Source organism: Lolium perenne, chromosome 1, assembly GCF_019359855.2.
Source record: "Lolium perenne isolate Kyuss_39 chromosome 1, Kyuss_2.0, whole genome shotgun sequence".
Classification (NCBI taxonomy): Eukaryota; Viridiplantae; Streptophyta; class Magnoliopsida; order Poales; family Poaceae; genus Lolium; species Lolium perenne.
Genome location: NC_067244.2, coordinates 231,911,029 through 231,982,492, shown reverse-complemented (window position 1 = coordinate 231,982,492; position 71,464 = coordinate 231,911,029). Strand labels below are relative to the sequence as shown.

At 45.5% G+C, this 71,464-nt stretch overlaps 2 protein-coding genes and 8 non-coding genes across 10 annotated transcripts; all 10 read left to right on the top strand.

The window, feature by feature from the left end:
• Window positions 1–23,812: 23,812 nt before the first annotated feature.
• On the top strand, window positions 23,813–27,599 carry LOC127326299 (protein LIKE COV 1). The gene is made up of 7 exons (XM_051353160.2): window positions 23,813–24,126; window positions 24,830–24,882; window positions 25,663–25,772; window positions 26,100–26,267; window positions 26,340–26,437; window positions 26,937–27,063; window positions 27,151–27,599. The coding sequence occupies exons 1-7, from the start codon at window positions 23,944–23,946 to the stop codon at window positions 27,246–27,248; spliced, it is 837 nt and encodes a 278-aa protein (XP_051209120.1). The 5' UTR covers window positions 23,813–23,943; the 3' UTR covers window positions 27,249–27,599.
• Window positions 27,600–37,696: 10,097 nt separating this feature from the next.
• Window positions 37,697–37,791, top strand: LOC127327976 (small nucleolar RNA Z43). The gene has a single exon (XR_007868892.1). It is a non-coding gene; the product is annotated as a small nucleolar RNA Z43 (small nucleolar RNA).
• A 227-nt stretch (window positions 37,792–38,018) lies between these two features.
• Window positions 38,019–38,096, top strand: LOC127327989 (small nucleolar RNA U83). The gene has a single exon (XR_007868904.1). It is a non-coding gene; the product is annotated as a small nucleolar RNA U83 (small nucleolar RNA).
• A 77-nt stretch (window positions 38,097–38,173) lies between these two features.
• On the top strand, window positions 38,174–38,267 carry LOC127327954 (small nucleolar RNA snR60/Z15/Z230/Z193/J17). The gene has a single exon (XR_007868870.1). It is a non-coding gene; the product is annotated as a small nucleolar RNA snR60/Z15/Z230/Z193/J17 (small nucleolar RNA).
• Window positions 38,268–38,362: 95 nt separating this feature from the next.
• On the top strand, window positions 38,363–38,458 carry LOC127327977 (small nucleolar RNA Z43). Its single transcript, XR_007868893.1, has one exon. It is a non-coding gene; the product is annotated as a small nucleolar RNA Z43 (small nucleolar RNA).
• Window positions 38,459–38,627: 169 nt separating this feature from the next.
• On the top strand, window positions 38,628–38,720 carry LOC127327958 (small nucleolar RNA snR60/Z15/Z230/Z193/J17). The gene has a single exon (XR_007868874.1). It is a non-coding gene; the product is annotated as a small nucleolar RNA snR60/Z15/Z230/Z193/J17 (small nucleolar RNA).
• A 92-nt stretch (window positions 38,721–38,812) lies between these two features.
• On the top strand, window positions 38,813–38,899 carry LOC127328007 (small nucleolar RNA U31b). Its single transcript, XR_007868920.1, has one exon. It is a non-coding gene; the product is annotated as a small nucleolar RNA U31b (small nucleolar RNA).
• Window positions 38,900–39,000: 101 nt separating this feature from the next.
• On the top strand, window positions 39,001–39,087 carry LOC127328008 (small nucleolar RNA U31b). The gene has a single exon (XR_007868921.1). It is a non-coding gene; the product is annotated as a small nucleolar RNA U31b (small nucleolar RNA).
• Window positions 39,088–45,889: 6,802 nt separating this feature from the next.
• LOC127337930 (uncharacterized) lies at window positions 45,890–46,762 on the top strand. The gene has a single exon (XM_051364271.2). It carries the CDS (start codon window positions 45,890–45,892, stop codon window positions 46,760–46,762), a length of 873 nt encoding a protein of 290 aa, XP_051220231.2.
• Window positions 46,763–53,408: 6,646 nt separating this feature from the next.
• Window positions 53,409–53,500, top strand: LOC127327959 (small nucleolar RNA snR60/Z15/Z230/Z193/J17). Its single transcript, XR_007868875.1, has one exon. It is a non-coding gene; the product is annotated as a small nucleolar RNA snR60/Z15/Z230/Z193/J17 (small nucleolar RNA).
• Window positions 53,501–71,464: the final 17,964 nt, after the last annotated feature.

The window sequence follows — 71,464 nt, the reverse complement described above, 5'->3', positions numbered from 1 at the left end:
GAGAAATCAAGTCTATGTATGTTGGGTTGCACACCATGTATTTGTATTTGTGTTGGAGCCTCCTTGCATCTTGTTGTATCTTATATCGCTCTTATGAGCGATTAATGGACTATCCCATTTTGGGGGAGTGATATTCCTTTGGGAATTTCATGATCCTAAACAATGTGTGTACATGAGGAATATCACTTAGAATTGATATTGCGAGATTATCTAGTCGCTATGTGATATGTCATCTTCATGAGAAATTCAAATTCTAATATCCATCAATATCTCTAGTTGGATCTTATTTGCCTCTTGTGAAAATAAATTCCTTATCACATTGTGGGAGAGTAATAAGCTTTGTGCATATTGCAAGCCTAGAAAATGTGAACATTTGAGGTTGTGTCACATAGAATTGATACCGTAATTTATCTCTCTCCTATGTGGCATGTTTGCTCAAACAAGCTCCAATTTGCTTAAATGGCTTCATTGCTAATATCTTTGTGGATCTTATTTGTGAATGTTTTTCTTGGCATGGTTTTTCACAACGTGTCCCTCAATACATTTTTGGAAAACCATGTGCTTCAAGTCATACTATTAATTGCTTTGCATGTTGGTATGAATACTATTAATTGCCTTGCATGTTGGTATGACTAAATGAAGCTATCAAGAAACTATATTTGCATGATGGTTAACTCTTTTCTTTTACCATATGCTTTGTTCGTTGTAAATATGATCTTATGTATACTTACAAAGTACCACCGGGAAATATTTCCTAATACCTCTTGTCCTAGGACAATTGGTAATCAATTATGAGGTAGATATTTATTGATCATATCTACATTGGCTCTTGTGTTTAAATTGCCTTATTTATTGCCATGAATTTGTTGTGCCTTGAATCCCATGTGTCTTCCTTGCATCTTATGGATCTAATTTGTCTATTCAAACTTTCTTAGCATTTTTAGTAGATATAGGTAGCGTGATGATCATAGTTTTGTACATTTTGTATCCATATTCTAAATCCTAGATAATGCACTAATCTTGGGGTAGCTCTCCTATATTTGTTATGATGCTTAAACTTCTCTTGATCATTATCAAAAATTTGGTTTTGGGAGACATAAATTTTCTTTTTTGGTACTTTCTGCCATCATAAAAAGTGTCGAGGGTTTGGTTTATTTGTTGGAACCTTGCTCTCTTGGGAGTTGGTTATCTCATTCCTCTGTGCTTAGGGTTAATTAGCTTCTTATAATGAGATAAGTCTTTGGAGTCAATCTTGTGTTGATTTGATTCTTTGATATAATTTGGGCAACCATTGTCTCTTGATTTATTTGGTGTTTTGTCCAAATTGTATCTTCCTTTGGTCCTTGAAAGTATTGTGCATGCATATTTAATATATGTATATCTTATGGCATGTGTCACTTTCATTTATCCAATATATAGGGTAAACTCCATCAAATCCTAATTTGGCTAAGATGTGCATGAAATTCAATTTCATATCTATATGCACATAGGATTGTGGAGTTTGTCCTATATGTTGTAGTGTGTCTAACTACTTCGGACCCAATTATTTTGGGGACCATTTTGTACTTACCTTTATGTTAGGTACAATGGATATGCATTGAATGCTTATCTCACTCTTGGAAAGAAGTGGTGACTCAATGGTAACTTGAGGCAAGCTAGGATGGTCAACGAACACATATCTACTACATCCACACCAATGCTATCTTGGTAACAAGTATCTTCTCATGCATACTTTTCTTGTATCTAACCTTATGGTTGCATCTTGGCATGAATCTCTTGATTTGCAAATGTTGTGTTTCTTGCAAAAGTCTTAATGAAACCTCTTTATTGTGAATGTGAGTAATTTGAGATGAGTGCATTTGTTGGGAAGTATTTTAAATCATGCTCATGATTCATCCATCCCAACTATGCCTATTTAGCAATTTTATTGCATATCAATTCCTCAAGGCTCTCACATGTGCAATATAGATGAAAGTGCATATTTAGTTACTTCTTTTGGTATCCTCGTTTGTGATACTTGTTGCCTTTCTCAAATGCATCTCAACTATCTTCTATCCCTTGTTGATATTTGTGATGTATTTTAGTTGTTTGTGGTTGAAGTTCATGAATGTACAATAAGATAAAATTGAGCCTTTGGCCATGCTATTAAGCAAAAATTCTTATTGGTATATTGCATGAATTCGTCTGGGATATCATACTATTTTTCTTGTGTATCTATTTTGTGTGTGCATGTTTCTTTGTGGATAAATATCTTTGTGATATTGCCCAGTTAGAGAAACTTATACACATAAGAGATGATACATCTCCTTTTGATATCTTATTTATTTATTGCGTGTTGATTGGTCATGCTAAGCAATATAATTCATTGAAGACTATGATGATTATTTTTGCTCATCCTTGTAATAGTCTTATAATATGCTTTATCATGCCTTTCACATATCCTCTTGGTTGAGCCTTTTTATTATGGTGCCTCTTACTTGTTGATCAACTATTTGTTTGTTGCAAGTGTTTATCTTATTTTTCTATCTATGATCTATTACAAATGTTTGTGTTTTAAATGAGGGAGTGAGGATTCCATGTTATGCACATTGTATTCAAATGCAACATTTTATTTTATGCATGTACCTTGGGGAGCTTCCTCATTTGATTTAGAGCAATATCTTGTGGTGATCATTAGAGTTTGATTCACTTGGTATCTTTTGTTTTTGAATGATATTATGGGAGTGATGATTCCATGTTTGTGCACTTTATACTCCAATGCAAATTGTCTAGTTTTGTGCACAAACCTTGGGGAGCTTCCTCATATTATTTAGAGCAATCTTCTTGATCTTATCATAATATCTATCTTTCTTTTGGTATCTTCCTTGTGGTTCATTTGGTTGCTTGCTTCATTTGTTGAAGCTTCTTAACTTTGTTATCTTTTTGCAATATTTGATCCTATCTATAGTGTGATTCCTTCCGAATATTCGTCATTGGATATGTGCATTTGATTCCACTCAAATTATGAGAAATGCACACGCTATGGAGGAACTCTCACTATATTGGCCTTCTAAATTTTCACCCATTTCGGCAATTGGTGCCAATGGGGGAGAAGTTTGGAGGGTTTAAGGGAATTTGGTTATGTCTTTGCTTTGTGCTTAAGCATGTGCCTTTATTGCATTGCATCTTGTTGCTTTGCATAGTTGAATATTTAGAGTAAACTCCACTAGGCTTTGAATGCCAATATATGCAATGAAAGTCAAGATCATTCACACTTGCATATATTATGGGGGAGTTTGCTCTATATATTCAACTTATTTGTTACTTCAATTCCTTATATAAACCCTCTCAAAGAGATTGTCATCAATTACCAAAATGGGGGAGATTGAAAGTGCATGGAGCCCCCATGTGTGGTTTTGGTAATTAATGACAATCCATGTGGACTAATGTTTGCATTGAGTTATATTTGTAGGAGTTGTCCATAGGCAATTCTTGAACCATATGTTGGCTTCAAGGTTGCAATAAGAAGAATTTGATGAACGATATCAAGTGTCAAGTATGTCTTGAAGATGAAGATGAAGGGAGCCCTCAAGGTACTTCAAGACATCAACATGATGAAGAATGAAGAAATGAAGTGCAAGTTCAAGATGAGCCAACTCGAAGAGTTCATAAGCTTGAAGCTTGCCATGGAGAAATGAAGTGCATGGAGCCCCCATGTGTGGTTTTGGTTGCAATAAGAAGAATTTGATGAAGGATATCAAGTGTCAAGTATGTCTTGAAGATGAAGATGAAGGGAGCCCTCAAGGTACTTCAAGACATCAACATGATGAAGAATGAAGAAATGAAGTGCAAGTTCAAGATGAGCCAACTCGAAGAGTTCATAAGCTTGAAGCTTGCCATGGATAAATGAAGTGCAAGTTCAAGATGATCCATCTCGAAGAGATCCTTTGCTTGACTCTTGCCATCCATATGGTGATCATGGATATGTGAAGAAGCGCCGAAGAAGAAGCTCTCCCATGGTGGATTATGGGGGAGCAATCCACAAGACTTCGTCAAGCAAGCACAATCAAGAAAGGTGTTCCATCTTGTTGCGGTCAAGACCATCATCATCAAGCTCAAGTGGAATGCGCAAGGTTAAGGTTTGCTCTTGATAGGGTTTCTTTCTCACCGGTCTCATGGTGTAGTTGGAGACTGGTTTATAGTTTAGTTGCCGTACTATCAAGAGGGCTCTCGAGTGAGTAACTCGATCGTATCGTTCGGAGAGAGCTCAAACCTTTGCATCCTTGCATCATCTCTCTTGGTTGTTATTTGTATCTTATCCATGTGATGTTTTAGAGCTTGTGCTTATTCTCATGACAAGCTCTAGTTCATCGAAAATGGATTTCGCATAGATCACTTGTTGCGTTTTCGAGTTTGGTTCATCATCATATTTCTTGGTTGTTATTTGGATCGTATCCATGTGATGTTTTAGAGCTTGTGCTTACTTCCATAGCAAGCTCTAGTTCATCGAAAACGGATTCCGCATGAATCACTTGTTGCGTTTTCGATATTGGAGTTTTTTCTCGGTTTCTCGTATTGAGAGATTTCACTCTAAAATACATAGAAAAACCTACTGACGTGGATGTAACCACGGCAGATGCTACAGGGGGTAGCACTTCGTTGATGCGAGGGCAAGGGAACATCGCCATCTACGGGTCGAGGTGCAAGAGACGCAAGGGTTTACCCAGGTTCAGCCCCTCCGGAGAGTAAAAGGCCTACGTCCTGCTAGATCTTATTGCTCAGTGGAGAATTACAATGGGGGGGCTCAGTCGGCACGGAGCCAAGAGCTTACAAAGGGGAGATTGGATCTCAGATGATCTGTCCTCTAGGGTTTAGCCCGGGGGTTTATATTTCCACCCCCGGCCTAGGGTTACAAGGGGATAACTCCGAATCGTATCAGTTACTACAAATCCGGGATACCACACCCTTCTTCAAGTAATCTCCATCTTGAACCGAGCGGATCATCTCCTTGGGACTTCGGCCCAGTCGCCTTCGGGCCCAGTCGGTTAGGCGACTGGCAATCCTTCCTAGGCCTTCATCCTCGTGGCGAGTGGGACTGGCGACCCACCCCCTATGGGCATATCCCCATCAGTAGTCCCCGAGCGCGGTGGTGATGAAGTGTGGATCCGGCGCGGGTCGCGAAGAGGCACAGGGGCGGGTTGAGGTGAATCACCGCCGGGCTCCCGAAGTAAACATCAGCTGGTCGCTAGCCTTCACTCGCCTGAACTTATTGAGCCACTCGGCGCATGACAGTCGGCGTTATGCCAGTCGTCGTATGGCAGTCGGCGCACGCCAGTCGCCGTAGGCCAGTCGGCGTAAGTCCCGCGCGCGGACACGTGGAGGAGGCAACGGCTAGATTTCACGTTGACCGAGGCGCGGCCCGTTTGCATGGAGTTGACCGTTGGGCCCGATGTGACCGCTAACGGCTAGTATTAACGCCCGTTCCGCCGATCCCGCCGCCAATCCTGACCGTTAATCGCGGGGCGGTGATATCGCGGCGAATCAACGGACGGATTTGGTGCCTATCCGGAGCGAGTGCGGCGATATAAATGGCCGGACCCGGGGGTTAGGGCTTATCACTCTGCCACATTCTTCCTTCATTCCCATTCCATCTACTTCTCGATGAGAGCTCCGAGCTTAGTTATGGCGGCGAGAGCCTGGGGCAAGTCCAAGGTCACGCGCGAGTCTCTCCTCCCTTACGTCGCCTCCGGGGTCATCCCCGAGTTCAAGCAGGAGCGCTGGCGAGTCCCGCCGGCGAACGAGGTGGAGCCGCTCCCGAGGCCGGGCGAATTCGTGCTCTTCCTCAGCTTCTTGGATCGCGGATTCGCGCTCCCCTCCTCCGACTTCATCCTCCAGCTGCTGGCCTTCTATGGCATCAAGATATGCGACCTGGGGCCGCACAGTGTACAGCAGATCTCCCTGTTCATGGCACTGTGCGAGTGCTACCTGGGCTGCCCGCCGTACTTCCCGCTGTGGGTATCAATCTTCCATGGGCGGGCGACCCGGGCCAGTAAGAGCAGCGAGGCGCTCATCCCGAACGGCGGGATCACTTTCCAGGTGAAGTCCGGGGAGAGCTTCATCGACATGGCGCTCCCCAAGAAGGCGCAGTCGCAGTGGCGCCGCTTCTGGTTCTACGCCAAGGAATACACTCCCCCCGGCGAGGTTTGTATTCCTCAGTTCGACCCCGAGCCCAGCGTCCCGCGACGCCTCAACGTCCGGTCGTTGCCGCGCGAGCAGGAGGAGGTGGTGAAGGGGATGCGCCAGGCGATCTAGGCGCTGAAGGACAAGGGCCTGACGGCGGCCAACATGTACAACTGCTGGCTCGGCCGTCGGCTGATCCCCCTGCGGTGCCGAGCTCACTCCATGTGGGAGTACCGGGGGCAAAACGACTGCACCCGGTCGACGGCGACCGAGTGGGACGAGGGCGAGTACCGGAAGGCGCTCGCCAAGATCACCACGGCCACCTTCACCTCCTTCGAGGACGGCCTGCAGCCCTTCTCCGAGGACAACCCGGCGCCTCAGGTAACGACTTGTGCAGCGACCCCGGACACCTTGGTAGTGCCTCTCCTTTCTGACTTATTCCCTTGATTCAAATGCAGCGGTGGCAGAAGATCGCCGACCATCTTCCCCCTCTCGCCGGGAAGGAGCCTCCAGAAATGACCGAAGGCGAAGAAGAGGAGGTTGACGACGAGGAGGAGCGCACCGAGTCGGACTCCGAAGCGCGAGACTTCGTCCGACTCCCGCGCGGATCGAAGAGGGGCGCCGGGTCTTCATCACAGGGTGCTCCAAGGCCGCAGGAAGGCGAAGGGGACGAGGAGGCAACCTCTCACCCGGAGGAGGGGGAGCCTTCAAAGGAAGGGGCCGAGCCGCTGTCCAAGCGGCTGCGCCCGACTATCCTGGAGGGCTCCATAAAGCTTCAGTGCCCTCTGAAGGACGCGATCGACGCTGGAGCCCGAGCCGGCCCGGGCGTAAAGGCGATCCCCACGGTGAAGTAAGTACTCCTTGTCGAACTCGTTCTCTTCATGGCGGGATTAGCTGACGACTCACCCCACTCCCTTGCAGATCCAAGAGGAAGGTCTTGGCGAGACCGGCTACAATTGGGTGGGCGGCCACGAGGGCGGCCGAGGTGAAGAAGGCGGCCGAGCTGAAGAAGGCCGCGGAGAAGAAAGCGGCGCCTTCCGACCTTGGGGGCACGGGGTCGACTCCGGAAGAGCCCGTCGCCGCGAGCCGGGCTGAAAAGGCGAGCGCCAGCCGTGCGGAGCCCACCGCCGAAGTTTTCCCCTTGCCCAGCATGGGTCGCGGGGGCACGGCGAGCGCGGCGATGGGGCCGAGCGTCGTTCCTCCCGTGGTAGAAGAGGAGTCGGCGGGCGTCGGGTCGACCGAGGGCCAGAAGGCGCCCGAAGTCGAAGATGACACCGCCGAGGAGGGCGGTCTCTCGGTGCCGATGAAGGAGCGCCGGTCCAAGGCCGCTAGGGACCGAGTCCACCCCAGCGACCCCGAGACGCGGACAGATGGGGCGCCGTCGACCGAAGCAGTGATGCAGGCGGGTGAGGCGGCCGAGTCGCGCCGTCCTCCGCCCTCTGCTTTGACCTTCACTGAGCTTCACACGACGCTTGGTGAAGCACACGTGGTGAGTATTTCTGTATTCGCAGTCCAGTCGCCCCCCAGTCCCCGAGGGTCGACTTGGCCTGGAAGGGCGAGTCGAGTCTCTTTTCGCCTGCCTGGACTGCATTTATTGACCCTGGCATTGTTTTTTGTGCAGGCGGAGGTTAAGCGGTTGACCGCGCTCGTGGAGGAGGCGGCGCAAAAGAACCGGAAGCTCATTGCTCTGGGCAGTAAGTCATGCCCACTCGCTTTCCCCTCTCAGTCGCGCTTGCCTTGTTTGTACTTCTGTTCTCACCGCCCCCCTTTTTTGTAGCAGAGGCGCAGGCGAAGGCGCTTGCCGAGGCTCGGGAAGGGTTCGTCAAGGAATCCTTCTACCGCGAAGCCGAGTTCCGGGCGCAGCAGGCCGAAGAGGCCCGGAAAAAGGCGAAAGCGGAGGTGGCGGACTTGACGAAGGTCCTTGAGCAGAAGGGCCGGGAGCTGGAAGATGTCATCGCCGAGTACAAGGTGAAGCTGGAGGCCGCGACGGATGCGCGGGATTTCGCGCGTGGGGCCACCGCAGCCCTGCGAGAAGAGATCGCGGCCTTGAAGCAGCAGCACGCCAAGGAGTTGGCCGCGGAGAAGGAGGCGTCCGAGGGCATCGTCCTGGCGGTACAGGCCGAGAAGACCAACTTCGAGGCTTTCGTCCGCGAGATGTCGCGGCAGCTTCTTGGTAAGTTTCCATCTCTCTCCTGTTGTTTTATTGTCGATTGTCGCGGCGGCGAGTCCCCGAGTGTGGCAAGTCGGCGTCGGGGGCCAGTCCCTAGGCATGGCGAGTCGACTTCGGGGGCCAGTCCCCGAGCGTGGCGAGTCGGCGTCAGGGGCCAGTCCCCGAGCATGGCGAGTCGGCATCGGGGGCCAGTCCCCGAGCGTGGCGAGTCGGCTTCGGGGGCCAGTCCCCGAGCATGGCGAGCCGGTGTCGAGGGCGAGTTCTCATTTCTCTTCCTTTTGTCGTTGGTTGTAGGTACAAGCGACTTCACGGAGACGGCGACTCCACAGGAGTGCCTGTCGACCGCGACCGCGCGCATCATTGCTTGCGCGGGGGAAATACTGGCGGCGCTCCAGTACTTGAGTCCGCGGGAAGTGATTCCGCGGGACACGCCGTCCGTCTTCAGGGCCGTGTCCAACATCCCGGCCGTCGTTGACTGGCTTCGCCGCTCCTCCTGCCGCGTTGGCATTACCATGGCTTTGAGCATGGTGCTGGCGCACTACTTTGAGGGGTTTGACATGGAGGAGGTCACTGCTGGCTTCCCCTCGGAGACTGGTGAATTCGACGTCGCCGAAGTGCTGCGCTTGATGGAGGCGGTGCGCCCCTTTGGAGACTCACATCCCCAGCCAAGCGGCGCCTGGGGACGCGAGAAGGAGCCCGGCCCGGTGGACTACCCCGCGGAGCGCCTCTTCCATGCCGCGGCTACCGGCTCTTTGTCCACGTACCCGGTCGTCCTGTACACGCCAAAGTTTCGTCATGGCGATGGTGGCGCCGAGCCTGTTGTGGAGGGAGTTCCGGGGCCGTCTCAGTAGGTTCTTGAACCCCTGTGTAAGAAGTAACTCGAATTCCCGCGAGCGGGTGTCAGTTGTAAATAAAGTGTCAGCTTTTGCTTAACTGTAACTCGATGGTTGCTTTTGAATTATGTTATTGTGGCGGCGATGTTTCGGAGTTGGGTCCGACTCTCCATGGCCTACAGGCCAGTCGCCATGCGACCCCGATGAAGGCTATCGACTTGACTGTTTTCCTTGTCGAGCTGGGCGTCCCCAGTCGCAGTACGTAGTCGTTATAGTGCGAATAGCAGCCTCATGGGTGGAGTAGCGGTGAGCTTGTAGTTGCGCTGTTTGTATGTAGCGCGCCACTCGTCGTGGCTCAGTGAGCCAGTCGCTAGGCGACTCCAAAGGGGGTTCTTGCGGGCGTTTTTCCTTGGCGAGCCGCGGGTCCATTTTGCGGGGTCCCTGGTCGAAGTACTTGGCCATTCAAGTCACCAGCCTAAGGTAGAGGAGGGCTTTGTTGTGCTGTATAGCGTAGCACGAGACGGTCGCCGTGGCCCGGGGGGCTGGTCGAGCATGCGACCCTGCTGTGGGTTCCAGTCGCCGTTTTCACCCGACGGCGTAAGGGGTGGTAGGCGACCGGGCCTGGTGTTGCGCCCAATCGCCCCGCCGTGCCCTTGTTAGCCCGGCTACTTGGCCAATCGTGGACTTCACTCTTCCAGCAGCGGCGACCGAAGGTCTCTCAGTACCGAGTCGCTTGTCGTGGCGACTAGGCCGGTATGTACCGGGATGAGAGATAGAGATAGCTAGCGGGTGATGGAGAGGCAATTGGAGTTGGAGATCAATGCGATCGGCGATCTTTATTAACCTCTGAATTTGTGGGTTACACTTTGTCCTTAGGTGTAGAACCGTCGGAGGAGGTTGACGTTCCAGGGGCGCTCCACCTCTCTGGTGAGCGGTTCGCCTTTGTCGTCCTTTCGGACGTCTGTGAGGTAGTAGGAGTCGTTGCCGAGTACGCGGCTGACGGCGAACAGTCCTTCCCAGGGCGGGGATAGCTTGTGCATGCCTTTCTTGTCTTGGATTAGCCGGAGCACGAGGTCTCCAACTTGGAAGGAGCGACTCCGAACGCGACGACTGTGGTAGCGGCGGAGATCTTGCTGGTAGATGGCGGTCCTGGAGAGTGCGAGGTCCCTGGCCTCGTCAAGGAGGTCGATATCATCTTGGCGAGCTCGCTCGTTGTCTTCCTCGGCGTAGTTAACTACCCGAGGCGAGTCGTAGGCGATATCCGTGGGCATAACTGCCTCGGCGCCATACACCAGAAAGAAAGGCATGAAGCCGGTCGATATGTTTGGTGTTGTGCGGATGCCCCATAGCACTGAGGGGAGCTCTTCTGCCCAGCAACCGGCTGCGCGTTCCAGGGGCACGACCAAGCGCGGCTTGAGTCCGTGGAGGATGCTCTGGTTCGCTCTTTCTGCCTGGCCATTCGACTCGGGGTGTGCGACTGACGCGAGGTCGAGTCGGATGCCTTTCTCCTCGCAGAAGTCGGCCATCTCCCCTTTGGCAAAATTGGTGTCATTGTCAGTTATGATGCTGTGAGGGTAGCCATATCGATAGATGAGCTCGCGTAGGAACTTTGTGGCTGTCTTCCCGTCACACTTCTTTATGGGTTTTGCTTCCACCCATTTGGTGAACTTGTCCACCGCGACCAGGAGGTGAGTGTATCCGCCGGGGGCCGTTTTGAACTTCCCTACCATGTCCAGGCCCCAGACGGCGAAGGGCCAGGTGAGGGGAAATAAATGCTGACCCCGGCATGTGCGACTGGCTTGCGTACTTTTGGCACCCGGCGCACGAACGGACGAGCGCGACTGCATCTTCGTGGGCTGTTGGCCAATAGAAGCCGTGACGGAAAGCTTTGGCGACTATGGAACGCGCGCCTGCGTGGTGGCCGCAGTCCCCTGCGTGGATGTCGCGCAGGATGTTGCGCCCTTCTTCGGTGGCGACGCATCGTTGGAACACTCCCGAGACGCTGCGCTTGTATAGTTCTTTATTGATGATGGTGAAAGACTTGCACCTGCGTACGATAGCTCGTGCTTTGGCTTCGTCCATAGGCAGTGTCTGGCGCTCGAGGTAGCTCATGTATGGCTCGGTCCAGTCGACGCTGTCGGAAGCGAGTGCGACTAGGGTGGAGTCGGGAGCAGGAGGTTCAGCAATGTCCAGCTCACGGGGTGCGCGCACCGAGGGGTGGCTGAGGATATCCAAGACGACGCCTGGAGGGGGTTGGAGTCGCTTGGACCCGATTCTGGCTAGCGCATCAGCTTCCTCATTCTTGCGCCTGTCGACCCATTCGACGACGTGGCCGGCGAAGCTAGCGCCAGCTTGATCGACGGCGCGCTTGTATGCAATCATGTTGGTGTCGGTGGTGTCACAGGTGCCGGAAGTCTGGCTGGCGACCAGGTCGGAATCGCCGAGGCAGCGCAGCCACGTTGCGCCCATCTCTTTTGCTGCTCGCATACCGTGTAGAAGCGCCTCGTACTCGGCCATGTTGTTGGTGCAGGGCTCGAATCTGAGTTGCAGGACGTACTTCACGGTGTCGCCCTTTGGCGATGTGAGGACGACTCCCGCGCCTGCCCCCTCGAGGTTCTTGGAACCGTCGAAGTGCAGTGTCCAGTGCTTGAGGTCCGCGGGGGAGCTTGGTTGCTAGGCCTCTTCCCAGTCGGCGAGGAAGTCGGCGAGTGCCTGAGATTTAATGGCGTGGCGCGACTCGTAGGTGATGTTGTGGACGCCGAGCTCGACTGCCCACTTGGCGATCCGGCCAGTTGCGTCGCGGTTACGGATGATGTCGGCGAGTGGCGTTGAGGCGACTACCTTGATGGGGTGTTCGTGGAAGTAGGGGGCCAGTCGCCTCTGGGCCCTGAGGACTGCGTACACCAGTTTTTGGTAGTGCGGGTACCGTTGCTTGGATTCGATTAAGGCTTCGCTGATGTAGTAGACCGGGCGCTGTACCAGCTGCTCTTTTCCCTCTTCCTTGCGTTCGACGACCATGACCGCGCTTATCGCGCGGTTCGACGCGGCGACGTATAATAGCATAGTCTCTTTCGGGAGCGGGTCCGCAAGGATAGGGGCGTTCCGAAGGGCATGTTGGAGTTCTTCCAGAGCCCGTTGCGCTTCGTCCGTCCACCTGAATGACTCTGACTTTTTGAGCAGGCGGTAGAGTGGCATGGCCTTGTCGCCGAGCCGGGGTATGAAGCGACTGAGTGCGGCGACCCGGCCGGCGAGTTTTTGTGCGTCGACCAGACAGGTTGGTTGCTTGGTGCGCATGACCGCCAGTGTCTTCTCCGGGTTGGGCTCGATGCCTCGTTTGGAGACGACGTAGCCAAGCAACTGTCCAGAAGGGACCCCGAAGGTGCACTTCAGCGGATTGAGCTTGATCTTGTATCGCCGCAAGTTGGCAAATGTCTCGGCAAGGTCGGTGATGAGGTCGGCCTGGCGAGTCGACTTGACTACTACGTCGTCGATGTAGACGTGTACGTTGCGGCCGATTTGGCTTTCTAGGCAGCTGTTCATGCACCGTTGATAAGTCGCTCCGGCGTTTTTGAGGCCGAAGGTCATGGACGTGTAGCAGTAAGCACCCAGGGGCGTGATGAACGCTGTCTTATCTTGGTCTTCCTTGGCCATCTTTATTTGGTTGTACCCGGAGTAAGAATCAAGGAAGCACAGCGACTCGGAGCCGGCGACCGCGTCGATGATCTGGTCGATTCGCGGCAGGATGAATGGGTCCTTGGGGCATGCGCTATTGAGGCTGGTGTATTCGATACACATTCGCCATGTCTTGTTCTTCCTTAGCACCAGGACTGGGTTTGCCAGCCACTTGGGGTGTTTGATTTCAATGATGAAACCGGCGGCTAGTAGTCGGTTTACTTCTTCAGCGATTGCGCGCCGCCGCTCTTCTCCTACAGGGCGCATTGCCTGCCTAACGGGGCGTGCGGAGGGATCGACGTGTAATTTGTGCTCAGCAAGTTCTCTCAGGACACCCGGCATGTCAGATGGTTTCCATGCAAAGATATCTCGATTCTCACGGAGGAACTTGATGAGCGCGCTTTCCTATTGGGCGGACAGGCCCGTCCCAATGGTAATTTGCCTACTTGTATCATTCTATACAAGATCTACTTGGCGAGTGTCAGTTGCCGGCTTGAAAGCTGCTGCGGACGAGTCGAGCTCGGTTGGTTTCTCCAGGATGGTGGGGTCGTTGCGGTCGACTGGGTACTTGGCGAGCTCGGCGGAGTTGTCTTGTTCGTCGGCGATGACGGCGTCGGCGAGCTTGGCGCTGACGTCCTCGCACTCCAGTGCCATCTCCGGGTCGCCGTGGACGGTGATGACGCCACGAGGCCCTGGCATCTTCATCATGTTGTACGCGTAGTGGGGTGCCGCCATGAACCGGGCGAACGCCTGCCGGCCGAGCACACAGTGGTAGGAGCTGCGAAAGTTCACCACCTCGAACGTTATCCGCTCGGTGCGGTAGTTCACGGGCGTACCGAAGGTGACTGGCAACGTAACCTTGCCGATCAGGAAGGCCTTCGCCCGGGGACGATGCCGTGGAACATAACCTTGGTGTTCTCGAGGCGTGAGTCTGGTAAACCGAGTCGCTGGAAGGTTTCGTAATACAGAATGTTGATGGAGCTTCCCCCATCCATCAGGGTTTTTGGTAGCCAGTAGTCGGCGACCTTGGGCCTGACGACCAGTGCCACTCGACCGGGGTACTCGATGCGGGGGGCGTGATCTTCGCGGCTCCAGGTAATGCTCTGCTCGGACCAGTTAAGCCACCGGGGCACGTCAGAAAGGATGACCGCGTGTACTGCCACTGCCCTTGCGAGGACCTTCCTGTCCCGCCGATCGCCGACCCCAGTGAAGGTGTGGAGCGAGCCGGCGCTGCGACCGAAGCCTTCTCCCTTGTGCTGGTCTTGGTCTTTGGCGCGGTCCTTGTGCTGATTACCGCCATCGTTTTCCTTGGCACGGCGGGCCTTCTCTATCTGCTTCAGGGAGTAGCAATTTCCCGTCGTGTGATTGGAGGGTTTGCCCTCCTTGCTGTGATAGATGCATGGGGCGTCTAGGAGGCTGCGGGCGTCGAAGCGCTTGGGCTGAGGCCGATCCTCCCGTGGTGCACGGGTGTCGCGCCGGAAGGATTTTGGCTCGCGCTGCTCGTAGTCGGCATTGGCGACGAGCTCGTTGTGTCCACCCTCTCCGCGGCGCTTGCCGTTGTTAGACCGGCCGGCGAATCGGTAGTCGCCACGTCGGGGCTCCGTGTGCGCGGGGCGGCGATTGCGTCGCTGGCCGTACTCGTCGTCCGAGTCGACTGTAGGGTCTTCGTCAACGTAGCGGGTGGCGATGTCGAAGAGCTCGGAGATTGAGATGTTATCTCTGCTGACGCGACGGAGCTTGGCGTTTAGCGGTTCGTACCGGCAGCACCGTCGGAAGCAGTAGATTGCCGTGTCCGTGCTGATGCCGCTGGAGGTCGTCCACATGTCCTGCCAGCGCTGCACCCACCGGCGAGTCGACTCGCGCGGGCCCTGGACACAGCGATCCAGGTCTTCTATGGTTGTCGCACGAGTGTACGCGCTGGCGAAGTGCTGGATAAATGCGGCACGGGCTTCTTCCCAAGAGTCGATGCTGTTGGCGGTGAGGGTGTTGAACCAGTGGCGATTGACGCCGTCCATCATGAGAGGCAGGTAGCGTGCGGCGAGTAACTCGGAGTGGCCTTGGATCCCCATTGCCATGGCGTACGAATCGATCCAGACTGTGGGGTCGATATGTGTGTCGTACTTCTCGATGTCACGGGGCCCTTTGAACCCAACGGGGTACGGCTCGCCTCTGATCATTGGCCCGAAGCAAGCAGGGCCGATTCGAGTGAACGCGCTCTGGCGTGGAGCTTCATCGGCGTAGCAGTCGTTCAGCTGGTTTCGCGCCCGCCATTCTTGATCGTTGACGATGTGGGTTCGTGCGTCGACTGGCTGTCCGTTGGCGGCGACCATCACCCGCGCGGGGCGCGGCTCGATTCGGTTGTTGGACGAGTGGGCCGCGCGCGGTGCTGGCGGCGGACCGTTGTTGGCGTTGACGACTGCACGGTTTGCCGCGCCCGACGACGCCGCGCGACTGGCGGATGTGCGCGAATAGAGTCGCCCTTGCGAGTCGGCTGCGGCGTGCTGTTGCTCCAATGCCTTGGCAACCAGGGCTTGGCGTGCTGGATGAGGATCGCGCCGTCTCCCGTTTCGGGGATTCTTGCGAGGACGGCTTGGGCGGCCGCAACGTTGTCGGCTGGAGACGAGTGCAACGGTAGGCCGTTGGCGTCAACTTCTGCCCGAGGAACTTCTGGTGGTGGCGGTGGTGGTGGTGGTGGTGCTCCGTGTGCCGCTCTGTCGGCAGCAGCCCGACTTCCTTCCGGGATGTCGGGGTTCTGGACTCGGGCGACCCGGATTTCTCCATCTGGGTCGTCGAAGTTAAGGCGCGCACTGGGGAAGTCATTCGCGCGGGCGCGCTCCATGCGCCGGCGATTGCGCTGCTGGCGATAATGAGATACGACTCTCACTTCGTCTTGCTCGAGACGAAATTTCTGCCGTTCGGCGAGCTCCTTTTTCCTCTGCTCTTCGAGGGCCGCCCGGTGCGCCTCGATCTCGGTCGCGGTGGCGGTTGCTGGGAGGGGGGTGGTGAAGGCGTCGACCGGAGGCTCCTCCTCACCTCCTGCCATGAAGACTGCGGTCGGGTAGCGGTAGCGTGGGGCCTCGACGGAGTCCGAGTCGGAGTCGCTGCCGAAGAGGGAGAGGACGGAGTCGTCCTCGAAGCCATCCTCGAAGTCGCTTGGGTGAGAGACCAAGGAGATAGAGTCTTTGAACGACGCCGTGGCGACAGAGCGGGCAGTCGGGGACGCAGCGGTGGACCCAGTGACCGATGTCATGGCGATGATGTCGATGAAGTCAGCGTCGATCGCGGCGATACCGGGGTCGGCGGCCGGGACGGTGTCGATGGAGTCGGCGGCTGACGCGGTGACGATGGGGTTGGCGGTCGGTGCCACGGCCGCCGAGTTGGCATCATCCTCCAGGGCCGACTCGGCCTCCGCGTATACCTCGCCGGTGACTGGGCGAGTAGCGGTGAGGAGCTGTCCCGGCGCGAAGGGGTCGTGCGATCGACCGGGGCGAGGCTCGGTGGGGTCGCTGACACCGGTGAGCCCAACGAAGAGGTTGATGGAGCCGATCGGCACCATCCAGGCGTGCTTGAGAGGTGACGAGGCGGGCCGGTAGGTGCTTGGCTGGATGTGGAAGAAATTGCCGGTGGCGATCATCCTGCCGGAAGCGACCGGCCGCTGCACTGGCGAGTAGGGCCTCGCCGTAGCTCGGAGGCTTGATGTCCCATGCCCCACGGTGGGCGCTGATGTCTACGTTCCCCCTCCTTTCCTGTAGACAGTGTTGGGCCTCCAAGAGCAGAGGTTTGTAGAACAGCAGCAAGTTTTCCCTTAAGTGGATCACCCAAGGTTTATCGAACTCAGGGAGGAAGAGGTCAAAGATATCCCTCTCATGCAACCCTGCAACCACAAAGCAAGAAGTCTCTTGTGTCCCCAACACACCTAATAGGTGCACTAGTTTGGCGAAGAGATAGTGAAATACAGGTGGTATGAATAAGTATGAGCAGTAGCAACGGTGCCAGAAAATAGCTTGCGGGTGTGTAGTTGATGGTGGTGGTATTGCAGCAGTAGTAACACAGTAAAACAGTAAACAAGCAGTAGTAACGCAGCAGTATTTAGGAACAAGGCCTAGGGATTAGACTTTCACTAGTGGACACTCTCAACATTGATCACATAACAGAACAGATAAATGCATACTCTACACTTTTGTTGGATGATGAACGCATTGCGTAGGATTACACGAACCCTCAATGCCGGAGTTAACAAGCTCCACAATTTGTTCATATTTAAGTAACCTTATAGTGTAAGATAGATCAATAGACTAAACCAAGTACTAACATAGCATGCACACTGTCACCTTCATGCATATGTAGGAGGAATAGATCACATCAATATTATCATAGCAATAGTTAACTTCGCAATCTACAAGAGATCATGATCATAGCATAAACCAAGTACTAACACGGTGCACACACTGTCACCTTTACACACGTGCAGGAGGAATAGAACTACTTTAATAACTTTGCTAGAGTAGCACATAGATAAATTGTGATACAAACTCATATGAATCTCAATCATGTAAAGCAGCTCATGAGATCATTGTATTGAAGTACATAGGAGAGATTAACCACATAGCTACCGGTACAGCCCCGAGCCTCGATGGAGAACTACTTCCTCCTCATGGGAGCAGCAGCGGTGATGATGATGGCGGTGGAGATGGCAGCGGTGTCGATGGAGAAGCCTTCCGGGGGCACTTCCCCGTTCCGGCAGCGTGCCGGAACAGAGACTCCTGTCCCCCAGATCTTGGCCTCGCGATGGCGGCGGCTCTGGAAGGTTTCTGTGGTTTTCGTCGAACGTATCAGGGTTTTCGATCCAGGGGCTTTATATAGGCGAAGAGGCGGCGCAGGAGGGCTTCTGGGGGGCCCACACCATAGGGCGGCGCGGCCCCCCCTCTGGCCGCGCCAGGGTGTGGTGTGGGGCCCCCAGGGCTCCCCTCTGGCGGCTCTCGGGTGTTCTGGATGGTTCCGGGAAAAATAGGAACCTGGGCGTTGATTTCGTCCGATTCCGAGAATATTTCGTTACTAGGATTTCTGAAACCAAAAACAGCAGAAAACAGGAACTGGCACTTCGGCATCTTGTTAATAGGTTAGTTCCAGAAAATGCACGAATATGACATAAAGTGTGCATAAAACATGTAGATAACATCAATAATGTGGCATGGAACATAAGAAATTATCGATACGTCGGAGACGTATCAGGCGCCACTGTCGTGGATGTAACCACGGCAGATGCTACAGGGGGTAGCACTTCGTTGATGCGAGGGCAAGGGAACATCGCCATCTACGGGTCGAGGTGCAAGAGACGCAAGGGTTTACCCAGGTTCAGCCCCTCTGGAGAGTAAAAGGCCCATACTGATGGTTTACCTGAGGCGATGAAGTGTGGATCCGGCGCGGGTCGCGAAGAGGCACAGGGGCGGGTTGAGGTGAATCACCGCCGGGCTCCCGAAGTAAACATCAGCTGGTCGCTAGCCTTCACTCGCCTGAACTTATTGAGCCACTCGGCGCATGACAGTCGGCGTTATGCCAGTCGTCGTGGGCATATCCCCATCACCTACCCCACTTGTTCTTAAGCTTTTCACTCTTTGTGGGGTAGCTCTTGTCATACTCTTTACAACAAAATTGGTTTCACCTAAATCCAAGTCTCCTACCTCAAGTTGTTGCATTTTCCATATTGGAGGTTTTACCGGTTTGCCTTTTTTAGATAGGTAAAACCTTTATTCATTTGTTTCTATCCTCCCTTGTTGGACTATGATGGTTTCCTGCATGATCTTGTAGAGTTTGTTCCTAGCTTTAAAACAAGCCCAAGATCATCGAAATCGGAGTCCGGATGCAAAAGTTCTTAAGGTTTTCGTATCGGATGTTTGAGTAAAAACAGGGGGCCGGAAGTGCCGCCGGGAGCACCCCGGCACTGCCGCCGGGAGCACTCCGGCAGTGCCGGCCTATCACGATTTTGGCCCCAACGGGCAGATTTCTCTGCCCCTATTTAAGGGGGTCTTCTTCCCCAAAGTTCCCCAATGGTTAGAGCTCGTTTTGCCTCCATTGTTGACCTTCTTTGAGCTTACTATCTCCCTCTCCCTCCCATGAATCTTGCATCTATTTGAGAGAAAGATAGAGGAGATCTAGATCTACATCTTCACCAATCAAATCCCTCTCTTTGTGAGGGGAATCCACTAGATCTAGATCTTGGAGAAATTTGGTGTTCCTCCTCTTTGTTCTTCCTCTCTTATTCCCCCAATAGCTTTTGTAGCTTTGTTGGAATTTGAGAGAGAAGGACTTGAGCATCTTTGTGGTGTTCTTGCAATTGCATTTGGTGCATCGGTTTGTGTTCTCCACGGTGATTCGTGGAGGTGAAAGCAAGAAGGTTGTTACTCTTGGGTTCTTGGAACCCTAGACGGATTCTAGGCCTTTGTGGCATCTTAGTGGTGTTCTTGGGGACTCCAATTAAGTTGTGGAGAATCTTCAAGGGCAAGGCCTTTGTGGCATCTTAGTGGTGTTCTTGGGGACTCCAATTAAATTGTGGAGAATCTTCAAGGGCAAGGCCTTTGTGGCAATTTATTGGGAGCCTCCAATTAAGTTGTGGAGATAGCCCCAAGCTTTGTGCGGGTTCGGTGACCTTCCTAAGGTCCCATAGTGGATCGAGGACATCCCTTTTGGTGGGAATTCTCGAGGAGAATACGGTGGCCCTCGTGCATTTGGAGTGACTTGTCCTCCACACCGCTCCAACGGAGAGTAGCACTTGCAAGAGTGTGAACTTCGGGATACATCGTTGTCTCCGCGTCACTTCGGTTATTTCTATACCCGAGCTCTTTTCTTATGCACTTTACTTTGTGATAGCCATTGTGCTTGAAGTTATATATCTTGCTATCACATAGTTGCTTGTATTGCTTAGCATAAGTTATTGGTGCACATAGGTGAACCATAGTATATAGGCTTTGGGCTTGACAAAGTTAACGCTAGTTTTTTTCCGCATTTGTTAAGCCCATCTCGTAAAAGTTTTAAACCGCCTATTCACCCCCCCTCTAGGCGACATCCGTGTCCTTTCAACTGCTGCTTGCAGTACTTGCATTTGCAAGTGCCAGTTATGCATATGTGTTATTGTTGTGAGGCTACATCTACTCCTAGGGCTTGCTTGCTTGTTCAGTTGCACAAATTCATCCATTCTGGATGATGTGCTTCTGGATACGATTATAAAAATTGTCTATTCAATTACTGTTAATGCAATTATGGCTTAGCTGTGATGATTCAATAACTCCTTTGAGTTACTGATGCTCTAGCTTGCTCTGGCAAGCTCTGGTGATCCTATGATCACCAGTTGCTTGATAAATGCTCACTGTGACACCTCTCTGTGCTTGCTGATGGATATCCTTGCACTTGTATAACATTTCACCATGTACTGGTGATTGCTGATGCTTGGTAAAGCATGTGCTTATGCTTGAAGTGATCCATTTGATGCTTAACAAGTGTTTCTGTTACTTGTTATTTGATTACTTCATTTATCTATGTAGTTTATCATGTATCAGTGGATAAATGAGATGAACTGTTGTGCAGTTATGACTTATGACTCTTGTGATGTGTGTGCTTGAGCTAGAAGGATGCCAACTTCTGTTGGGGATCCTAGCTCCATCTTGAACCCTTCTGGGTGATGATAAGTGTGAAAGGCTTGTTGTTTGGATGGTTTTGGTGTGGTTGAGTTGGCCTTAGCAGCATATGGCTGTTGTTTTGGTATCTCCCACCTTTGTTGGCTTGCTATGATGGGATAAGTGCTTGCTGGGTGATCCATATTGATTGCCAACAGCTTTTGGTGTTAAAAATATTGGCAGATACTTTTATTACTGCATTTTTCTGATGGTTTCAAAGGGCTAGCTAGTGTAGTCTGGTAGATGTGGGTTAAGTATCTGGGATGGTTTTCTTTCTATTTCCATTTGGAATATGTTATACCACTTGTATGGTTGGCATAACCATGGCCGGTCATATGTTTGATTCATCTCTAAATTTTGCCATTTCCACCAGATTCACTTGGTCTATGACCAAATGATGACCAAACAGGGTTTTCCACCCTTGTGTGTTGGTGTGTAGCATGTATGTGCAATATTATGGACAAAACCATCTGGTTTGTCCATGATTCAATGATATACCTCACTCCAGCTCCTAGATTGTGTTGATGTAGAGGATTGCTTTTGTCTGTTGGTTTGGTGCTTGCTCTGCTCCTCCTAGCTGGCTTGTGCTAGGGCTACTCCATCTGTTGGTTCAACAATTTCTTCTTCTTTGTGAAAAAAGAACTGGAACTATGATGTTCTGTGTTCTTGGTGTTCTTGTGTGTTTTCTTGCTGTTCTAGCTAGTTGTGGCTGGCTAGTCGATGAATGGCTAGGGTTTGTGATGAAAAACGTTTTATATGGGTCTGTACTGGCCTCCTTGGTCGACAACAAGTCCTGTTGCCATTTTGGCAACTCCTCAACTGTGTGTGTGCTGGTGTGCATGCACACATCCTTGTGAGCTGCTTGTGAGGTTCCCTGTTGGAACTTGTAAAATTGTGGATCAGCTCCGGCTAGTTTGATCTTATCCTGCCTATTACCATTGTTTCTAATCTTCCAAGTGGCATTTCCACTTGGCATCTATTATGCATTTCTATTTTGATCTTGTCTTTGCAGGGATCAATAGATGATCAAGAAGTGCTTCATCTTCTTGTTGATCAAGAAGATCAAGATGGTAGATAGGTTTAGTTTAGGTAGTTCATCAATACATTGTAATTTTCCTTTTCTTTTGTTTTATAATTTCTGAAATGATTATGTAATAATTATTATATTTGGATATTTTAAAGACAATGTATCTTGTGTGTGATGATCAATAAAGCTCAATGTTTCTCTAAAGAGCTTATTGTGATATATTTCTATTCTTTTATTATTTGTATTATCCAAATATAATATTATTGTTTGAATTATTAATTGTCTTTATATTCTATGTGTTGTTTGAGTTTGAATTTCACCTCAAACTCATTTCAAATTCAACCACTCAACTCTAAGTTTTAAACTCAAATGTTTCCCCTCATTTCAAAACCCTAATTCAAAAGGGATCATGTCTAAGTTTGTCGCACTCTCGAAACCCTAATCCTATCTGGTGTCGAGAGAGAAACTTGTTCCCTCTTTGGTTTTATGCAATTAAGCGTGAAATTTCCCTAAGTTTTGCGATGCAATGCACATCCCTTTTCTAATTCTACCCCGCGAATGTCTGGAATCCTGGGATATTACACCGTCAGACTCAGTAAATTTACTTTCATGCGCATGAATTGGGACGCGTAGCTCCGGCGAGGAGGCGCCCCAAGGAGCGCCCCAACCACTAGTATATGTAAAGAGGAAAAGGGTATGATGCCAGACTGGTAGGTGTGGCTTTAATGCTGCCTTCGGTTCGCTCGAGGGTTTGTAGTTATCGCTAGGTGGTTCAAGGATCTGTTTGTAATTTTTATTGCTTTTAGGTTATCTTGTACTACTGTTGAAGATTATGAATAGATTGGTGGAATTTTCAGAAAAAATGTCATTCTAGTTTTCTAAATACGACTTCCATCAATCAAGAGGCTACGGATCATCTTTTTCCCACTATGCCCTGTGTTCCATCTCAAGAAATTATATGAAGGTGTTTCTCTTGTGAGTCTTGTCCCTACTGCTGATAATGGTCGTGGCATTCCAGAACCAGTCAACGTGAACACTAGTACGGTGCTAGAATGAACCACATCCTGGCCTAGTCCACGGAATGAGATGCCTCGTGGCGACATAGTCCGGTTGTGGACTGGATACTCCTTCCAATCTTGAATTACTTTTCCTAATGCCGCTCATTCCTAAGACACAATCGTACGAGGATAGCAGCCGCATGAGGGTTTACCTCACTTAATGATATGAAACCCCGATGAAAAGACGAAAACAATACAATAGCTAGCTTGCATATCTCTTTGCTTGGTTACCTCAGTCCTCAAGTATGGTCACATCTCTATAATATTTATATATAAAGAGAGGAGAAAAGTTACAATAATAGACGAGTAGGTGCCCTTTTACTGCGTCAAATTATTCTACGTAGACACCATTTTAGTACATGGTGAGTAGTAAGTATTGCATGGCTTAGTACAAAGTAATAAAATTTTAAGGTTTCGTGACAAGTTGCCACACACGGTTTTCTCGAAGAAAATTAAGATTCCCCTTGAATGTTAAACAACCATATCTTCTAGTACCATTGTCTCGCGTACACTAAGTGTTGTATGGTTTTAGCCACACTTTCTCCTGCGCATTGGCAAGTGACAAGCATAGTAACTTGGCTGAGAAATTGAAAATTGCACGATGTGATAAAGGTCGGCAAAGACTTCACTCTACAACAAATAGGCTTTATAGATAATAAAGTGCGGTAAACTATAAAGATATGTTTGTTTTGTGGCCAATGATGGCCTTACCAAAATTTTGGTACCTCAGTGCCCTTGGACTTCTGTTTGGTTGGCATCTATTGGAGGGACACAGTTCATTCGCCAATCCATGGCAACACAGGGCGGTGGATTCATTCCTCAATAATTTAGTCACGCCAGAAATATGTAGAAAATGAGCTCCGGACATACATATAGCAAACTCCGCTAAACTTCAGCTTAATAAATTATGGCTAGAAACCAAACATCTCCTAAGAACATTGGGCGCCTCTCATTTCATTTTTAGACACAAGGGTCTTACGCGGACAATTATATTTCACGATGTTGGATTTACCGGCTTATACAATTTTTAAACGCACAGAAGCGACGACCGACGAGTTCTCTCAGGAAGAAAATAAACAAGAGACGTTACACAACACACCGTGGATAAGAAACCTCTAATCCACGCCACCTCATCTCACACGTACGTGGGGCGTCGAGCGGCTCGCCAGCTCACATCTCTTAATAACGGAATTAAACACGAAAAGGAAAGGACACGCGAAAAGAAAAGAAAACAAGAAGAAGAAAAAGTCTCGTCTCCCTCCCTCCCTCTCCCGTGCCGAGCCCGTGCCCCCAATTCCACGGCGATCGGTCGGTCGGCCGCGACGACCCGAGCCGTCCGGCAGGGAGACCTCCGATGATGGGCGACGACAAGTCCGCGCGGAGCCTCAGCCCCATGGGCGGCCGGGACCGCGACCTGGAGCTCCTCATCCCCGTCTCCGGCGGCAGCGGCAGCGGAGGCTCGCCCACCGGCGACGACGACGTGGACAGGACCGCCTCGTCGTCCGCCTCCGCCGCGCTCTCCTCCTCCAGCCGTGAGGTTCGCCTTTCTCGTCGTACTGTTATTGTTCCCCCTAGGGTTTTCTCAGACATCCAGCTACAGTTCTGGTTCCGTTGTTATGCTGATTTGAAATTACTATGCGATTATGTTGCTCTTTCCGTAGCACTCGCAGTTTATTGTAGAATTTGCTTGGTTGTGGGAAAAGTAGGTTCGGGCAAGCAGTTTTTGCCAACGTTTGTGCAGTTCGTAGGGCTGCTGATGTTGATGTTAGGCGAGTGTTTGATGCGCTGAAGTCTACTCTAGGATGATTAATTCAGTGACGAACTCACTTTATTTGTGCGTTTGAGTGCAATATTTGTATGTCCTTAGAAATGAAACTTGCGAAGAAATGTCCTCATCTAGTTTTCTGCAAGGAACAAATTATGATGTTACAATCTCCAAACAGAAGGCACCATATAATACATGGATGTTCTCTTTCGTGTGAGAACCTTAAACCATTGCTAATCTGCGTAGGGTGCTTGCCGTGCTGACGAAAAATTCAAACCAATCATATTATTTGAAAAGGATGAAAGTAGAATGCTGATGTTCTTTATTCTTCCTCGTTGCTGCTTTTCCTTTTCGATACTTCCCTTGTACAAAAAGCATGCTCTCGAGATTTGGTACTAGCTTTCTTTGCATTTATCAGGTTAGATGTTTGAACAACCCAGAATTAATTTTTTCCGTCCTCTTTTCTGCAATGCAGGCTTTCCATAAGGTGGTCCGCAGCTGGGCCTCAAAGAAATTCATGACTGGATGGTAAGTCTTTCCACTACTACAATAAATCCTTAATTGCAGTATGTGTTGAGATGTGAACTGAAGAGGTCAAACTAACAGATAGTAGATCTGTATGATCTACCAGCATTCACTTTCAGTGCTCTTTTATGCTGTAGGAAATAATTTAGGTAGGTTATGTCATCAGGCTGCTAGGAGTATAGCTAGTTAGTACGGATAGCGTCTCAGTGGTCAGTGGGGTGTCCATTCTTTGATTACAGGCCATGCTTGATGCATGCTTGTACATTTTTTCTTACGAATTTTCACTTAACTGATATATCCATCTGTGTTTATCCAAGAAATATGATGGAGCATGAATCCAGAGGAAATATGTTACCGAGTACCATATTTTTCCAATAGCATGACTGCTAGTTTCTTAGCCGAGAAGCTACTATTAACACTGAGTTTTGGAAGCCTGTTTTCAGTTAACTTCTGCATTCAGACAATCATGTTCCCCGTTGTTATCTAGTCCAGTTGTCCTGTAAAATATATTTCCGTTCTTTTTTCTGAAGTCTGGCATTGTTTAAAGGCACCCATTCAGGCATCACAAATACAGCTTGAACATAATAGATATCACTCAAAGTTGCATTGTTTATTCTGCAATAACCAATTAGCCGACCAACCATTACCAGCTGTCCTTCACCTGAGGATTTTTCACGCTCGATACTCATGTGGAATTGTTTGGCAACGATCTTATATCAAATCTTTTTTTCATACATGCACTGATGCTTTTGTGCTGTCCTTTCTTTTCTGGGACTCTGCCAGTGTAATTCTCTTCCCAATAGCGATAACATTCTACTTCACCTGGTGGTTCATTCATTTTGTTGATGGATTCTTCTCTCCAATCTATGCACAACTTGGAATCAATATTTTTGGTATGTAAACTATTCCAGCTTGTTTTTTATAGAAATATCAAATTCTTGAATGGTCCGCCATTAGGTTGTAATTTCTTCCTTCATTCGGTGACCAGTTTGGGGCTTGATCCTGTAGCGTTATTACCTATATATTATACTGCACTATTATGTTGTTGCGTATAAGATAGTCTGCATAATTTATATGCTGAACCTTTTGGTGCATAACTTATTTTAATTTATAGTTTATCCTGTGGCATTAGATTTTTAAATTTCTGTCAAGATGTGAGGAACTTGGCTTGAAATTGGGTAGTTGAAATCAATAATATTTCTGCTCTTTTGAATCTGCAGGTCTTGGCTTCATCACCTCTGTTACGTTCATATTTTTCGTTGGAGTCTTCATGTCATCTTGGGTTGGAGCATCTGTCCTCGGCCTTGGTGAATGGATCATTAAGCGCATGCCACTTGTGCGCCATATCTACAATGCATCCAAGCAAATAAGTGCCGCAATATCACCAGGTAAATTCACAGTTATCCATATATTCAACTTGCGAAGTAACTTGGGTTCTTATTGAATTGTTGTTTGTACAGATCAGAACAAACAGGCATTCAAGGAAGCAGTCATCATAAGACATCCTCGTGTTGGAGAATATGCATTTGGATTCATCACCTCATCAGTCTCTCTCCAGGTGTGCAAGGCTAACATCTTTTATGCTTAATGCTATTTATTTTATGCACATACTGTAGTTATGCTACCCTTTAATCATAGTTACTGGCTTGAATCCTTGCGCGGTGGAGCGATGAAATTATTGTACTGATTATTGGGTGAAATATGAAATTAACAAAAGTGTATCTCTTCTACAATGTATTGGGTATTAATCACTACTTGTAAAGTACTCAAAATGTTGGCATATGATTTTATTTTATCTATTCTATTCTAACCATGCTACCTTGCAGTCTTTGTCATGGTTTGAGCACTTGCATGGTTGAAGGTTGAAATTCAATTGTACTTATTATTGGGTGAAATAAGCAAAAAATAACTGGCTCACCATGTGCAGGATAGAAAGAATACTTACAAAATACCCAAACGATGACATATGATTTTATTTTAACCTTTCTGTTATTTCTTCTGATTACCATATAGTTTTACCCTGTCTGAATATTGGTCCCATCATTATCTTGTAACAGAGCTATGCTGGTCAAGAGGAACTTTACTGTGTCTATGTACCGACCAACCATCTTTATATTGGTGACATCTTCATGGTGAACTCAAAGGATGTCATCAGGCCAAATCTTTCTGTGCGTGAAGGCATTGGTAAGTCACGAACTCTCCTCTCGGTATCTCATTTGATAATCTACTTGAACATGTGGAATGATGCAACATATATGCACTGTTTTGCAGAGATTGTTGTATCTGGTGGTATGTCCATGCCCCAGATTTTGTCAACCCTGGATCCTCATACAATCCACACAGACCGCAGCGGAGCGAGCAGAAGCTGAGACGAACTCCCTGCGTACCTGGTCATCTATGACAAGTAAGAGTTCCACACAGACAACACAAGTGTGGCGAACAAGATCCTTGAGCACAATGTATTAGCAACTTGTCAGGCTCGAGGATCACAGGATATGTAATTAAGTAGAAATAGGTGATGACACGTGTTGCTGATCTGATGAAATTTGTAGAATGGCTTGTTCCTTGTACCACCTCATATGCTTCGTAGTTATATTTGTAATTTTCTTACTATTGTCTAGTTGTTTTCTTCTAGCTTTCTGAGTGCACTTGCTTTTGGTATCAACAACTATGTCTGAGGTGTTACTGCGAAGAAAATGTTTGAGGTGCGTTATGTTGAATTGTTGGACAAGATCACTTTCTCTCAGTATGACCGGAGGAGGAGCTTGCTAATTATTGAAGACTCGTGCATTTCTTTCGTTCCAAAATTTCCAAGAGATGAGGAGAGTGATGGAGGCTAAATTCTTGCGGTTAGTCATAGATACCCACTATTGGTGCATTGAGATCGTTTACCAAGGTTATAGGCAACAACAAAAATAGCGCGCTATTTCGGCATTATAGTAGCGCTATAGCGTATTTGGAGAGTGAACGCTACGCTACGCATATTTGGCTCGCTAAGGCGCTAATCACGTTATTAGTGGCGCTATGCGTGCTATTTTTCGTAGCGTTATACCGACGCTATTTTTTACAGGGAAATTGAGCAGCCGACTAGCTATTTTAGATCTTTTGGCCCACTAGCTTCTGAAATCCCCATTCTAACCGTAGCTATTCAACCCGTTGGAAACCACATAAGCACATCGACAATTCTCACTCCTCCTTACACAATGGGTACATGTTGAAGAAGAAGAAGAATCAACATCACAGCGAGTAAAAGCTGTTGATGCAATCTGCCTAAGAAGAAGAAGTTGCTTCTAGTTTTTCATTGTGATGAGCTGCAATATGCGGTTCTTCTTCTGAATTAGATGATGACCGCATGCATTACCCATCTATTTCATCTCATTTTTATTAATTACCACTCCTGCTATGTAGTTGGCTCATTAATTATTTGCATGTTGGCAGGTTAATTAGTTATCTACTTGTCTACTTGTTGGGCTGACAAATCTTTGTCTTTCAGTGCCATCAGGATTTTGTCAATTTGATTTGTTGATCGTTGTGACGTGGATAATTTTTGAGCTGCTGAAATCCTTAGTATGCATACTATATTTGTTTTTTTTTAACTTTCTGTGAAACACTATTTTGTAAAATAGCATGCTATTAGCACGTTATAATCTTCATAGCATATTTTGGAAGGCCACGCTGTTTTATTTAGCGCGCTATATTTTTCCTTGGTTATAGGTCAATAGAGTGAAGCCCAAGCCAATCCTTGACAAGCCCCCAAAGACGAATGGTGAAGCGGCAATTGGCAAAAAGTTGATTCCCGAACTCCATTACCCTCTTGCAAAGTAGGCAAACCTCACAATTTAGCCACCCTCTTTTTTTTCAAGCGGTCGGCGATCCAAAAGCCATGCAAATAACTTCTCTTTGGGAGGTGCCCAAATCTTCCAAACCTTAGCAGTAGCGGGCGATGCGGTTTTTTCATAGAATTGAGCTTTGTAAACGGATTTAGAGGACTATTGACCGTCATCGGTGAGGTTCCAAGATATACCATGTGGAACTCCCTCAAGAAGGTTGATGGTCCTAAGTTGCATCCAAATGGAGATGTATTGGTGAATGTGCTTGAGAGAGATATCCGCTTCCATGTTAATCTTTGAGATCCATTAGTTGTTGCGAAGGGCTTTCTTCACACACCACTTCCTCCTCATACAATTTTTTGTAGATTAACGGGGCAATATCTTTAGGTTTCAAACCCTTGAGCCAAGGGGCCACCCAAAAAGGGGTCTTTCACCATATCCCAAGGTGATGATAGTGGCGGCATAGAAAAGGTCTCTGATGGCTAATTGAAAGAACATCTCTCACATTATGTTTTGTGTGTTTGATGTCAATATATATGATACACTTATGTTTGTTTAAGTGGTACAGGGATTGCATAGATATTTATTCATGTGTGTTGGATTTGATCGTCTGTCAAAAGAATTCAGAAAAAGTTGGCCAGGCCGGATAATCCGGGCCGGATATTGTTGAAATATCCGGCCCCCTGTTTTTGGCTAAGTCGTCGAGGTTTTGCAGCTCAGTATGGGGGCCGGACATTTGCCCGGATAATGTCCCGGTATTGTACCAGGGCCGGATATTTTGGAAATATCCGGCCCCCTCGTTTTTGGCTAAGGACTGGAAGAAATGTGGCCCAGTACATGGGCCGGACTTTTGGCCGGACAATGTCATGGTTTTGTCCCGAAGGCCGGATTATCCGGGGCGGATTATCCGGCCCTTACTTAGGCCGGATTATCCGGCCCTCCGGAAGCAGCAACGGCTCATTTTCGAGAGGGGGTATAAATACCCCCCTTCTTCTTCCTTGGTTGCTTGCTCAATCATTATCCAAGAAATCTGCCAAGCCACCTCCATTAGAGCCACCTCAAAGAAAGTCAAGATTTGCAAGATCTCCTTCCTCCCCCAACCAAAGCCCTTGATCTTTGGAGATTCGAAGGAGAAGACACCGATCTACATCCTCACCGAAGCGTTCTTCATTTCCCCCTCTCTTGTTTGAGGGATCTCATGCTAGTGTTCCTATTTGGTTCCCTAGTTGATTTGTGTTGATGTATTGTTGTTGATTGTTGTGTTGTAACAGATTTGGGAGCCTCCAATTTGGTTGTGGATGTGTGCCCCAAGAACCTTGTAAAGGCCCGGTTTCCGCCTCGAGGAAATCCCTTAGTGGAAGTGGGCTAGGCCTTCGTGGCGTTGCTCACCGGAGATCTGAGTGAAGCCTTCGTGGCTGTTGGTTTGGCTTTCGTAGCAACCACACTCCTCCAAACGTAGACGTACCTTCTTGCAAAGGAAGGGAACTACGGGAATCATCTCCGTGTCATCGCGTGCTCCACTCTCGGTTACCTCTATCCTATTCTCTATATATTGCTTAGATATATCTTGCTTAGTTGTTAGCCTTGTCATATAGGTAAATTCACTTAGTTGCATATCTAGAGAATTTACCCTTTGTGTCAAGCCTAAATTGAAAAAGAACTAAAAATTGGTTAGCACCTATTCACCCCCCCCCCCTCTAGGTGCGGCATACGATCCTTTCAATTGGTATCAGAGCCTCGGCTCTTATTTCGGGCTTAACCGCCTAAGAGTATGCCGGACGAGGAGTCCTCGGAAGGGGCCGCCAAGATGGTCTCCGTGGAAGACTTCAATTCGTTGAAGTCCTCCATGGAAGCCCAAATGGAAAGCATGAAAAAGATGATTGCCGAGCTTTTGGCTCCGGCCCTTCCCAAGGCTCCTAGTGTAGAGGTAAAAGACACGAGTGCGTTAGATAAGGGAGAGGCTTCGGACCTACCCTCATCTACCAAACCCGTGGAAGGTGATAACTTAAACACTATCAAATCTCCCATTGCATCTCCTAGGGGAACCAATGGGAGTGAGAGCTACAATCGAGTACCTCCACCTTTCCAATCACCCGATATACCGGTTCCCCATCCCCATTTGAACATTCGGGGCGACCCACCTAAGTTTTCTATTGAAAATTTCGATACTTGGCAATTTGAGTTCCGCTCTCATGTTTGTAGTGCCTCCAATGAATTATGGAGAATAATCATGGTGGGCTTCAAGCCATACAACCCCGACAATTTGACTAGAAGAGAAGCGGTTGATAGTCAACTCAACAACACCGCCTTGCACATGATTCAATCTAGTGTGGGGACGAAGGAATTGCATCGTGTCCGGAACTACACCACCGCCAAGGAAGCTTGGGATGGTTTGACCGCTAGTTGCATTGGAAGTGAGAGCACAAGGAGGAACAAGTATAATGCTCTCAAGAATAAAGCCGAAGGGTTCTTGAGGCTACCGGATGAAGATCATGAGGACATGTATGGAAGACTTCTCACCGTTGCCGATGCCTTCCGGCTTATTGGTGCCACCCACATAAATGACTCTTGGATCAAGGAGAAGTACATTGAATGCATGATGCCATTTGTACTCATTGATGTCAAGACTCTTGTGGGGAGGGAATGCTATTCCTCTCTCACCTCTCAACAAGTCGTGCACGAGATGCAAGCTCTCAAGGTGCTTGAGGAAGCCTCTCATGATTCTCGCAATCGTGCTCTTGGGATGGCAAAAGGTTCCAACCTTGCCTTGGTGGCCAACTCCGTCGATGAAGTGATTCCTCAAGAATCTTATAGGGCATCTTGGAGCATGACCTATCCGGAAGATTTGCAATGCCACTACCATGACCACATGGCCTTCCATGCAAAGTCGTTTTGGATTGATCCCTCCAAGGCCAAGGAAGACAACATCAAGAGGAACAACAAAAGTGGGTTCACTAGCTTTGGTCCAAAGACAAGATCTTGCTACAATTGTGATGACAAGCGCCACTTTATTGCCGAATGCCCCTATGAGAATAGAGAGCTTCATAATGGGAGGCTCATTCCCAAGGACAAGAGCAAAGATTCAAAGGGCAAATATTCAAAGCCCCTCAACAAGAAGTTCTACAACAACAAGACCAAGAAGGGCAAGAGGCCCTCAAGAGTTGTGCTAGTAACAAGGGAGGAATATTCTTCCGATGAAGTTGAAAGTTCTAGTGGTGATGAAGATGAAGAAAGCTCAAAGGAATTGGCCGCCATCGTCACCACCAACACACCCTCTTCACCTCTCTTTGAATCTCCCAATGAGAACCCTCATATCAAGAATGCACATTGCTTCATGGCAAGGTCCTCCATGGACACACCTATTGTGCTATCGACTCAAGAAGAGTATACCTCCGGAGATGATGATGTTGATGATGAAGAAGATGCTACCTCTAATGGATTGGTCGCTCTTGCCTCCCTCTCCACCAACTCTTCATCACCAAGTGAATCTCCCAATGAGGTCATTCATGTGGAGGAAGAAAGTTGCCTTATGGCTAAATCCTCCGAGGTATCATCCCCTAACCCCTCTATGCCTAACTTATCTAGTGATCTAGGGGTTGATGATGCTAGTCTAAAAGTGAAACAAGAAATGCTAGAGTTTGATGATTTCATTCTTAACCTACAAGGTAACACTAAGAAGCATGTTTCTAGCCTCATGGTTCGTATAGCTCAACAAAGTGATATGCTTGAGAAAAAGGGTCAAATAGAGAGAGAAGACTCTCTTGAAATCCATGCTCTTAAAAATGCTCTTGAGGAAAGTCAAGAAACTATAGCTTCTCTTGAGGAGAGGCTAGAAACTCTTGAAGAGCCTCAAGATAAAATTAACAAGCTCACAAAAGCTAGAGATCTTGCTAGGGCTAAGTCTAAAGTGCTTAAAAAGGAAAAGGCTCAATTTGAGGTTGATCATGAGAAACTTGTGAAAGATCTAGATGAACTAGACAAAGCTCACAAAGCTTTGAAGAGTGAATACACTCTCTTATCCAAGTCTTATGAGCAACTTCAAATTAGGCTTGCCTCATATGATGTACCTAGCTCCTCTACTCCTTCATGTGATCATGCAAATGTTATTGAGGAAAATGCTAGGTTGAAAGATGAACTTGCTAGGACCTCCTCTCCCCAAAGTAAACTTTCTTTGGATGATCTTTTGAGTAAGCAAAGGTCAAACAATGGGAAGGAGGGACTTGGTTTTAATTCCAAGGCTAAAAAGGCAAACAAGAAAAAGACCAAGCCCGCACATGAGAAAGCTAATGGTGAACCCCGAAAGGGCAACACCGTTAATGATGATGGTGCGGGAATAGATAACCCTCACTATGTTCTCTTCAAAGATTATTATGGTGATGTCTATGCTAAATATGTTGGCCCTTATGATGGTTATGTTGCTTGGTCTATTTGGGTCCCAAAGACCCTTGTTGCTAACAAAAGAGGACCCATTGAAAAATGGGTACCTAAATCCAAGAATTGATCTCATGTAGGACTATGCCGCCGGAGGTTCAAAATGGGTACTTGATAGTGGATGTACAAGTCATATGACCGGCGGCAAGAACCTCGTCAAGGAGTTGAGGCCTAACATAAATGATATCACCGTCTCCTTTGGCGATAATTCTACATCCGAGGTATTGGGTTTTGGCAAGGTTGTGGTTGCACACAACATTACTCTTGTGGATGTCATGCTTGTCAAAACCCTTGGTTACAATTTGCTTTCCGTTTCCGCCCTTGGCAAGATGGGTTTCGCCGTCTTTATTGATAATGATATTGTGGTCCTCTTGTGGAGCAAGACTCTAAAAGTCGCATTCGTTGGGTATCGCGAACACAACTTGTATGTGGTGGACTTTTCGGGGACCACCACGTCAAGTGCGATGTGCCTATTCGGAAAGGCGGACGTGGGTTGGTTGTGGCATCGCCACCTAGCCCATGTCAACATGAGAACTTTGCAAAGTCTTCACAAGGGGAACCATATTGTGGGACTAATGGAAAATGTGTCTTTTGCCAAAGATCGTGTTTGTAGGGCTTGTGTTGAAGGCAAAATGCATGACTCTCCGCATCCAAGCAAGACCATCATCTCTTCCAAGAGGATCTTGGAGCTCCTTCATGTGGATCTCTTTGGTCCCGTTACTCATGCAAGTCTTGGTGCGAAGAAACATTGCTTGGTGATTGTCGATGACTACTCAAGATACACTTGGGTCTACTTTCTCAAGACGAAAGATGAGACTCAACAAGTATTCATTGACTTTGCTACCGAGGTGCAACGCCAACACAACCTCCTCATTATGGCAATAAGAAGTGACAACGGCTCCGAGTTCAAGAACTACACACTCAATGATTTTCTTAGTGATGAGGGGATTCGTCATCAATATTCCGCTGCTTACACCCCTCAACAAAATGGTGTTGCGGAGAGGAAGAACCGGACTCTTATGGATATGGCGAGGTCTATGATGGCGGAGTATAAATCCCGCTATAACTTTTGGGCCGAAGCCATCTCCACCGCTTGTCACTCCTCCAACCGGCTCTATCTCCGCAAGGGCTTGAACAAGACTCCATATGAAATACTCACCGGGAACAAGCCTAATATCTCATACTTCAAGGTGTTCGGGTGTAAGTGTTTCTACAAAATCAAAGGGGTTCGTTTGTCTAAATTTGCTCCTAAAGCTTTGGAGGGTATATTTGTTGGTTACGGTGCCGAATCTCACACTTATAGAATCTTTGATGTATCCTCCGGGATTATCATTGAATCTTGTAGTGTGAAGTTCGAAGAAAATGATGGCTCCCAAGTGGGGCAAGTTGATGTTTGTGCAGGTGATGAAATACCTCAAGATGCCATAGTAAGAATGGGTGTGGGATTTTTCCGCCCCATTGAGGGACACGGTGTGGCGTCTCGGGAAGAACTATGCTCTACCACGGTGGAGCCCTCATCTTCTCAACATCAACAAACCTTACCTAGTGAAGCAAATGATGCACCAACCCAAGAACATGAACAAGACCCTCCCTCTTAGGTGCAAGAGTCCGATGATGATTATGCCTCCGAGTGATCCCCATGGGGCGAGTAGCATCGCGCTTGTCCCCTTTTTGGCGTCTCGATGCCAAAGGGGAGAAGCATTCTATTAGGAACTCTCTCGGGGATTTGCATGGTGTGGGCACAAGCATATGCGTTTTATCACTCCTTTATTGCTTGTGTTCCTCTTAGTTGAACTATTTGCTTTGGTTGTGTTCGTTTCCGTTTAAAACTATGTGCTATGTGGTGTGAGACATTGTTATGGTTTTCGGATTTCTATTTGTTGAGATCAAGGATATTACAGTATGTGTGATGCTATATCTCCGTATTATATATCTACACATGGGTATGATCTCTTACATCCTATCTCAACTTCATATGTGTCAATGTCTTTTGTTAGAGCTCATGTTGGATATCTCTTGTGTTGAGGCACCATACTCCTATGTGTTGTGTATTTGTATTCAAATGCAAATTACTTATATGCACACATGTAGGGGGAGTGCCTCTATGGTTTGCCATCATGCTTGTCTCTATAGTGATTCTATTGCAAATCCGTATATTGTCATCAAACACCAAAAAGGGGGAGATTGAAAGAACATCTCTCACATTATGTTTTGTGTGTTTGATGTCAATATATATGATACACTTATGTTTGTTTAAGTGGTACAGGGATTGCATAGATATTTATTCATGTGTGTTGGATTTGATCGTCTGTCAAAAGAATTCAGAAAAAGTTGGCGGGTAGGATAATCCGGGCCGGATATTGTTGAAATATCCGGCCCCCGTTTTTGGCTAAGTCGTCGAGGTTTTGCAGCTCAGTATGGGGGCCGGACATTTGCCGGATAATGTCCCGTATTGTACCAGGGCCGGATTATCCGGGCCGGATATTTTGGAAATATCCGGCCCCCTCGTTTTTGGCTAAGGACTCGGAAGAAATGTGGCTCGGTACATGGGCCGGACTTTTGGCCGGACAATGTCATGGTTTTGTCCCGAAGGCCGGATTATCCGGGGGCGGATTATCCGCCCTTACTTAGGCCGGATTATCCGGCCCTCCTAAACGCAACGGCTCATTTTCGAGAGGGGGTATAAATACCCCCCTTCTTCTTCCTTGGTTGCTTGCTCAATCATTATCCAAGAAATCTGCCAAGCCACCTCCATTAGAGCCACCTCAAAGAAAGTCAAGATTTGCAAGATCTCCTTCCTCCCCCAACCAAAGCTCTTGATCTTTGGAGATTCGAAGGAGAAGACACCGATCTACATCCTCACCGAAGCGTTCTTCATTTCCCCCTCTCTTGTTTGAGGGATCTCATGCTAGTGTTCCTATTTGGTTCCCTAGTTGATTTGTGTTGATGTATTGTTGTTGATTGTTGTGTTGTAACAGATTTGGGAGCCTCCAATTTGGTTGTGGATGTGTGCCCCAAGAACCTTGTAAAGGCCCGGTTTCCGCCTCGAGGAAATCCCTTAGTGGAAGTGGGCTAGGCCTTCGTGGCGTTGCTCACCGGAGATCTGAGTGAAGCCTTCGTGGCTGTTGGTTTGGCTTTCGTAGCAACCACACTCCTCCAAACGTAGACGTACCTTCTTGCAAAGGAAGGGAACTACGGGAATCATCTCCGTGTCATCGCGTGCTCCACTCTCGGTTACCTCTATCCTATTCTCTATATATTGCTTAGATATATCTTGCTTAGTTGTTAGCCTTGTCATATAGGTAAATTCACTTAGTTGCATATCTAGAGAATTTACCCTTTGTGTCAAGCCTAAATTGAAAAAGAACTAAAAATTGGTTAGCACCTATTCACCCCCCCTCTAGGTGCGGCATACGATCCTTTCACTAATGCAAGGTGAATTGAGACTTGGTGTGTTGGCCCAGAAGTCTTGGCGGTCTTGGCATCCTCTACATCGACTTCTTTGCAAGGACTCTAAGGTTATGTTGGCCTTGGTTTGAATGAACAACATCGGCCAAGATTTGGGTGCGCTTAGACAACCCTTACAATGAAGCCAATTGAAATGTTGTGCCACGTGAGATGGCATGATCTCGATAGCTTACCTCTAAGATATGCATCAACTTGACATGCTCATGGACAAGACTAGTGGAAATGCTAGAACTAGAAAATGAGCATAAATTCGAAGCAGTTTGGCTTTGACAAAAGCTCTCAATAGGTAATTCCAAGACTCCGAAATCAAGCATGGTAAAGAACCATGATATGTCAAATTGTTTTCCTAATGCATCCCGATCGTATTGTAACATTCCGAACCCATATTCATAACATGTGAAACCGGGGTGATGCGGATACGAAATCGACAAGACAAACACGAAATAACAGGTCTCTTCATGAGCCACTCATTGCATCTGCATGGTATACTTCTAGGTTTGGAACTTTCGGTATATATATAGAGAAAACAACACATTTGAGCCTTAACTCATTGAATTCACCTTAGATGAGTAAAAAAGAAGATTCAGTTTTTTTTGAGGTAAAAAAAAAGATATTGTGAGTAAAGATAGGAAGGGCCTCTTTATACTGAAGGGTTTTGCTTGTGTGATTTCTGAAAAAGTTCCAAAAGTGAATGAAGTGTTCTAGAGGATTAAAAATGAAGTAGTGAAACAGGCCAAGTGTCGGGCTCGTTAGGTTTAGACTATGGGCCGAGTAGACCAGACCAGATGCATCCACCGTCTCACGGCCTGGGCTGATCGGCCGCGACGGCATACAGCCCATGTCCACAAACACACGAAGAGAGCCGCCGCCCCTGTAAAACCCTAATCCCTGGAGGCCCCCTATATAACCACCAGCCGGAGAAGTCTTCTTCATCCTCGCCGCCACCTCCCATCCCATCTCATCTCAGCATAGATCCTTCTACTCCTACCACTCTTCGTGGGTTTCGATTTCGATCTTTCAGTTTTCTCGACTCTGCCTCCGTTTGTTCTAGTTTTGGGGATTGAATTGATTTTTTGCATCTGCTTTGAGGACGGTGACGATTGATATTTGGTCTCGTTCGTCGTAATGGCATGAATTTGCCTTGCCGACCATTCTGCTATATCACCACCCATATTCTGAGTCCTCTTCTCGATCAAAAATCTTTTCCCCACAACCAGATCTGACTGTTCTTCTTGCGATTTGTTTCTAGTTTTTGTTTTGTAGATCGTGGCCGAGGATTAAACAAATTTGTAGACAAGCATATGTCCGAATTTTCTTCATGTGGATCAATCTAATCTTCTCTATGAGGCCAGTTATGAAGTAAAATCTTTTTTTGTTTTCTTTTATCTCTGATTACGTGTGCTTTCGTGAAGCTAATGATGATTAGTGTGAACCTTTCTCAATGAAATCACTAATGATTACATAACCTACTGCCTTCCTTCTGAGGCTTCACGATTCATCGAATTGTTGTGTCGTTTTTTTCCCTTCCGTTTTGCTCTGTTGTTTCTTTTGAATAATCTGCAAGTCAAGGTCGGATGATGATCACAAGTGCATAGTTCATATGATCAAACCGTGATTACTTGAACAAAAATAGTCTTTCGCTCCTATCTGACGACCCCAACAGCAAAATTTTCTTCAGAGAATAAATCAAATTTGTCTTCATGCTTTTTGTTGTACACTTGATATTTGTAGAACTGCATCCACTGAGTTAGTGTGGACTATGAAGATTGATATTTGGTCTCGTTCGTCGTAACTGGCATTTTTTTGCCTTGCCGACCATCCTGCTATATCACCACCCATATTCCGAGTCCTCGTTGCATAAATTCCGTTTCTACATTTTTTTGTTTATTCTTTGGCCGGTGATTGGACTAAACAAATAGACAAGCATATGTCTCAATTATCTTTATGTGGAAATCATATTTTGTTAATGAGGTCAATCAATTTCTGATGTTGTTCGAGTTAACTAAGATTTTGTATTTGCAAGGTCGGCTGATGATTACAAGTGCATAGTTCAGATGATCAAAATGTGATTACTTGAACAAAATAGTCTTTTGCTCCTAGCTGACGTCCTTTTTGTCTACTGTCCTAAAAAAATTACTTATTACTTGTGCCCAACTAGGCTTAGAGATTATAGCTCGTTTTTGCAAGATGTAAACCTTAAACTTGAGGATGATGATTTCAAATTTGTCGCCCCAGTCTTAGGGTCTGCCTAGGTGGATCTGTGCTGATTGACATACTTCAGAATCTGACTCTGTTTTTTTATTATTTCTAATTTAGATTTATGAATTTGTCTTTCAAATCAATGAACATTGCCAGGTTCAACCCTTACATGATACAACTATGAAGCTGTTATGAGGATGATGAATTCAAATATGTCGCTCCACTCTTATTGTCTGCCTTGGTGGATATCTGATGATTGACATACTCTTGTATCTGACTCTAATGATGATATTGTCAAGATGTTACTAAACTTTATTTTACTAAAATTCATGTAAGTTGTTACTTTAGATGATGTTAGGAAAGGATTCTATGGATTTAGTGTCTTTGTATTCATTTCAGGTAGTAGATCCTACGTGGAAAAAATGTAAATGCAGTAACATAAAATCCTATTGCAGTATCTCATCTAACATTGTCCTTGTTATATGCTTGTATCTTTGTGTAACTCTGTCCTTCTGAAATTGTTGTCCTTCATTGTTTGCTACTCGTTCAGTCTCACTCGTGCATTGTAAGCGAAATCAATGTTGAAGCCTTTTGCCAATCCAAGGCATAGGATAGTGGCCTGGATTTTCATAATGCTCAGCAATGGGCATTTACAAAAGGATAGGCCTAGGAAATAGAACGTACATTTTCCACGGTAACACAGGCTTACATTCAACTGTAACACAGGCTTGCTACCCATGCAACACCAGAATCAGCCACCCAAACCAAGAGCATCTCCACGTAATCTAGAACCACTTGCGGCGGCCGGCCGGAGGCGTAGTAGTACTGTTGGAAGTTGTACATGTCGTCGGTGACGACCTCCTGCTTGACGGGTTCGTCCTTCACAAAGCCGCTTGGTCCTGCCTCGCCGTTGTCGGTGAGGTCCACCAACGGCTTGCCGGAGTCACGGATGGACATGGCGATCACCGCGTCCAGGTCGCCCAACGCCGCCCGCAGCCCTGGGCAGTCCTCGGGGTCGTCGCTGCTGGCGATGAGCCGCTGCTGCCGCTCGTACTCTGCCAGCAGCGCCGCCTACGACGCTTCCTACCTCCGGCTTCGAGATGAGGAGGGTGCCGCCACGCCTCCCTTGCTGCTGCCGCCACGCCTCGTGTTGACGGGCGTCGCCGACTCCTCCTTGACCTCCCGTTTGGGGACGGTGTAGGGCGCCAACCGGTACGACGAGGACAGCGTCGTTCGCGCCGGTCCCGAGGAAGAAGAGTGCGAGGAGGACGAGTACGTCGTCCTCCTTGGCTGCCATTGAGGAGATGGCGGCGGTGACGACGGCATCTCCAACCTTGGAGCGCCGTTGCGGATGCCTCGGATGACGTTGTCGAGGGTGCGCCCCGGAACGCCCCAGAACAGGGCGCGGCCGTCCTTGTTCCAGCTGTTGGGGCCGCCGACGAGGTTGTCGGTGCTGTACATCTCGATGTCGTACTTCGCCTTCAAGTACGTCGTCCACCAGGCGTCGTTGTTGTTGACCGCCCACGTTGGATCCAATCGCTCCTTGTCGGTGAGTTGAGCCCGCCGGGCCTTGATGGTGTCACTCCATTGATCCGTGCCCAACTTCGGCGGCGGCGGGACGCCAATGCCGTTCACGGCCATCTTCCAGCCGCCGTTGCTTGGCAGCCGCATGTCCGGCGGGACTGGATACCGGGCGTGGTACAACGCCCACGCCTCCGGCACGGTGACGCTGCCGCGGCCGAAACCGTTCGCCGCGGCGATCTTGCGGGAGGACGAGCTCGACATTTTTGGAGCGGCGAGTAGAAGATCTGGGAGGGGGGAGGCGGCGGCGACGAGAAGGTTTGTGAGCGGCGAGAACTGCAGGGTGTCTTAAAACAGCGGCAGCAGCTGGTGGTTGCACGCAATAACTCCGGCGCGGACGGCCACGCGGCCATGCACGACGAGACGCGTCCCTGCGTCGCCTGGGAAAACAGGGACGCCATTAACGTCGCTTGAGCAAAGGTAGGCGACGGGGTTTTAGCCTTTCGTGCCGCTGACGGGTCGGCCCCGCCTCGCTTTTCGTTGTGTCCGGCGTGCCCGGTGCGTCCCCTTTGGGACGGGGATGGGCTCGGGGCGCCGGACACCATATCGGGGCGCGTCGGACAAAAATGGGCTTTGGGGACGCGGCTGGAACACATTTTTTGTCCGGCACGCCCCAAATCCCTTTGGGGGACGCTTTGGGGGACGCGGCTGGAGATGCTCCAAGCAGTGCCACGACCCGGCCCCATAGGACTGCCGCAACTGCAATGAAGATCGAGGCCGCCGCCTTGAAGCGCCACCATTGTCTGGGGCCGCTGCCTAGGCGTTCGCTGCTCGCGACCACATAGACAAGTGCCCCCACCGCGGCGAACCTGGTGCACCGCAAAGGCCAAGAGCTCCAAGGCGACAACCTTCAACAAGGTAGTGGCGTGTTCGCCACCGCCGCCCGCTCCCGACGAAGCTTAGGTTTTCACCCGGAGAACTTGAAACCACTCGTGTCAGACGGGATCGAAACTCCACAACGACGCAAAACAACAAGAAGAACGACGTCCAAAGGTGCCACCATCGTCGGCAGCGACCAAAGTTGGTGCAGGGCTTTCACTCAGAGTTCAACCCGACCGCAAAGCTCAGGGAGCCACAAGGAGGCCGCCAGCCACCGAGCTTCACCGCATGTCGCATCTGTCGCAACACCCTCCTGCCCCGGCTGATGCCATGCCAGGCCGCGCCCAAAACGCAGTGGCTGCCCTGGCATCATGACCCACGACAAAGGCAGACCGCTCGTTGAAGAAGGCCATGTCCCTGAACCGTGTCTTCCCCAGCACCACCATGCCACACAGGGGCGCGCCCTGACCACTACGTACACTCGCTCGGGAAGGAGAAGACCACCCCAAGCACCCAGGCAGCAGCGCACCTCCAGGGCCGCGCCCCGCCGGCAACAACAACTGCCACCGCACCCAACCTCCGCCACACCATCTCCAGGCGACCTGCACGTCGACAACCCACCACGACTCAGATTGCGCCTGGGACGGCCCGCCCATCGCCACTTGCTACCGCGCCACAGCCTCGCCCTGCAGCGCCCAGCAGCAGACGGGGCTCCAGGGCCGCCACCTTGGCTTCCACGCTCCAAGCTGGCGACGCGCCACACGGGCCGGCCACCCCGACGGAGAAGATCCTGGACCCACCTCACCCCCTTTGGAGATGAGGCCCACCGCCACTGCGGCAAGGGCTGGCGACAGGGGGGCGCATGCTGGCTGCTGGCGGCGCGACGAGGGAAGGCTCCCAGCATCGCCTGGGGAGCGATACGAGGAGCAGATATTTTGGTTCTAGGTCAGATAACTCTGTAATGATGGCATCCTTATTCTTGGAAATATTGGTGCTAGGGACTTTTGCTCCCCCACGCACTTCGGCTCCCACTTGAAATTTACACCTAAGAGGCCTTGTTCGGTGCCGGTGTATTTTTGTGTTTTGAGGAGTGTTTTATGGAGTGTTTTGGGTGAAAACACTAACCACCCAAAACACTACAAACCCTTTTCACCTAAAACACTTGTCAAAACACTTGTTTGGAACACCGATTTTAGAAACTAGTGTTTTCAAGTGTTTTTAATATAAATAGATAAAAAGACAATTTTTTAACAGTAGATGTGTATCACAAATAAAAATCAAATCTTTGTAGCACACTTGAAGATCATAATCTTGCAACCAGTACATAAATGTATTACAGCCATAGTACAGTTAGCTCATGGCATCAGATCTCATAATCTATTTTTCGAAAACATGAAACAAATAGAGGAATTCAAAGTGGATAGGCACAGTTTCTGAGCAAAGTACTGAAACTATAAGATGTTGAATAAGGCACCAACTCAGCCCGGGACAGTCCTCTTAAAAACATGCTTGTTCCCTTCAATATCACAAGAAAATCAGTCCAAGCAACTTGTTTCCTGCCAGGAAACAAGATGTAAACCATCAAATACTAATATACAACCACATGCATTAGCTAGTTGTTTCATGGCTACAGTACTTTGGTAGTAGAGGTGCATACAAATGATCAATCTAGGCAACAAAGATATACATTAGCATTACACATGCAAGAAGATACATAACAACTCTTGATCAATCTGGGTTACCTAGCTAATATTCTATGCACTCGATCTGCACAACTAAGTAAAGTAACCCAGGCAAGTTAGGAACGAAATAATATAACAGCTATACAAAAACGAAACTACAATCTGGTCATTTTGAAACCACCACCCAATCGCAACGGAGAGCTGCTCCACCGCAAGCATGTAAATATATACAGATAATACTGGGACACCATGAATTTTTAGTGGCAACACACTTGAGTCCCCATGTAAACATATACAGATAATAAAATAAGAAGTAGTTGTGCATATGATTTGAGTCAAACATAGTGCATAATTGCTAGCTACTAGTGCAGCAGCTTGTAACATGTAACTGAAATATAAAAGAAAAGATTCGCTTTACACATTATCCTGGTTAGCAAATTAAATAGATTATATTCATGGCACGATTATCTCTGAAGTCTGAACAGTAGTATGCATTGAGGAACTAAGCTACTATGAAGATAGAACTCAATGCTGAATCAAAAACAAATATCCAGATCAAGAAATTGTTGACTACACATCAGAACTAAGCTACTCTTTCTTGAAACCATGTCCATGATGTACTTTTCAACTGCATTGAAATATATTTTGTAACAAGTCACAGCCAAGGAGATTTAAAAAAAACAGGACACTTCCTAATAATATATCAGAAAACAAATCCAAACTGGTTCTACCAGCCAGTGTACATCAGTCATCAGCCACAGTCCAGCCAGAATATAGATGATCCTAAGTCCTAACATCTGCCTCGGCTAGGAGTACACGAAGACATTATGGATGCTTCAGAAAAATCAAATTGTCATTTAAATGCCACATGAAAGCCAATCAACTATCCAGATGCTCCTCTGCTTGTTCTCTCATTTTTCTTCAGAGCCAGAATACTAAGATATATTATCACTGTATATTGTTGGTTGATCTGTCAGGTTCGACAGTCATTTTCAGTTAACAGAGAAAAGTCAAAACTTAACGTTAAAGGGATGGGCCCACTGGACCAACGTCCATGGCTTAATCTGTACGTGACTTGTTCTCGTATGTAACAAACGCACCCTGATCGGGGGTGCCAAAACCAATTTGTTGATGGTTTTGGTCCCCTGTTGCGCTGTGCCATATAAAGGGGGGGAGTCTGGCAGAGATCGATACCGAGTTAACGATCTAAACATCTGCTTCCCCCACATCCCAATACTCTACCGATCTAGAGTGGCCAGAAGCAACGGGAAGACTGGAACCTCGCCGTGCTGTGCCAGGGCAGTGCAGGTGGCGCCCGGAGGGGATCAGGAGGATCTCCAGATCATCATCGACCACAAGTTCGTCATCAACACCGCCACACCAAGCCTGCCTCACGCAGGCGTCGATGGGATCGTCAGTGCCCAGTAATGCAACACATCTACTCTCTCTGTTTATGATCATTAGGTGTTCTAGTGGCTATTGTTCACGATCTGGTGTTACTCTTGAAGTATTAGGCCTAACAATGGTATCAGATGCCTAGTACTGCTAGCACTAGAACCCTAGTAGTGATCTGAGATCACGTTTTTGTATAAAGATCATGTTTTTTTAGGCTGATTATGTTGATGTTTAGCCCCTGTTATGCATGCTAGGCTCTCAGATTTGTTATGCAAGCAATCTGATGATCCTATTTTAGTTTCGAAATCATGCTTAAGCCTCAGATTAGCCCGAATTATTGTTGTATGTTGCATGATTAGATGATGTATACACCCTAACCCTGATTCCCCAATTACGGATGAACCCTAATTATGCAATTTGGCACGAGTCTGAGGATGAGAACCTCACCTGATGCCACCGGGTGTCTGCCTCTCCCCTCTGGGGCCCGTCGGAGCAGCCGCTGCTCCGGCGAGGGCAGAGATCCCGCGCCGCCACTCTCTCCCGACGGAGGAGTGCGCGGATTGACGCGCGGTAACGCGCGGAATGGACGGACCGCCGGTGGCCGTCGCGCCGCCGGCCTTTGTCGTCGCCTAACGGCTGCCGGCCTCGCCGGTGAGCACCACCCCCTCACAGACGCAAGGAAACGGCGCTAGTAGCCACGCTCGACGGAGGAGCGCGCCGGACATGGTCCGTCGCACGCTGCTCCGGCGAGCGCAGCCACCGCGCCGGGATGATGAAGGCGAGGCTCGCGTGCCTCGCGCAGCCGGCAGGGCCGCCTCGCGCGCATCGGGCCGCCGGGCGTGGCTACCTCGCGCGTCGCGCGCCGTCGCGCCGAGGCGCCTCGCGCGCTCCCGCCCGCCGTGGCCGTGGCCGCCTCAAGCGCCCGCGCCGCCGGGCCGTGACGCGAAAAATTCGGGGGAGAGGAAAAATCGGGGACTGTTTTTAGGGTTAGGGTTTTCCGTCGCCCCAGGGCGTTTTTGTTCTGGCCGCGGAGCATCTCTGCCGTCCGATCGATCGGACGGTCCAGCTCGCTGCGGGGAGGGTGCTCGGGCCGGCGGGATTACTGGGCCATATCTAAGGATGGGCTTCGGCCCAGGTTGTCGGTAGTCCAGTAAGTTTTCTGGGCTGCCGATTTTCCTTTCTGTTTTCTGTATTTTTGTGCATTCCAAATGTTTTTCCTTATGTTTATTGCATTATTATACAGAAAAATCATTGCCTATAAAATATGATCAGAAACATGTTATTGTTCTGGAAAGAAATGAACCAACGAGATTTTCTTGTCTAGAATATTTAATATGTTTTAATGTTGAATTATCAAATTAAGCATCACATATGTTGTTCCTTAAATGATTTAAAGTTGATGTTTATTTTGGGAATGTTATGGCTGCAAAATAATTCTGACCAACGTTGTATTATTTTCTGCATGTCAACCCCTAATGTTGTTCTAATTCATGTCATTTCTGCCCAACGGTGTTTGACATAGAATAAGAAAATTATGGCATGTTTATTTTATATGCATGCAATTTTACTAATGAATGTCCATGTCAAATTTCAGCTTCCGCTGCGATGCGTTATGATGCTGTCGAGCAGTTGACCGGCAGCAACTTTCCTCGTTGGAAGAACTCCATTGAGCTATGTTTGGCTTTCAACGAGTTTGATTATGCCTTAAGGGAGGATAAGCCCGTGGCGCCAGTTGCTGGTGCTACGGGGTATGATGAACTAAAGAAAACTTATGACTCCAAGATGGAGAAGTGGGACAAATCCAATCACGTTGCAATGCTCGTGATGAATTCTTCCATTTCACCTGAGATTATTGGGGCTCTCCCCAAGAAAGATACTGCTAAGGAATTCATGGAAGCCTTGGAGGAGCAATTCAAAGGCTCTGAAAAGGTTTATGCTCATGAGCTTTTTCACAAGCTACTTGGCAAGTATAAAAATGATGGTGATGTTAGGGGACACATACTGAGAATGATAAATGCTTCAAATAAACTGAAGCACCTAAAGTGTGAGCTCAGTGACAACCTCCTTATCATCATGATATTGGAGTCCCTCCCTGAAGAGTTCGATCAGTTCAAGATCAACTACAATTCCATGAAGGAGAAGTGGACACTTGCTGAGATATCCCCTCGAATTGTCCAGGAAGAAGAAAGAATGATGAGGCAGAACAAGGATCAGGCTTTTCATGTTGGCTCCTTAAAGAGAAAGCATGACGGGTCAGGCCCTTCAAAGTCGCCAAAGAAAACCTTCAAGAAGGAAATGCCAAAGTTTAAAGGAAAGGAAAAGGAAAATGGACAGTCTTCAGCGCCTACTGATAATGTGTGTTTCTTTTGTAAGAAGGAAGGCCATTACAGGAAGGACTGTCATGAATACCTCAAGTGGATGATGAAGAAAGGGATTAAATTTGATCCAAACCATAACAAGCGGATGAAGACGACTTAGAGTTGCAAATGGAGTTGAAGTTGATGTTGAAGCTATTGGGTCACTCACCTTGGAGCTCCACACCGGCTTTCACCTTCATTTAAATAATGTTCTTTATGTACCTACTTTAAGTAGGAATTTGATTTCATTTTCTTGTCTCGATGATAAAATGTTTGAGTGCAAGTTTGGTAACAAACAATTTGTTTTAAATTATTGTAATAATGATGTTGGCCTCAGTGTCAGACGAGGCAAACTATATATGTTATCTATGAATGATTATGTTTTGCATGTGAGTAATGTTTCGAATGTTGAGAAGAAATGGAAGGGTACTAGTACTTCTTCGAAATTGTGGCACTGTCGTTTGAGCCACATTTCAAGGGGGAGAATGGAAAGACTTATTAAAAATGATGTACTCCTCCCATTAGACTTCTCCGATGCGGACAAATGTGTTGATTGCATCAAAGGTAAATATGCAAAAACAATTAAGAAAGGAGCGGTAAGAGCCACGAGTGTCCTCGAACTCATACATACTGACATATGCGGACCTCTTAATGTTAAGTCTATAGATGGTTTTGATTCGTTCATCACCTTCACAGACGACTTTTCCCGTTATGGGTACATTTACCCTATACGTGATCGATCGGAAGCTTTGGACAAATTTAAAGTGTTCAAAGCCGAAGTTGAGAACCAACTGAATGCAAAAATTAAAGTTGTACGATCTGATCGCGGGGGAGAGTATTACGGTAGGCACGCTCCTTATGGGCAAATTCCAGGACCTTTTGCTAAGTTCCTAGTTGAGAATGGAATTGTTGCTCATTATTCAATGCCTGGTGAACCTCAACAAAATGGTGTGGCTGAGCGCCGCAATCGCACGCTTTTGGATATGGTGCGTAGCATGCTCAGTCATGCAAGTTTGCCGGTAAGCCTATGGATGGAGGCATTGAAGACGGCTGCACATATTTTAAATCTTGCTCCCACTAAGTCAGCACCGAACACACCTCACGAGATGTGGACGGGAAAGAAACCGAGCTTGAACTATTTACGTGTGTGGGGCTGTCCTGCTGAAGCTAGAATTTTCAATCCACAACTTAAGAAGTTAGACCCAAAAACGGTTAGTTGTTTCTTCGTCGGATACCCGCATAGGGGAAAGGGATATCGGTTCTATTGCCCAGGTCATACCACTAAGTACGTGGAGACCCGGCAAGCGGTATTTTTTGAGGATAATGAAGTTAATGAAATAAGGAAGATCGATCTTGAGGAAAAGCGGGTGTGTGCTCCATCCCCAATTATCCAAAAGGTCGTTCTACCAATGCAGAGGAGAATCACTTCTAATGTTGAGACTGAACCTCACAGTTCTGGTCCTCAACCTGATGGTGATCCTAAAACTAATGATAACGCAAATCCAGAAGGTGAAGAAAATCACCAGTCGGATAATGAAGAAGATCCTCATAATAATAATGCCCCTCCACCACCATCGCCTGTGAGAAGATCACATCGAGAAAGAAGAAAAGCCATCTCAGATGATTATATCACCTACATGAGTGAGGATGTAGACGATATAGGAAAGGTGGAGGATCCAACCTCATACAAGGAGGCCATTAAGAGTTTGAATTCGTCTAAGTGGCAAATCGCCATGGAAGACGAGTTGAAATCTATGAGCTCAAATGATGTTTGGGACCTAGTAGAAGTTCCTAATGACGCCAAAAGAGTAGGCTCCAAATGGATCTACAAAACTAAGTACGACCCCAAAGGGAACATCGAAAGGTTCAAAGCTAGACTTGTGGCAAAAGGTTTCACACAGAGAGAAGGAATCGATTATAATGAGACTTTCTCTCCTGTGTCATCTAAAGATTCTTTTAGGATCGTCATGGCTCTGGTAGCTCATTTCGACCTAGAATTGCATCAAATGGACGTTAAGACGGCATTTCTAAATGGTGACCTTGATGAAGACGTATACATGACTCAGCCGGAAGGTTTTGTTGTGGAAGGAAAGGAACATTTAGCATGTCGTCTGAAGAAATCCATCTATGGCTTGAAGCAAGCTTCAAGACAGTGGTACCTCAAGTTCGATAAGATTATTAGAACTTTTGGTTTTACTAAAAATGTTAAGGACAACTGCATTTATGTTAAGTTTAAGGGCAGTAGGTTCACAATATTAGTCCTGTATGTGGATGACATATTATTGGCATGCAGTGATAAGGATATGCTGCACGAGACCAAGAATTTTCTGTCTTCCAATTTTGATATGAAAGATCTCGGTGAAGCTTCATATGTCCTCGGCATTGAGATTCATCGAGATAGGTCTAATGGTGTGTTGGGACTATCACAAAAGGCATACTTTGAGCGAGTACTAAAGAAATTCAATATGCATAAGTGCTCTGGCTCACCTGCCCCAGTAGTCAAGGGCGATAAGTTTGGGACATTTCAATGTCCGAGGAACCAAATTGAAACTGATCAGATGAAGTCGGTTCCTTATGCTTCAGTTGTCGGAAGCATCATGTATGCACAAGTTTGTACACGCCCTGACTTGGCTTTTATAACCGGGATGCTTGGCAGATTCCAATCAAATCCAGGACTAGACCACTGGAAGGCCGCAAAGAAAGTCTTGCGTTATATGCAAGAGACAAAAGGGTACATGCTTACGTACAGAAGGTCTAATAACCTACAAGTTGTTGGTTATTCAGATTCTGATCATGCCGGTTGTGTGGATAGTAAGAAATCCACGTCAGGTTATGTATTCACACTTGCCGGAGGAGCTATATCGTGGAAAAGCTCCAAACAAACTATAGTTGCTTCATCTACGATGCAAGCAGAGTTTATAGCATGTTATGAGGCCACTGGGCAGGCTGTATGGCTAAAGAATTTCATTCCCGGACTTAAAGTGGTCGACAACATTTCAAAACCACTTCTATTGTACTGCGATAATGAACCCGCAGTTTTCTATGCGAATAACAACAAGTCAAGTGATGCTGCCAACACATTGATATTAAGTATCATGTTGTGATGCATAGGATCCAGGATCAAACAACTAATGTTAAGCATATAAGTACGACTCGTATGCTTGCGGATCCGCTAACGAAAGGCTTACCACCCAGAATCTTTCGTGAGCATGTTGCCGGCATGGGATTACTGGAAGCCTTATGATTCTGGAATAAAGGGACCATAATATGAACCACTCCCAATAAGTATTATGTTATCCATTTCAAAATAGGCTGGTACGCCATAAGTGTTGAGGTTCAATAGCATTTCATTGGTTGTTGTAACACCTCATTTTGGTTTATTATTTCTATGGAGAATGGGCAAATGATGTTAAACCTAACGATCAAGGGGGAGAATGTTGGTTGATCTGTCAGGTTCGACAGTCATTTTCAGTTAACAGAGAAAAGTCAAAACTTAACGTTAAAGGGATGGGCCCACTGGACCAACGTCCAGGGCTTAATCTGTACGCGACTTGTTCTCGTATGTAACAAACGCACCCTGATCGGGGGTGCCAAAACCAATTTGTTGATGGTTTTGGTCCCCTGTTGCGCTGTGCCATATAAAGGGGGGGAGTCTGGCAGAGATCGATACCGAGTTAACGATCTAAACATCTGCTTCCCCCACATCCCAATACTCTACCGATCTAGAGTGGCCAGAAGCAACGGGAAGACTGGAACCTCGCCGTGCTGTGCCAGGGCAGTGCAGGTGGCGCCCGGAGGGGATCAGGAGGATCTCCAGATCGTCATCGACCACAAGTTCGTCATCAACACCGCCACACCAAGCCTGCCTCACGCAGGCGTCGATGGGATCGTCAGTGCCCAGTAATGCAACACATCTACTCTCTCTGTTTATGATCATTAGGTGTTCTAGTGGCTATTGTTCACGATCTGGTGTTACTCTTGAAGTATTAGGCTAATAATATATCAGAAAACAAATCCAAACTGGTTCTACCAGCCAGTGTACATCAGTCATCAGCCACAGTCCAGCCAGAATATAGATGATCCTAAGTCCTAACATCTGCCTCGGCTAGGAGTACACGAAGACATTATGGATGCTTCAGAAAAATCAAATTGTCATTTAAATGCCACATGAAAGCCAATCAACTATCCAGATGCTCCTCTGCTTGTTCTCTCATTTTTCTTCAGAGCCAGAATACTAAGATATATTATCACTGTATATACCACAGCAGGTTACTATAACCAAGTTTATACAAAACATCGTAGAAAATAACATTCATATTTTCACACAGACAACAAAATAAAACCAGTTCCATTGTGCCAGTGCTGTTTGGCTTGGAGTCAATTCGGAGCTGCAAATTATGGAAATATGTTTCTTAAGCGGGGTCTTCATCTTTTTTGTGTGCAAACCAAACGAAAACAGAGGCTGGGAAGGGACTGGCACATGCAAGTTGCTGACGCATCACAACTTAACCTTCAGATTTCTTATTCTTAGATACACAAACAGGTTGGTTGTGCTAGACAATTGTGGTCAATCCAGGGCATCATAAGATCCTAGCACCATATATAAAGAAACAAGCAACCCTCGCATGACTTGTAGGTTTACCAGCATCTCCTACTGCTTATCTTCAGCCAGATAGAGAAGGGGTGGGGAAGATGGCATTATTAGTACTCCTACTGCTTATCTTTAGCTACTACCAAAAACCACAAAATATCCAGCTAAATGTCACAAGTTCAGTCAAATGTCACAAGCAGCAGAAATCTACAAGATTCATCATCACTACAGGGATCAAGAACCTAGAATTCAAGAACAAACCTAGAAATCAAGAACCCTAGAGTCTTCACTACAGGGAGAGGAGGTGGATGGAACTCACAAACGACTCCAGCGTCGGACGAGAGGAGGGGGCAGCGGTAGGAGCTCCCGGTCGGCGGCGAGGAACATCGGCGGCGCCGTCAGCGGGAGCGTCGGCGTGAGGGAGCGGCGGCGGGACAGTGTGAGGTAGCGGCGGCGGGACAGCGTGAGGGAGCGGCGGCGTCGTCTTGGAGTGTCGGCGGCAGCGGCGGCGCCGGCGTGGTCTTGGAGCGTCGGTGGCGGCGACCGGCCAGCGTCGCCTCTCGTCCCCCACGTCGCGTCTTGTCGTCCTCCCTCCCCGCCAGAGATGAAAACGCGAGGGGGGTGGAGCGTTTCGATTCCACCCCGACCCGACGTGTCTTCGGGTGTTTTCTGGACCCTAACCTAGCCAAAACCGGTCCACCGAACGATCCACGAGTGTTTTGAAGTGTTTTGGAGTGTTTTAATCAGGCCCGAGAAAAACACTCCAAAACCGACCCAAACACTTCTGAAAACACTGCCACCGAACGAGGCCTAAGAATTTACATTTGTTTTAATAGCTGAAGTTTTACATGACCTAGCACGTTTTTTTTCTATGGGAATCCTATCACGTTTTGTCAGGTCAGCCTACCGATCTAACCTGAACTGCAAGACCCGGCCCTATTCATCGATTGCGCCGCAAGCTCAGGTCATTCAAGAAGTTCATTTCGCTTGTCGAGCTAGGTCTATCGATGATATACGGCATTATGTTTTCACTTTGAGCTCCGTTATGAACACGCCGGTAAAATGATCGCAGTAAGCCACGGACAAGAATGGAACCTAGCGTCATATGCGATGCATACATATAAAACATTTCCCCCCAAAATCTAGGTAGAGCGGCCGCTCTACCGGGTCCTCTGCTAGCACATTGGATTCAATTCAATGCAGTAGATATTCATCATAATTGTGTTTTTAGAAGATCATCATAATTGTCTTGATACCGTAGTAAAGGACGGAATGATTTGGTGAAATAGTCCAGCCCATTCGAAAATCTGACGTGAGAGTAGCGTTTTGTGGCTCACCCTATCCCGATTCCTCCTCGTGCCTGCATACTACCCTAGCGTTCACCTTGTCTATATATGACACCTCTAGCCGAACTCTCTCATGCATACCATAGGCTCATCTCTCCGCTCTGTACTGCCTTAGGTTATCCTTCAGCTCTCGCTCCCGTGTTGTGATGATGATATTATCTTCTCCCCCCGCTAGCGTCCTCTTGCAGAACACATTTCTTACAACGAGCACGCAGGTGAAGGAGGGTGATTTTATCACCATCACACCAAGATGCGTACAGTTAGAAAGATCTTCGGGTGATGCACCCTAGAACTAAGAGGCACATCATAATCTTTGGTCACTCCACTTCAAAATTTTGATTTTTTTACTTGCGGGTACGGTTATATTTCATCATGGTAGTTCATTTTCTGTAAAAAGATGCAATCTGAGTTGCTCAAGATAATTTCTGAGAAGTATAGAAATGAATTTATGGAAATATCAGATTATTCTTGTCCTCATGTTCTTTCGGTTTTTGATCTTTTCCCTTTTTTGTTTTTATTCTTTTGTTATATAGGCAAGGCTTAAACTAAAGTAGACACATATGTCTGAATTTTATTTATGTGGATCTTTCTTCTGTATGAGGCTAACTCTGCGATATTAGCTGCTTCTCTTTTGAATTCAGCTTTTTTTTTTTTGGATGACTCATGGTTTCATGAAGCCTACGATGATTATTAATTAGTATGATTGTTTGATCCTTTCACGATGAAATTTATTTTTGATTACATAACCTATTGCCATCCTTCAGAAGCATCATGATTCAAATTTCAAATGATGATTACATAATTTCATCTATCTGGAGCAATCGGTTTATCTAGGTCATATGATGATCACAGGTGCATAGTTCAAAAGATCGAACCGTGATTACTTGAAATATAAGCCTTTCGCTTTTATCTCACAACTTCCAGTGCACCGGTTTTCTTTAATAACAAACAGAAAGTTACTTGCACATAAGGAACCGCTTCGGTGGATATGTGTTGTTTCATGTACTTGTCAATCTGACTCTAGATATGAAAATGTTATTTTATCTATCATTTACCCTGCCATTTTGGAAATTGATCCTTATATAGTTATATCAAACCTATCGCAATAGATACTTGGTAAGTATGGTCCTTAGGTTTTGTTCCGTGTGACATCCGCGCACATTGTTTAACAGGGTGAATGCAATATATAATAATACTGGGGAGGGTGAACTACAAGAATACTTTGACTTCATGGCAAAAGGTTCATAGGAGCCTCTCCTACTGTTTATGGTTCAAAAAAAAAAAGGTTCATAGATCTGTCACCTAGTCTAGACTCCTGGTCTAACAGAAAAAATATGCCAAGGCATACAATGTGTAAACAGCTCAGCTGGAACTATCCTTTTTCTCCCCTACGAACTTGTATCTAGGCACCCTGCACAATATTGAGTACCAGCGCAGTTGATCTCTCACCTTTTATCGCGGGTATGCTGTATGGATACTTGGATTTAATGTCCAGACTTAATTCCACTTAATTAACCACAGTTCTATACTACCTCCATTTCGATAAATAAGCCGTAACTTTACCTAAAGAAATTAAACAACAATATCTTGATTGAGTGAATAGTAGTAAAAGAACATCCAAAAGTAATAATAATTATAAATAGGTCTTTGGACTACAACTACAAGCAATCAAATGAGCCGAAGGCGCACACTTTCTAATGATGCTAATTTTATGCCAACAATATTTATATATTTGGAGTAATTCTTAGTCAAAGAAAAAAACCACGGAAAACAAGGGTGCTTTAGGGAGTACCAATTTGTGTTTTTTTTCTGTAGTTCTACACGCTACGGGTAAATTATTTCGGGCATTTTTGTGCACTGTGTGAAAAGCGAGAAGTCTTAGGAAACCACGTCGTGCAAGTTGTTGAGGCGGTGTTCCGACACATAGGTCCATATAAAACTATTATATAAAATATGTAAAAAATGTAAAATTTAAAAATATCAAAAATCCTGAGATAAATTTCGCGTGTACATTCAAATATTCTATGTTCGTACACAAGTTTTCATGGAAGAATTTTTTTTTATGTGCCATGTGTAAAAAAGGACAAAAACATTGTCCCGTGAATAGACATGTTAGAACATCAAAATTTGTTTTTTTAACACATGATACAAAAGTTTTCCCTTGAAAACTTGTGTGCATACATATAATGTCTACACGTAGCGTGCGTAATTGTTTTCGGCATTTCTGAAATTTTGAAATGTATTTTCACACAATAGGTGCATATGCACCCGTGAGCCTAAAATATCCCGTTGTCTAATAGCTACTCCAATGTATACTTGAACTTGGGTGCCACAGATTTGGCTATCCATCTGTTTTGCTATAACCAATATATTAAACCAGCTACCGTCTCATTAAAAACCTTCCAATCCCCTTCGGTACCCTGGTAAGAAAAAGAGTGTGTCTGGTACTTGCTGCTTTACACATTTAGTACAGTTACATCGTTCAAAACATCTGTCAAAACAGATGGAGGTGGATCACTATCCCAAATACAAAAATTATTAGACTCAAAACTTAATCTAGCTTGATTATGCGCCGTCTTATTTGCTTCTCTAGGACAATGCTGAAAAGAGATTCTTCCAATTCTTTGAGCAATCTGAAAGCAATCCACCAGAATTGCTGAATAAGGACTCCAAAGGTCAATTTCTCCATTGCAAGCTGTAATCAATTCCAAACTATCAGATTCCACCACTACAGGAGAACATCCAATATTTTTCAGCAGCAACATGCCATTCTTCAAAGCCATAGCTTCGACAGAGGCTGGACTTAATATGTTCAGCAATGGTCAAGTCCCGCCACCAATAACCTTACCATGATCATTCCTTATAATAGCTGCCGTAGCACCCGACCCGTTAGGGGAAAAGCATGCATCTATGTTCAGCTTATAGTGGCGAGCCGGGGGTTTACTCCAGGTTATCACCTTTGGCGTTGCTCCCTGTTCTGACAAAGCAAAATTCATAGTTAAATCTTTAATGGAAAACTTTGAACTAATTGGTGAAGCAACCTTTTCTCCTTTCACTCCTACTCAGCGCTGCCACTAGATATGCCATGTCGCCACCGCCACTGTCTCCTTCAAACTAAGCGGACCAAGAACTGGTGGATGATTCAAATCGACCGAAGAATTTCTTCCAAGACTACACTCCGGGACCTGTCAAGTTTAGACCAATGGATGATAAAATCATTTAAACCTAAAGCTATCCAGACTTCTTTTGCTCGGCTACACGTGAACATCAAATGCATAATATCTTCAGCCCCCATCTTACATATAGGGCATTGAGCCGGCACTTTAATATGACGGTTAGCTAGAATGGCCATTCCGGGGATCAAACCATGTAAAGCTCTCCATATAAAATTTTTGATTTTGGGTGGAACCTGCAGTTTCCAAACAATACGAGGCAGAAAATTAAAAGGCCATTTATGCTTAAAAAGTTTAGTTCCAGCCTTCCAAGGACTTTTGATCCTCCACGCGTGTAATATCCCAGGTAATGGGGTTACAAAAATAGAGGAAACAGATGTGTGCACTGCATTCATGCATAGAAAATCTGGGGAATTTTCGCGCTTTAAAGTAAAACAGTCACAGTAACTGAAGTTTCACTTGACCTTGGTGGAATTGAAGTAGCTCATCAAGTCAAGCGCTATAAACCTCAATGTGACTTTGCTAAAACCTTGTTTTGGGCAGAGATGATTTGATCTAAGGGGTTAGATCAAATGGAACTAATAATCAACACAACAACACCTTACTCAATGATCAAATGCTTGATCTGATACAAGATTATAATATGGTAATCCTTAATAACATATGAACATACATCCATTTGGAAATCAAGTAACAATAAATGGAGAAAACATTCTTGACTTATCTTTTCCATGTCTTAAACTCATCCATGATCCTACCATGAACCTCATGGTATTTATTTACCTCATTCTTGGAAACATGACATGGAGATCAACTCTAAAAAACATATTTTGTTCTCTATTCCAAATCTTTTAAGCATCAAACCTAGAGAGGTGAGAGTTCCATTATAATTATTAGGGAAGCAATAACAAACCTTGAACTAAACCTTGGATATACATCCAAGTACTCAAATCATCATCTCTAAGAGAAACACTAGGATATTATTCAAGACAATTCCTAGAGAGAGAACCTAATTATGTTAAACCTAGATATTGATGATCCCATCAACCTCTAGGGAGCCTAACCTTAGGTTATCATTGAATTCCTTCCCAAATGAGAGAGACCATTCATGCTAACCTTAGCTTTACCTACTTAAGAATCAAGGACACCATTGAACTAAAGTATTAGGAGTTAAACCATTTCACTTGGGAGTGGTGAGATAACCCATTATCACATGGTATAATACCATATCCATGAATTTATAAGGTAAGTAAGAGACAAACCCAACTCAGCTAGACAAATGGAACCTTAGCCTAGATACCTAAGGAGATATTAGGAATACACCATATAATAACTATTCCTATATAAGAGAGCTCAAGCTATGGTGTTACACTCAAGTTAGTTGAGGCAACACTTGAATTTAAGGGAGAGAACTATATATACAACCAGATTATTATATCATCATTAATTAAGGAACCCAAGAGAACCTTAGAGTTAAACACTATACTTTAAGTAGTGAGAAACCATACATCCATGTGACCAAAGTTAACTATAAAAAGAACTAAAATCAATGTAGTTACTTCAATGATAAGTTGGGAGTAATAAAAGAAGTTAATTGGTAGAAGATAAAACCAATTCTCAAATCTTTAGTAATTAGGGAAGCACATGAAATATTAAGCAAGTAAACACCTTACCATGGTTAGGGGAGATTAAACCCTAGCACAGGCAATATGGAGACACCCCATCTCTATAACCTAGAATTAAATCTCAACCCTAGTTTATGTATCACTATGGTGATCATAATACAAACCAGGCCATAGTTGAGAGTCAAACCAATTGCCATTAGGTGAATCTCATTAGAACCCTAGGATTGCTCACAAACTACATCTTATGTTTCAATTATGAACCTAAGATTAACCTAGTGATAAATACCATAATTAAAATCATATGTGTGATCAACCACTTATCCTCATAAGTCAAAACCAAACTATGTTGAGAATAATGTTCACCCTAGGGCATTCAAGATAGAATTAATACAATTCATTAGCACATAGTTATGCACATAAAATAATAGGCAAAGTGACAACCTTTTCAAATAGGAGGTCAAATCCTTAGAGATATTTTAACACATGAACTATTGCCATTAAGTCACCCCTTATTGAAATTCATTAATAAGTATTACTTTGGGATTGTTTCATACAAAGTAATACCAACAAAACTCCATATATCACTAAGTAATAAAACTATCATATGGAAAACAATTTTTAAAAATTCTTAAAGATAATAGTCAAATTCAGGTCCATATGGATATTTGAATTCAAATCCCAATAATAACAACTAAACCAAGGTTATAGTACCCACATTAAATTTTCTAATACATTTTCTAAGTGGATGATGAATCTTGGGCTATTCCTTGTATTATTCAATTAAGAAATACCTGCAACATAGAAAAGGATTCAATTTTGAATTTAAACCAGGAATTAAAATAGAATTTGAAAATAGAAAATAAAAACAGATAAAATAAAAGAGGAGAAAAGACATACCTGGACCTTACCTGGGCGTGTCAACCCACCAGCAGCCCAGCAGCACGGCCCAAACCGCAGCCCAGCAAACCACCATACCCCTTCGTAAAAAAAAATCATCGAGGAGAGGGTCGTCCTCATCCCCTCCGTGCACTGAGGCCACCTCGACACCGTGTTCTCCTTCTCCCCCTTGCTGGCGTCCTCTCCTTCACCAGCAGTGTGACGAGGCATGCTCCAAAGCTCCGTATAAATACCGCGACGTAACCTAGCTGCTCGATTTCTTCCTCCTCGTCTCAATTTTCTTCCCAGAACCGAAACCCTAGCTTCGCCGGACACCATTACCGCCGGCGATTGGAGCACCCCCGAGCCAAGCTGGGCACACCAGCGTGATCGCCATCCTCGACATGCCAAGTCTGTAGTAGGAATCGAGCCGAGGTGCCCCGGAGCGTCCCCGTCGAGCTCGTCTCTCCGACGGCCGGCGACCCTAAATCCGGCGAACCAGACCACCATTGACCACGCCATCAAGCCCGGCATACTCCTGGTGAGCCTCTGAAGCTCCTAGCATGCTCGCCTCGTCCGATTATGCATCGTAGCCCTGCCGCATCGTTCATCTGCGAGCGCCGCCGCTCGGTCTCGCCGTCGTGGTTGCTCCGGCGACCAATTCGTGGCGGCGTTAGTACCAGTAGGTTCGCCTCGACGCGCTTAATCTAGTGGTGTCGTTAGTTTGTCCGGGGAAACACCACACCGCCGGCGACCGTCGCCTCTGCCCGCCGGTGAAGCCCATGGTTGCCACATCGGCACCATGTGGCAGCTGACGTGTCTCTGGCCCACGGGTCAGTGACCAGGTGGGTAGCCTAAACCGGTACAAATAGTATTTTCTGTTTAAATTTAATTCCAGTAAATTACTGCAACTACAAATAAAATTAGAAAATCCAAATTAAGTCAGAAAAATATAAATGAGATATTAAAATTCTTAGAAAAGAAAACTCTATCCAATAAAAATATAAAATGAAAATTTTATTTTTAATAAAAATTCAATTATTTTATACTTGTTAATTAAGCTTTTAATTTTAATTCTAAATTCACTCAAATTCAATAATTAATAAAAAATTCCAAAAGTAAATAAAAACCAGTAAATAAATAAAGAAAACATTAAGACTAATTTTCTTTATTTGAATTTTGCTAAATCATTATTAGAGAGATTTAAACCCTAATTAATAATTACCTTAATTATTAATTGTTTAAAAATAATAAAATGCCAAATTCAATATTATTTTTATTTCCAAGTTATTAATAACTTCAACTTTAAATTGAAGTTATTAATCATAGAACTACAGGGTAATTAGCAAACCCTAATTCCATATGGAATAATATTACAACCCTATCATTTCATGTGGAACCCTAAAACCCTAACTCAACTATGCACCAAACCCTAGTTCCAATAATCAATATGAAACCTAAATTGCTTCTAACCTAAACCCTAGGTTAGAACATGTGATCATGATACTTTATTTCAAATCATAGAGCCATCATTAGCAACTGAAAGACATACCTATGTCTACATAAAATGTAGAACCCTATCACCAGCAATTTAGTATTCCCTGTATGCATATCTCTAAACCTAGTTGATCAAGTAGGATCAACCAAATTTAAACCCTAGCTTCTACTGTCAAGACCATTGATACGCGTACAACACGCGTCCGTTGGGAACCCCAAGAGGAAGGTGTGATGCGTACAGCGGCAAGTTTTCCCTCAGTATGAAACCAAGGTTTATCGAACCAGTAGGAGCCAAGAAGCACGTTGAAGGTTGATGGCGGCGGGATGTAGTGCGGCGCAACACCAGAGATTCCGGCGCCAACGTGGAACCTGCACAACACAACCAAAGTACTTTGCCCCAACGAAAAAGTGAGGTTGTCAATCTCACCGGCTTGCTGTAACAAAGGATTAGATGTATAGTGTGGATGATGATTGTTTGCGTAAAAACAAGAGAACAAGATTGCAAGAGATTGTATTTCAGTAAAGAGAATTGGACCGGGGTCCACAGTTCACTAGAGGTGTCTCTCCCATAAGATAAACAGCATGTTGGGTGAACAAATTACAGTTGGGCAATTGACAAATAGAGAGGGCATGACCATGCACATACATATTATGATGAGTATTGTGAGATTTAATTGGGCATTACGACAAAGTACATAGATCGCTATCCAGCATGCATCTATGCCTAAAAAGTCCACCTTCAGGTTATCATCCGAACCCCCTCCAGTATTAAGTTGCTAACAACAGACAATTGCATTAAGTATTGCGCGTAATGTAATCAGTGACTACATCCTTGAACATAGCACCAATGTTTTATCCCTAGTGGCAACAAAGACATCAGTAACCTTAGTGGTTCTTGTCACTCCTCCGATTCACGGAGACATGAACCCACTATCGAGCATAAATACTCCCTCTTGGAGTTACTAGCATCAACTTGGCCAGAGCATCTACTAATAACGGAGAGCATGCAAGATCATAAACAACACATAGACATAACTTTGATAATCAACATAACAAGTATTCTCTATTCATCGGATCCCAACAAACGCAACATATAGGATTACAGATAGATGATCTTGATCATGTTAGGCAGCTCACAAGATCCGACAATGAAGCACAATGGGGAGAAGACAACCATCTAGCTACTGCTATGGACCCATAGTCCAGGGGTAGACTACTCACACATCACTCCGGAGGCGACCATGGCGGCGTAGAGTCCTCCGGGAGATGAATCCCCTCTCCGGCAGGTGCCGGAGGCGATCTCCCGAATCCCGAGATGGGATTGGCGGCGGCGGCGTCTCGCAAGGTTTTCCGTATCGTGGCTCTCGATACCGGGGGTTTCGCGACGGAGGCTTTAAGTAGGCGGAAGGGCAGGTCGTAGGCGGCACGAGGGCCCACACCACAGGCCGCGCGGCCAAGGGGGGCCGCGCCGCCCTAGGGTGTGGCCACCTCGTGGCCCCACTTCGTCTCCTCTTCGGTCTTCTGGAAGCTTCGTGGCAAAATAGGACCCTGGGTGTTGATTTCGTCCAATTCCGAGAATATTTCGTTACTAGGATTTCTGAAACCAAAAACAGCAGAAACAAAGAATCGGCACTTCGGCATCTTGTTAATAGGTTAGTTCCGAGAAAATGCACGAATATGACATAAAGTGTGCATAAAACATGTAGATAACATCAATAATGTGGCATGGAACATAAGAAATTATCGATACGTTGGAGACGTATCAGCATCCCCAAGCTTAGTTCTGCTCGTCCCGAGCAGGTAAAACGATAACAAAGATAATTTCTGGAGTGACATGCCATCATAACCTTGATCATACTATTTGTAAAGCATATGTAGTGAATGCAGCGATCAAAACAATGTATATGACATGAGTAAACAAGTGAATCATATAGCAAAGACTTTTCATGAATAGTACTTCAAGACAAGCATCAATAAGTCTTGCATAAGAGTTAACTCATAAAGCAATAATTCAAAGTAAAGGCATTGAAGCAACACAAAGGAAGATTAAGTTTTAGCGGTTGCTTTCAACTTGTAACATGTATATCTCATGGATATTGTCAATATAGAGTAATATAATAAGTGCAATATGCAAATATGTAGGAATCAATGCACAGTTCACACAAGTGTTTGCTTCTTGAGGTGGAGAGAAATAGGTGAACTGACTCAACAATGAAAGTAAAAGAATGGTCCTCCATAGAGGAAAAGCATCGATTGCTATATTTGTGCTAGAGTTTTGATTTTGAAAACATGAAACAATTTTGTCAACGGTAGTAATAAAGCATATGTATCATGTAAATTATATCTTACAAGTTGCAAGCCTCATGCATAGTGTACTAATAGTGCCCGCACCTTGTCCTAATTAGCTTGGACTACCGGATCATCGCAATGCACATGTTTTAACCAAGTGTCACAAAGGGGTACCTCTATGCCGCCTGTACAAAGGTCTAAGGAGAAAGCTCGCATTGGATTTCTCGCTATTGATTATTCTCAACTTAGACATCCATACCGGGACAACATAGACAACAGATAATGGACTCCTCTTTTATGCATAAGCATGTAACAACAATTAATAATTTTCTCATATGAGATTGAGGATATATGTCCAAAACTGAAACTTCCACCATGGATCATGGCTTTAGTTAGCGGCCCAATGTTCTTCTCTAACAATATGCATGCTTAACCATAAGGTGGTAGATCTCTCTTACTTCAGACAAGACGAACATGCATAGCAACTCACATGAAATTCAACAAAGAGTAGTTGATGGCGTCCCCAGTGAACATGGTTATCGCACAACAAGCAACTTAATAAGAGATAAAGTGCATAAGTACATATTCAATACCACAATAGTTTTTAAGCTATTTGTCCCATGAGCTATATATTGTAAGGTGAATGATGGAATTTTAAAGGTAGCACTCAAGCAATTTACTTTGGAATGGCGGAGAAATACCATGTAGTAGGTAGGTATGGTGGACACAAATGGCATAGTCGTTGGCTCAAGTATTTTGGATGCATGAGAAGTATTCCCTCTCGATACAAGGTTTAGGCTAGCAAGGCTATTTGAAACAAACACAAGGATGAACGGCGCAGCAAAACTCACATAAAAGACACATTGTAAACATTATAAGACTCTACACCGTCTTCCTTGTTGTTCAAACTCAATACTAGAAATTATCTAGACCTTAGAGAGACCAAATATGCAAACCAAATTTTAGCATGCTCTATGTATTTCTTCATTAATAGGTGCAAAGTATATGATGCAAGAGCTTAAACATGAGCACAACAATTGCCAAGTATCACATTACCCAAGACATTTATAGCAATTACTACATGTATCATTTTCCAATTCCAACCATATAACAATATAACGAAGAAGAAACTTCGCCATGAATACTATGAGTAGAAACTAAGGACATACTTGTCCATATGCTATAGCGGAGCGTGTCTCTCTCCCACAAAGTGAATGCTAGGATCCATTTTATTCAAACAAAACAAAAACAAAAACAAACTGACGCTCCAAGCAAAGCACATAAGATGTGACGGAATAAAAATATAGTTTCAGGGGAGGAACCTGATAATGTTGTCGATGAAGAAGGAGATGCCTTGGGCATCCCCAAGCTTAGACGCTTGAGTCTTCTTAGAATATGCAGGGGTGAACCACCGGGGCATCCCCAAGCTTAGAGCTTTCACTCTCCTTGATCATGTTGCATCATACTCCTCTCTTGATCCTTGAAAACTTCCTCCACACCAAACTCGAAACAACTCATTAGAGGGTTAGTGCACAACAAAAATTAACATGTTCAGAGGTGACACAATCATTCTTAACACTTTTGGACATTGCATAAAGCTACTGGACATTAATGGATCAAAGAAATTCATCCAACATAGCAAAAGAGGCAATGCGAAATAAAAGGCAGAATCTGTCAAAACAGAACAGTTCGTATTGACGAATTTTAAAATGGCACCAGACTTATTCAAATGAAAATGCCCAAATTTAATGAAAGTTGCATACATATCTGAGGATCACCCACGTAAATTGGCATAATTTTCTGAGTTACCTACAGAGAATTTAGCCCAGATTCATGACAGCAAAGAAATCTGAAACTGCGCAGTAATCCAAATCTAGTATGAACTTTTCTATCAACGACTTTACTTGGCACAACAAAACACTAAACTAAGATAAGGAGAGGTTGCTACAGTAGTAAACAACTTCCAAGACACAAAATAAAAACAAAGTACTGTAGGTAAAAACATGGGTTGTCTCCCATAAGCGCTTTTCTTTAACGCCTTTCAGCTAGGCGCAGAAAGTGTGTATCAAGTATTATCAAGAGGTGAAGCATTGATATCATAAGCTCCCCCATCTGTAGTGGTACTAAGGGCTTTGTCAATTTTAGGCCTATAGTAATATTTCTTTGGTTTGGGCACTTTAGAGACATACATAAACTTTTGCTCCTTACCCACATAAGCTTTTTCTCTAAACTTTATAGATGAAAAGGTTGAACCCAAGGTTCCCATAGCTTTTTCAAGCTCACCAATCCTATTGATTTGATCATCATAGACAACACAAGTTCCTAGGACACTAATTCTTTCATCAATTCCTCCTAAGGATTTATCAAGTTCATCAGTTTTATCAAGTAACATCTCCAATTTAGTTTCTAGACTCGGAAAATTTTTCTCTATGGTTTCCAATTTTTTCATAACATCCTCAAGAGAGATTTCAATTTTAGTTTCATTAACAGGTGGTGTTCCAAATAAACTCTCAATAATGCAACTAGCTTCTAAAGCGGGAGCGCCTAGGAAGTTACCTCCCGCGAGACAATCAAGAACATATCTATTCCAGCTAGAGATACCAACATAAAAATTCCTGAGTAGGATAGTGGTGGAGTGTTTCTTAGTGCACCTATTATGGGCATCACTGATTCTATACCAAGCATCTTTTAAACATTCTCCCCCTTGTTGCTTAAATGAACGAACTTCAACTTCAGGATTACTCATTTCAGCAGTAGTAACTAAAGCAAACTAGATAAAGTAAATGCAAGTAACTAATTTTTTTGTGTTTTTGATATAGCAAACAAGATAGCAAATAAAGTAAAACTAGCAACTAATTTTTTTTGTATTTTGATTTAGTGCAGCAAACAAAGTAGTAAATAAAACTAAGCAAGACAAAAACAAAGTAAAGAGATTGGGAAGTGGAGACTCCCCTTGCAGCGTGTCTTGATCTCCCCGGCAACGGCGCCAGAAAAAGAGCTGTTGACGTGGGAGTTGAAAATCTTTGTGGTGTAACTTTTCTTCGTTCCCCGACAACGGCGCCAGAAAAAGAGCTTGATACGCGTACAACACGCGTCCGTTGGGAACCCCAAGAGGAAGGTGTGATGCGTACAGCGGCAAGTTTTCCCTCAGTATGAAACCAAGGTTTATCGAACCGAAGGGAGCCAAGAAGCACGTTGAAGGTTGATGGCGGCGGGATGTAGTGCGGTGCAACACCGAGAGATTCGGCGCCAACGTGGAACTGCACAACACAACCAAAGTACTTTGCCCCAACGAAGCAGGTGAGGTTGTCAATCTCACCGGCTTGTTTGTAACAAAGGATTAGATGTATAGTGTGGATGATGATTGTTTGCAGAAAACAAGAGAACAAAGATTGGCAAGAGATTGTATTTCAGTAAAGAGAATTGGACCGGGGTCCACAGTTCACTAGAGGTGTCTCTCCCATAAGATAAACAGCATGTTGGGTGAACAAATTACAGTTGGGCAATTGACAAATAGAGAGGGCATGACCATGCACATACATATTATGATGAGTATTGTGAGATTTAATTGGGCATTACGACAAAGTACATAGACCGCTATCCAGCATGCATCTATGCCTAAAAAGTCCACCTTCAGGTTATCATCCGAACCCCCTCCAGTATTAAGTTGCTAACAACAGACAATTGCATTAAGTATTGCGCGTAATGTAATCAGTGACTACATCCTTGAACATAGCACCAATGTTTTATCCCTAGTGGCAACAGCACATCCGTAACCTTAGTGGTTCTTGTCACTCCTCCAGATTCACGGAGACATGAACCCACTATCGAGCATAAATACTCCCTCTTGGAGTTACTAGCATCAACTTGGCCAGAGCATCTACTAATAACGGAGAGCATGCAAGATCATAAACAACACATAGACATAACTTTGATAATCAACATAACAAGTATTCTCTATTCATCGGATCCCAACAAACGCAACATATAGGATTACAGATAGATGATCTTGATCATGTTAGGCAGCTCACAAGATCCGACAATGAAGCACAATGGGGAGAAGACAACCATCTAGCTACTGCTATGGACCCATAGTTGATGTCTACGCCCCCTCCTTTTCCTGTAGACAGTGTTGGGCCTCCAAGAGCAGAGGTTTGTAGAACAACAGCAAGTTTTCCCTTAAGTGGATCACCCAAGGTTTATCGAACTCAGGGAGGAAGAGGTCAAAGATATCCCTCTCATGCAACCCTGCAACCACAAAGCAAGAAGTCTCTTGTGTCCCCAACACACCTAATAGGTGCACTAGTTCGGCGAAGAGATAGTGAAATACAGGTGGTATGAATATATAGTAGCAGTAGCAACGACACCAGAAAAGTGCTTTGCCCAGGACAGTAAACAAGCAGTAGTAACGCAGCAGTAGTAACGCAGTAAAACAGTAAACAAGCAGCGATAGTAGTATTTAGGAACAAGGCCTAGGGATCATACTTTCACTAGTGGACACTCTCAACATTGATCGCATAATAAATAACTCTTTCTCATATGTGCTACATACACTCTTTTGTTGGATGATGAACACATTGCGTAGGATTACACGAACCCTCAATGCCGGAGTTAACAAGCTCCACAATTCAATGTTCATATTTAAATAACCTTAGAGCATAATAGATCATTGCAAAATAAACCAAGAACTAACATAGTGCACACACTGTCCACATTACACTATGAAGGAGGAATAGATCACATCAATACTATCATAATGATAATTAACTCCACAATCTACAAGAGATCATGATCATAGCCTACGACAAGAACCACATGGTGCACACACTAGTCACCTTTACACCATGCAGGAGGAATAGACTACTTTAATAACATCACATGAGTAGCACACAACTAGTAGCGATACAAAGCTCATATGAATCTCAATCATGTAAAGCAGCTCATGAGATCATTGTATTGAAGTACATAGGAGAGAGATTAACCACATAGCTACCGGTACAGCCCCGAGCCTCGATGGAGAACTACTCCCTCCTCATGGGAGCAGCAGCGGTGATGAAGATGGCGGTGGAGATGGCAGTGGAGATGGCTCCGGGGGCAATTCCCCGTCCCGGCAGGGTGCCGGAACAGCGACTTCTGTCCCCCGAATTGGACTTTCGCGATGGCGGCGGCTCTGGATGGTTTTCTCTATTTCCGTCGAACTGGTCGATGTTTTTAGGTCAGGGACGAATATATAGGCGGAGAGGCGGCGCAAGGAGGCGGCTGGGGCCCCCACACCATAGGCTGGCGCGGCCAGGGGGGCACCCGCGCCGCTTTATGGTGTGGGCCCCCTGCTGCCCGCCTCCGACTCTCCTTCGGTGTTCCGGAAGCTTCCGGGAATTCTAAGACTTTCGGCGTTGATTTCGTCCGATTCTGAAAATATTTCCTTACTAGGATTTCTGAAACCAAAAATAGCAGAAAACAGCAACTGGCCTTTCGGCATCTCGTCAATAGGTTAGTTCCGAAAAACGCATAAATATGACATAAAATGTGAACAAAACATGTTGGTATTGTCATAAAACAAGCATGGAACATCAGAAATTATAGATACGTTGGAGACGTATCAGCATCCCCAAGCTTAGTTCCTACTCGTCCTCGAGTAGGTAAACGATAAAAGATAATTTCTGAGGTGACATGCTACCAACATAATCTTAATTATACTATTGTAAAGCATATGAGATGAATGCAGCGATTAGAAACAACGTAAATGCAATGAGTAAACAATTGAATCATATAGCAAAGACTTTTCATGAATAGTACTTTCAAGACAAGCATCAATAAGTCTTGCATAAGGGTTAACTCATAAAGCAATAAATTCATAGTAGAGACATTGAAGTAACACAATGGAAGATTAAGTTTCAGCGGTTGCTTTCAACTTGTAACATGTATATCTCATGGATAGTTGTCAATGCAAAGCAATATAACAAATGCAATAAGCAAGTATGTAAGAATCAATGCACAGTTCACACAAATGTTTGCTTCTTGAGGTAGAGAGAGATAGGTGAACTGACTCAACAATAAAAGTAAAAGAATGGTCCTTCGAAGAGGAAAGCATCGATTGCTATATTTGTGCTAGAGCTTTTATTTTGAAAACATAAAGAGAGCATAAAAATAAAGTTTTGAGAGGTGTATGTTGTTGTCAACGAATGGTAGCGGGTACTCTAACCCCCTTGCCAGACAAACCTTCAAAGAGCGGCTCCCATTTTATTTTATTTTTGGATGGCACTCCTTCCAACCTTTCTTTCACAAACCATGGCTAACCGAATCCTCGGGTGCCTGCCAACAATCTCATACCATGAAGGAGTGCCTTTTTTATTTTAGTTTTATTATGATGACACTCCTCCCCACCTTTGCTTTCTCAAGCCATGGCTAACCGAATCCTTCGGGTGCCGTCCAACAATCACATACCATGGAGGAGTGTCTATTTAGATTAATTAATTTGGGATTGGGAATCCCATTGCTAGCTCTTTTTGCAAAATTATTGGATAAGCGGATGAAGCCACTAGTCCATTGGTGAAAGTTGCTCAACAAGATTGAAAGATAAACACCACATACTTCCTCATGAGCTATAAAACATTGACACAAATCAGAGGTGATAAATTTTGAATTATTTAAAGGTAGCACTCAAGCAATTTACTTTGGAATGGCAGGAAATACCATGTAGTAGGTAGGTATGGTGGACACAAATGGCATAGTGTTGTTTGGCTCAAGGATTTGGATGCATGAGAAGTATTCCCTCTCGATACAAGGTTTAGGCTAGCAAGGTTGTTTGAAGCAAACACAAGCACGAACTAGTACATCAAAACTCACATAAAAGACATATTACAAGCATTATAAGACTATACATCGTCTTCCTTGTTGTTCAAACATCTTACTAGAAAATATCTAGACTCTAGAGAAACCACTCATGCAAACCAAATTTTAACAAGCTCTATGTATTTCTTCACTAATAGGTGCAAGGTATATGATGCAAGAGCTTAAACAAGAGCACAACAATTGCCAAATATCAAGTTATTCAAGACATCATACCAATTACTACATGTAGCATTTTCCGTTTCCAACAATATAATAATTAACGAAGCAGTTTCAACCTTCGTCATGAAAATTAAAAGCTAAGAACACATGTGTTCATACGAACCAGCGGAGCGTGTCTCTCTCCCACACAAGCATTTATTCAAACAAAAACAAAAACAAAAGCACACAGATGCTCCAAGTAAAGTACATAAGATGTGACCGAATAAAAATATAGTTTCAAGAGAAGGAACCTGATAATTTGTCGATGAAGAAGGGGATGCCTTGGGCATCCCCAAGCTTAGACGCTTGAGTCTTCTTGAAATATGCAGGGGTGAACCACCGGGGCATCCCCAAGCTTAGAGCTTTCACTCTTCTTGATCATAGTATATCATCCTCCTCTCTTGACCCTTGAAAACTTCCTTCACACCAAACTTCTCATAAACTTCATTAGAGGGGTTAGTACATAATCAAAAACTCACATGTTCAGAGGTGACACAATCATTCTTAACACTTCTGGACATTGCTCAAAGCTACTGGAAGGTAATGGAACAAAGAAATCCACCCAACACAGCGAAAGAAGCAATGCGAAATAAAAGGCAGAATCTGTCAAAATAGAACAGTTCGTAAAAACGCATTTTTAATAAATACTTCCCTTGCTCAGATCAGAAAACTCAAAACTAATGAAAGTTGCATACATATCTGAGGAACACGCACGTAAATTGGCATATTTTTCTGAGTTACCTACAGAGAAAACAGCCCAGATTCGTGACAGATAGAAATCTGTTTCTGTGCAGAAATCCAAATCTAGTATCAACCTTCGATTAGAGGCTTCACTTGGCACAACCAAACACAAAACTAAGATAAGGAGAGGTTGCTACAGTAGTAAACAACTTCCAAGACACAAATATAAAACAAAGTACTGTAGCAAAATAACACATGGGTTATCTCCCAAGAAGTTCTTTCTTTATAGCCATTAAGATGGGCTCGGCAGTTTTGATGATGCACTCGTTAGAAATAGTATTTGAAGCGAAAGAGAGCTTCAAGAGGCAAATTCAAAACAAATTTAAGTCTAACATGCTTCCTATGAACAGGAATCTTGTACACAAATGAATTCATGAAGAACAAAGTGACAAGCATAAGCGGATAAAACACGAGTAACTTCAAGATTCTCAACATAAAGAGGGGAAACTTAATATTATTAAGATGCATATAACCATATTTCCCTCTCTCATAATAACTTTCAGTAGCATCATTGATGAAATCCACAATATACCCATCACTTAAAACATTCTTATCATGGTTCATATGCATAGAAGTATCATTAATTTTGGCATAAGAAGAGTTCTTCTCATTAATAGTAATTGGAGCAAGATTATTATCAAGAATTTGAACATGGTAAACAAGTTGCATATTAAAAGAATTGTTTTTGGTAATCCAATCATGACTATGACAAGTTTCATAAGGATAGTTATAACCTATATCATAGCATTCTTTATAATAATCATCAAAGATCGGAGGCACAGTGTCATCATAAGAAATAGAATAGTTATCTTTCACAGTCGGTTTATCTATGACCATACCATCATTGTTATTAGAAGGAGATGTATCAAACACATAATGATCAGTAGCAAAAGGATTTTCAAACACCTCTTCCCCAAGCTTAGAGCTTTCTATATCATTATGGGACGAAGCATGGATAGCACTGACACTATGGCAATTATTATCATCATCATTTTCAGAATTAGTTTCCCAGAGATTTGCAATATCAAAAGTAGTGTGCTCATTCAAATCATGATCTCTAATGTATGTAAAGGGCATAGGAAGATCATCATATTTAGATTCATTATCACAATAATCATTAGGAGCAACATACTTACGGTTACTTAGCGTTATCTCATTCACGCGGGGATACGCCGTTACCTCTTTCTTTTTATTCTCCTTCTTCTTCTTCTTCTTCGTTCCCTTCTTCTTCTTCTTCTCTTCCTTCTCCTCGTTCCCTTCTTTAGAAGGAAGAGGCTTGAAGGGTGGCTTGTCCGCATAACCTGATTTACTTTTAGAAACAATAGAAGAAACTTGGGAGGATTCCTCCTTTTCATTAATTAGTTGAAAACACACAGCGGTCCTATCATATTTTGGCAAGGTGTCATCTTCTAAAATATTTTGTATGTAAGTATTTGTATGGCTATTATCAATGCAATAAGAAAAACACCCATGCAGGACATCATCAATATCAAGATCACTCATATGTAACAAAGAGATTTTTCTCGACAGTTCTTCACACCCCAAGAATAGAGTAAGTTCATAATGCTGATTAGGAGTAATTTCATCATCACAATACAAATTTGCAGCACTCATTGGGTTCAAATTATCATTGGA

Bases quoted from the DNA above. Each gene is read 5' to 3' on its own strand.
- LOC127337930 (XM_051364271.2), top strand. From the start codon at position 45,890: ATGCGTTATGATGCTGTCGAGCAGTTGACCGGCAGCAACTTTCCTCGT.
- LOC127326299 (XM_051353160.2), top strand. From the start codon at position 23,944: ATGATGGGCGACGACAAGTCCGCGCGGAGCCTCAGCCCCATGGGCGGC. The intron at 26,438-26,936 runs GTGTGCAAGGCT...ATCTTGTAACAG, and splicing joins CCTCATCAGTCTCTCTCCAG to AGCTATGCTGGTCAAGAGGA. The intron at 27,064-27,150 runs GTAAGTCACGAA...ACTGTTTTGCAG, and splicing joins TTCTGTGCGTGAAGGCATTG to AGATTGTTGTATCTGGTGGT.